Source organism: Schistocerca nitens, chromosome 2, assembly GCF_023898315.1.
Source record: "Schistocerca nitens isolate TAMUIC-IGC-003100 chromosome 2, iqSchNite1.1, whole genome shotgun sequence".
Taxonomy (NCBI): Eukaryota; Metazoa; Arthropoda; class Insecta; order Orthoptera; family Acrididae; genus Schistocerca; species Schistocerca nitens.
The window spans coordinates 365,094,542-365,166,630 of NC_064615.1; positions in this window are offsets into that span (position 1 = coordinate 365,094,542).

Genomic DNA, 72,089 nt, shown 5'->3' on the forward strand with positions numbered 1-72,089 from the left:
CCTTAGTGCTCAGAGCCATTTGAACCATTTGAACTTAAATGTTCCCAGTAACTCATTCTCTGTCCTACTTTCGCATTAATTTCTACTCTAGTCATACCATTTTCTGTTACTGCTGATATTATCCTCTATTCGTCTCACCGCAAATTCTTATCTTCTTTTCATTTCAATTCACATCTGGAATGAGCATTTGCATTTCCATTTTCAGATTTTCTAGCTTCGCTACAACGTTCAAACCTCTGACTACTCACACTGTGACTATCAATGTTACCGTTTCGTTGGTTATTCAATGTGTTTCTCATTGTCACCCCTCCCCTGCCAGCCCCCTTGCGGAGATTTGAATGGAGGACTAATTGGCAATATTTTGCGAACGGGAAGATCATCATGACCCTCTTTCAATTACAGACCGTATGTTCTGTGGATACACACTATATGTTCTGCTGAAAATGACACTAAATGCATGTTATCAGTAACGTGAATTACGCTTGAGCCAGAAATGCTACGTCTATTCTCAAGCCATAACGGCCAGGAGAGGGTTTTTCTGCTACGTGAAGGACTTTCCACTTGTTATGTCAGTGTAAAACTGATGTGTATTACAATTGTTAAAATATTCGTACTTTATGCAAATTACGTTAACTGATAGAATATTTTAGACGTATAGCTGTTAATATCAATTTGATCAGAAATTAAGTACGTGGTTGAAAAGATATGGACTATTCGAAACTCACAAATCACGACAGTGACGGTAAGAACCCATAGTAGTGGCAAACGTTATAAATACCAAGTCGCGAATGTGGGTTGTGGGACGTGGACGGGGCACCTGGTTCGGTTGGGGTGGCAGTCAGCCTCGTTGTTAGAGCATTTGTCGTGAGACGAGCTGCATTGAGGGTCTTAACTTTCAGTGGCACTTTGTGTAAACTTTTGAACGGAGCCCTAGGAGATGTTCTACGTTCGATACTTTAAAAAGTAATTAGGCCGTGATTCAGTTTCTTCGACGGGGGTTTGGAGAATTTAACTTTAGTGGGTCAATTAATGCCGGCTGGTCCTATACTCTCCACGGCGCACGTGTGTCTGACGATAACACAGAATTCATTCAGCTTTGATTTTCAAGTGTGTGGATCAGCGTAATTTGAAATCAGTTCTACGTCATTCCAATTTAACTATATTTCTATGGGGTTTTCGATAAATAATTGCTTCTGGAAGGGAATTAGATGGGCACAGAAACCCCTACTGATACATCTGACAGAAACATTAAACAGTAATGCGCGCATCTTGTTCCACTGCCAGGTGGTAATTCGTCGACTGTAATATATAAGATGTATCAAATGAAAACGTGCCAGATGAAAAAAAAACTGTTTGTTAATTTAAATTACCAAAACTTTTAATACATTTATCCCACTGCGAAACAAGACGATCAATGTCTCCGGTTACCTATGGAACCATGGTTTTAACCAGGCGTGCATCTCTTCGTCCGAAGCAAATCGACGCCCATGAAAGTCTTTCTTCAGGGCTCCAACAATGTGGAAGCCGAATGGGATGGGATTAGAGAGAGGATGTGTAAGCGCCTACCATCCAGACTTCAACAGCTCGTGGTTGTGTTCGCTAGCGTTGCTGCTTCTGGATCACGGGGTCCAGGGGTTCGATTCCCAGCCGGGTTGGGGATTTTCTCTGCCCGGGGACTGGGTGTTTGTGTTGTCCTCATCATTTCATCATCTTCATCTTCATTTGTGACAGTGGCGAAATTGGACTGTGTAAAAATTGGGACTTCGTATGGGCGCTGATGACCGCGCAGTTGAGCGCCCCACAAACCAAACATCATCATCATATCATCGTCTGCAGCAGCGTAGTTGAAACAACCTTGTCAAAACGTTGGTGGGCATTATACTGCAACAAAATGATGTCATTTGACAATATTACTGGGCTTTTACACTTGATGGCGCGCTTCAATTTTTGAAAACTGTCCACTTACTACGGTGCGTTAATTGTGGCACCGAGTACCAGGAAGCTGATCGACAACGGGCCCTTGCAGTCAAAGAAGAATGTCATCATGACTTTCCAGGAGGTGGCGTGACTGTGTGACTGTTGTATCGACTACGGTGCAGTAGTTTTGCGGGGAAGCTCTTACACATCCTCTATACAGTCCCAATCTCCTCTCACACGACTTCCATATTATTTGAGCCCTGAACAAAGACGTTCGTCGCCGTCGATTTGCTCCGAACGAAGAGTGCACAGCAGGCCGGGGTGGCCAAGCGGTTAAAGGCGCTACAGTCTGGAACCGCGCGACCGCTACGGTCGCAGGTTCGAATCCTGCCTTGTTAGTTAGGTTTAAGTAGTTCTAAGTTCTAGGGGACTGATGACCTCAGAGGTTAGGTCCCATAGTGCTCAGAGCCATTTGAACCATTTGAAGAGTGCACAGCTGGATACAAGCTGGGTTCCGTAGACAACGGCAAACATTTTTACTTGTAGGCATTGACGTTCTTGTCTCACAGTGGTATAAATATGTAACAATTTTGGCCATTACTTTCGAAAAAAAGAAAAAAACAAGGTTTTACGTACTTTTTCCATCCGTGGCGTTTTACACTCTCTTAGCTCAAACCCCCAGTTAAGACCAATAGTATCACAACAGGATATAGGAGATTACACAAAAATTTGGGTTTTCCGGTTCAAATGTACAGGCTGGATTTTTAATACCGCAGAGACAATGTTCCACGCGCGTTAATCTCCGCATAGTGTTTGACGAACGAAGGTCCGGTCATCTTTGCAAAGCCACACGCGCAAATGGACGGTCTCACTAAATTACTAGCTGAATACTCGCCGTTGCCATGGTATGTAATTAATCCAGTTGGTCCATCTGCTCCTCCCCCTCTCTCTGTCCGTCTCCTCCTTCCCCCTTCGACCATCTTCTCCTCACCCCCTCTTATTGCATCTCTTCTTCCCCATCTCTTTTTCCATCTCCACCTCCCCACTCTAACTGTCCGTCTCCTCCTCAATCCCCCCGCCCCTCTCTCTCCTTTTTCCCCATCCCGTCTCTCTATCAATCTCCTCCTACTCCCTACCTCTGCCCCTCTCCTCCTTCCACCTCTATGCCTGCCTATCTCCTCCCAACCCCTTTTCTCTCGCGTTATCACCTCGACCCCAATAGGAGGCTGGTGGTTTTTAAAACCACAATATTTCTTTTCAGATCAAAACTAACGTGTGTACCAAATTCGTTCCAGAGTTTAAGGATAATCTTTTTACCCGTGGTTCTGCCCTCATATGCACATGTCAAATGATTTCTCGTATATTTAACGTAGACGTAGATTTTGATCCGATAACTCGTATGCATCCTGGAAGACCTTAGATGTACTGACAGTGGTTTCAACGTCGTACACCAATAGAGAGCGTCGTGGCATAGCTATCTGTGTCTCCCCTGTAATGAGGATTGCTCACAAGTGCAGAGGTGTGAAGTAAGCAGACTAACGTGCCACTAAGACGCACTCGTGCTTCCTACAGCCAACTGTGCGAGTTTGGAAGGGGTCGGTTGTGACCTTCCGAATGGCGGGATGGCGTTTTCGGCGAATTGCCACACAAACTGGACTTCCTGCGTCAGTTGTGCAACGATGATGGTACCAGTGGTCACGGGAACATTCTCCCAGTTGGAAACGAGGTTCTGGACCTCCACGTAGCACAGTCACTTGCCTGGATCGTCGTACTGTAAGGGCAGCAGTGGCAGATCACACAGATACCACAGCGTAGATAGCATGGGTTATGAACCCAGAAGTGTGAAGACGACAACGAGAACTGTTGTGAACCGGATGCTGGTAAGGGGAGTATGGGCTAGCTTACTCGTGTTCCGTCTTAGATTAACGCCACAGCATCGACGTGCACGGCTCGACTCGTGCCGTCGGAGGACCACTTGCAAGTTGGAATGTCGTGCCGTGGTCTTCAGCAGTGAAAGCAGATTCTGCCTGCATGCGAGTGATGGTCGTTTGCGCGTACGACGTAGACCTTTCAAGCGCTGTGTCTCAGAGTATATTCGTCCATGACACGCTGGCCCCACTCCACGCCTTATGATCTGGGGTGCGATGAGCTACAACACTGGTTCACCTTTAGTGTTGCTGAAGGGGTCCCTAACCGGCGCTCGCGACGTGCAGGATGTTATTGGACCGTTTCTTTTGCTGTTCTTGCAACGGGGAGGAGATGTGATGCTCCAGCTGGATAATGCTCGACCCCATACTACCCGTCAAACTCAGAGCTCTGCAAAACGTGCAGCAGTTTCCCTGGCCAACATTATCTGCGGAGATTGGCACGTTATTTCTTTTCTGAACTGCAATTTCCTTAACCTTTAATATAATGGGAGTGGAATGACTTGACCCGTACAGTGAACATTTCATTTCAACATATTTATTTGCATCATCGATAAATCATTAAGAGAATTACAATCATAAATCAGATGTAATTTCTTTAAGAAACGCCATTCAGGCCAACCTTACAAACTGCTTGTTATACAAAACCGCAAATGAATTAATCCCTTTAAAAACATTTAAAAACCCGCCACTCTGGCCAATTTTACAAACTGCTTGTTATATGAAACCACAAACGAATTACTCTCTCTGCAAACATTTAAAAAAACCGCCACTCGGGCCAAGTAAATCATTTAAAATAAACTTTACATGAAATAACCAGGAAACCAATTATTACTTCCACATAGATTGAAAACCGCGCCTCCTGGGCGAGATATTACCAAACAACTTTACAAGGTTATAGACAGTTTGATCAATAATAACCCAGTTATTTCCCCATCAAAATTGACATACGCCACTAAGGCTGATTTGCACCGCAATTTTTGAAAACACTTTCAATTGAGACACATTCTTCTAGAAATCCCTCAAAATTCTTAAGACAAATATTTAAACCATTTAAACCGGGCAACCTTGTAGAGCCACCACAAGTTTTAGAAAACTACAGTTTGTACAATAACTGAGGCCCGAGATTATGAAGACGTGACTTGGCCACGAACGGTGGAGGCGACTGAGTACTTATCTTCGAATTAAGATGTGGACTCAGTCTGTACTTCCACCCCCTTCAGAACATCGAAATCGGAACCAAACAGCACACGCGAGCTCAGGCGATGTCCACCGCCCGTACGCCCGCTAGTAATTTAAAAGGGGAGGCTCTGCACTTCGGTGGTCCACTGCTTCCGATCTCTGAAACATAAATCACAAGCGGCAACAGGGAACCAAACAACCCCTCCTTCACCTTAATACTCATGCAGAAAAGTACTTCGATACAATTGACAATAACAAAACTGATTTCATTCCTTTAAGCAAAACAACGTACACGAATGATGCAAACGGAATTGGCTCATTAAACCCAAGCATTACATGGAGCACCTCATGTGGGCCTGTAAGGCATCACACGGCAATCTTAAGGAGCGAAGCACACATTTAATAAGAGGCATGGAATATCACATCACAGTCCTTGCAACGCTTTGCTGCCTCAAGAGCAATCATCATTGTATTTCACTAATCTTTGGTAGGACTTGAATTACTTAACTTGATGCCAGCTGCCTGATCGATGTGGCGAAGACACCAGACGTTGCTTAGTGCGATACTAACAGCGTGTTCCTTCACGGAAGCGAGCACATGCATAGCTTCACGAGGCTGCCAAGAAGCCACAGCGCCGGCCCGCTGTTGCTGACCCCAGTACGATCAAGCGCTAACTGCCGCCCGTACTCAGGCACACCGTGCTCGCTGTCGTCTCTCCAGCGTCTCGCCAATACGCGCTCCTCCGCGTGCCGTGCCCAACGTTGTTGCTCCTTTTCTACTCGGTACCGCCCGCTATATCCTGAGCCGGCCCAGGCTCCAAAGACAAACTTCTGCCAGAGGGAATCGATAGTGCCTAACCAAAGATAGCCCTAACACCAGTCCCGCCACTGCTCAGAGTTGTCTCCAGCCGAGCATGTATGGGATACGATAGGCCGAGAAGCTACTCGTGCGACTCGTCAACCGATATCTCTTACATAACTATGTGAACATGCCGAGCAGGCGTGGCATAACGTAACACAATACAGTATCAGCCAGAGTCAATACCTGCATTGCCGCCCGTAGTGGCTACGCCATGTACTAATATGAGTGTTTCAGAACGTATCGATACACTGTACCTAAAAGCCGCGTGTGCTACTAACCTGTGACTGTAATCATTTCATGTACTCCACCTGCAGCGTTGCGACAATAAATCTTGAGTGAAATGGAAAGAGCTAAAACGATGTGGTAATTTATTTTCCGGTTGTGTATTTCACACATATTTGTAGACAAGTTTCAACTTTATCTCTAGCGAACTTTGTGCTGCAACCTTGTTTTCACGGAGGTAAATGCTTATGACATGATATGGTTCAAATGGCTCTGAGCACTACGGGACTTAACTTCTGAGGTCATCAGTCCCCTAGAACCTAGAACTACTTAAACCTAACTAACGTAAGAACATCACACACATCCATGCCCGAGGCAGGATTCGAACCTGCGACCGTAGCGCCTACAACGTCTCGGCCACTCCGGCCGTCTATGACATGATATCTTCCGAACTATGTATCACACAGCGATATAATTTTGCTGGTGCAGTCAGTAGTATATGTCTGCGAAATGTGTCTCGAATACAGTAACTAGTAGAGAAACAGTAAGTTAAAACGTCATGCTTCAATGCATCAGCTTTGCTGCACAACGGCGGAAATGTAGTAAACGATAAACTTTTTGCTTTTCAGTATTTTGACGGGGTTGTTAGCGAGAAAAAGTTTCACATAGAATTGAAATTATGTCTAAATTTTATTCTCAAGTAGTCTGTGAATAAAACGTGGATATTCGCAAGTCGTGGGATGCACTCCTTCCCCCACCCCCAACCACCACCACGACAGGTGGTTTTTGCCCCCGCTAAAATTATTTAAGGACAGTAAATAATACGTGTGTCAAATCTAGTTGAAATCGGTCTAGTGGTTTAGGAGGTGTGTGGATCATACACATATATATACACATATATTTTTGTAATATGTATGGATTCCGGGTTATTATTCAGTGCTGTGGCACGCTATTACTCCCTAGGAAGCCAAGACGGAAACTGGAAGCATTTTTAAATTAAGATGTTCGTCTCGTTGGCGTGGTGATAGTTAGAGATAAAGAAATTAAGCAGATATGAGACATAAGGACGCAAAAAGGAATTTTAGCCTCAATCGGAAATTAGGAACTCAGCCGTCATTAAATTCACAGCAAACAGTGGCGAAACGTCCAAGAGCAATGTGTTGGGAAGGCCGCGTCTTGAACAGGGTGAAATCCTTCGTGATGAGAAGAGATGCGGGCAGACAGGGCTCTGTTCGACAGGCACGTCAAGGGGGGGCCTTCATTTTGGATTTCGGTAATTACCTCCGCCAGGCCGGGCTGTAATGAAAGACGGCTGTCACGTCAGCGAGGGATCTGTGCGTGGGCGGGTTTCGGCGGTAGCGGTGGCGGCGGTGGCAGCGGAGGCGACAGCGGGGGCGGCGACCGGCGCTCCACTCGGTGGTTGGGGGTGCGCGGCCGTCACCCTGCAGCGCGACTGGGGGCTGGCGCGTTGTCCAGAAAGTCAGACGAGGTTACAGGGGCACCACTGTTGGACACGACACTGCGATTTCCCAAATCAACGACCGAACCGCAGTTGGGAAAGAAAAGAATACCCGAAATGTATTCTAGGCCCCTGCGTAATGAGAAGGCGGTTAACGCCAAAACAACAAATTTTCCATTATGTCGATTTTTTTTTCAAACACAGTTTAATATTATTGTAAAAACGGATCAGAATAACCGGTTTGTGAAATAACCGATTTTCAGTTTCTTTTTCCTTTTATTTCCTGTAATAAACGCAGAATTCGAACAAAGATTGAGAAATTTTGACTCCCTCAAGTTTCAGTATACATAGTATCAAAATATTAAATAGAATAGGGAAGTAAAACAGAACTTCGTCCCCCCACCATTCGCTGCTCCTCTCGAAAAGTAATAAGCGGTTGACTAAAAACAAACACCAGTATTCTCCTACCCATTCTATATTTGGGCATTACGAATAGTCAGCGATAAAGCGTGAAAACTGAGGTTGAAGAACACTGATTTTTTTTTTCTTTTAACGGCACAGGCAGTAGATCTGCCACTATATATTTTTATCACAAACTATGAATGAATGTTAAGTTTTAAGTTTTCTGCACATATGATGTCACAAGTTTGTTGCGGCTCTTCCCGTTTTCAATGTTTTAAAGCAAATGCATCATTGTACTTCACTGATGCTGCACTTGGTAAAACACTTCCCGGCCAGAGATGGTGTCATACTGTAATACAACTGACGTCCGACGATGATAGCGAGAAACTGACATGTAGATCTGATGAGGAACCTTTGCGCACTGCGTGTACACATGTACCATCCAATCGGCCACGAGAATGGCAACAGTTACAGTATTATCTTAGCAACGCTGTACCAATTTTTATGCCATGTGTTTGTTGCTCCTTTCTGTCGGCATTGTTATTAAAGTCGCATTGATCGCTTATACAATTTTCTATTATAACGCAATATTTCAAAGCACTTTAAATTTTACAAATAAATGTATTCGTTTTTTAAACAAGGTTTATTTAAGAACTAAAAATTAGCACCGTTGCTATGGCTAATTGATATTTCGATTCTTTTATCCAGTTATTAGTAAATAAAAGAAACACTTGTTATAACCAAGCCCAAGCAAACACCGAAAAGTACAGGTTATTCAGAACTAAAATACCGGTATCGTTTTAACCGGTCGGTTTTTCCCACCCATAATGCGAGTCACCGATGCTGAAGTCCTGATGTGCAGGCAGCTCACCCCCCCCCCCCCCTGCCCCCCCCCCTCCCCAAGCCAAGTAGTGCCCCACTGCTGGTACGCCAATCTATCAGGACTATAACTATCTGCGTTGCTTCCAACGAGCTAATTACTTATTTTCACAGGTCATTTCCTACAATACAGTGAAAACAGCAACCTGTCATTGTTTACAATATTGTTTATTGCAAACAAATAGCACTATTATCGGTTTCAAACCGACAACTTCATCTTCAGACAGCACTTCACAATCAAAATCACATTATGCTCTACATGTGGTTGGCAGTTGTTGGGAAGGTTCTATTCTAGTAATAATATCTCTTGTATTTGCTGCCAGGACTCGGAAAGTATTCCTTGATAAGGAAATGCGTAAAACACTTCCGTTTATTCCAAAAGTAAGTAACCAATATAGTTTTTCAGTTCTCGTTAACGTTTTAGACCGAATAAAGACATCGCCAGTTTCAAAACTAGAATAAACAAAAACCATTAGTTATCTCTAGCATCAAAGTTAATTACAGTAATGCATGAAAGTCATATGGGAAAGACGTTTATTAAAAAAAGCAACACTTTCTTAAAGCAGGTGAGTTTTATTCAGGATTCCAATACGCCATATTATTCCTCACACGTTTGGCTACAAAACCATATTTTTAAACATTATCTCCGTTCACTCTGATGGCCTTATGCCACATTACTTCGAGGGCCTGTATGCCCCACTGGTACTACTCTACTGGTCGACGTCGGACCAACGTCTTGCTGCAGCAATAGCCTCCCCATCATCCACGGAATGCATCGCTCATTGGTCCTAACAGATTGTTCTTCATTGCTCTTTATGGTCTTCTGTTAGGCGGCGAGAAGCCTAGCGGGGACAGGCCTTTGAGTACCCCAAGTAGTGGACGACTGTGCCAGCTCTGGTAACAGAGTTATGCAGCGAGGTGCTTCACTGTGATCCATCGACCACCTCCAACGTGAGTATCCGCACGTTACAACATTCCAGGAGTCACAGCTGTATGCGGCCGGCCATCTTGCGAGAGATCAGACAGGTTTGCGCGACGTTGTTCCGATGATGAAAGACGCCTCGCCTAACGACTCACCGCGCTTTTATTCACTGCCAGGTCTACAAAGACATTCTGAAAGCGCCTATGAATATTTGTGGTTTTCCGCCAAAAAGAAAGTCAATAACAGGTCTCTACTTGGAACGCACTTCCATTTTTGTAGATGCCACTTTGAAGGCCACGACCTATTGGAACGTCATGAAACCATGGAGGCTGAAGCGGGAATATCCCATGATGTCCGACAAAAAATTCCACATATTTTCAACCGAAACTGGCTGAGAAAAAATGTGTTGCATTCCTTATTGACCACCCGTCGTATATAACTATACAAAGAACTTAAAGTTACAGTAGGACGATTGTTATCACGTGCCGGTCGTTACAATTGTTGCGAGAAAACATCAAAAGCTCCAGGGAAATGTGTAACAGCTACCCCCTTCTTAATAACGACCGCCCCTTCCCGACAATCTCAGTAAAGCCGACCACTTCGCTTCCCACTTTTCCGAGGTCTTCTCGATTGCTGATGATCCCCACTTTGATTATTCCATTTTCCCTACCGTCATGTAACGCGCCGATACCTCAGTCGCTCCACTCGCTCCAAGTCTCCAGTACTTGGGGCAGTTACCCCCCTCCAACATGGTCCGCAGCTCGTGGTCGTGCGGTAGCGTTCTCGCTTCCCACGCCCTGGTTCCCGGGTTCGATTCCCGGCGGGGTCAGGGATTATCTCTGCCTCGTGATGACTGGGTGTTGTGTGCTGTCCTTAGGTTAATTAGGTTTAAGTAGTTCTAAGTTCTAGGGGACTGATGGCCATAGATGTTAAGTCCCATAGTGCACAGAGCCATTTGAACCAATCCTCCAGTCAAAACACAACACGGTCCCTGGTCACAACAGTGTCACCTACCGCCACCTCAAACAATTCCCCTTCTCCGTCCTCACTTTCCTTGTCAATTTATACAACGTCTTCCTTTCCACTGGCTTTTACCCCAACCTTGTGGAAGACTTCCCGTGTCCTCTTGTTCCTCAAACCCCCTTCCGCCGCCTTTTCCTATCTCCCCATCTGCCTCACCTCTGTCTTCAGTAAGGTCTTCAAATCCATCCTCTCCCATCATATCCATCACCACCTTAATCAACAGCATCATCTCCCCCTTACCCAGTATTGCTTCCTACCCTCCTTCTCCAACAAAGACCAACTCCTTAACCTTGTCCACATTCTCTCTCTCCAACTTAACTTCCGTCACTCCGCCATTTTGTTTCCCTCGACCTCCAAAATGCTTACGACCTCTTTAAATTCCTAACCTACGCCCTACCTATCAGTTTTCGCCGTCTGGTCGCTTCCTTCCTCTCACACCATCCTTCCTGTGTCACCCCCCATTGTGGCGTTCGCTGTGTTATTCAGTGGTTTGGTATTTAACTAATTTGTAAATGAAAATGATAATCTTATTTTATTACATTGAGTAATTACTAAGTAATTTTTCTCCGGGCTTAAGATATGGTCAAGTTCCTAAAGAACTCCAAGTTAACGTCGTGTTAAAGTGTTGTCTGTAAGTTGTGTAAGTGTCATTAAATCATAGTTCATACAATAGATTCTATGCAACTATTGATTATGATGGAAACAGTTATCTTCAACAAAATTATCATTAAAACCACCGAATATCAGCCTCGCACAACACTGACGTATGTTACCTGAAACAATATTCTTCGCAACTCGTGTGTAATTAATTTCGGCTCCATACATCAGCTAGAAAAGTTTCTTATAAGGATCGTGCTATGAGCACTGTTTTTAAAGAACCAATCTGATTCGAATCATTTCCATTAAAATGAGTTCGGGACCACCGGTGCACATTTATTTTTACACATTTGTATTACGTTCGGCATTTATGTCTGCAGAGTTGCGTAATTTGAATTTGCCGCTGAGATAATTGTTAAGATGGCGGCAGACAATTGATAGAGACTTTCTATTGTTAGACCAAATAAGTAAGTATTTGAAATGCTTATTAAACTCTATAAACTCTACTTTCGTATTGTGCACTATTTAGACTTCATCAAGCAAACATTTGATTTTTTTCTGAGGAAAACACAGACAATAACGCGATACAATTCGCTATCATCAATGGCTGCGCTCCTTGCAGCGGAAAGAAATAATTAACACAGATAATGCTTACTGAGAGAGTCAATTAAAGTTACAAATAATTATTCACTCATATTTATAATAATAATGAACTCTATTCTCAAGTAATAATTAACAAATAATTACAATTTCTTAGCAGACCTTAGTTTGATATGCGTCCGCAACCTACAAAAGCCAACCAACAAAAGGTAAAACCAAAGGAAGACAATCGCAATCATAAAAAGAATTTACAATTATCATTGTCTTTGTATGATACACATCGATATGTCCGATTACATCATAGAATATTATATAAATAATTAATATTTATCATCGTTTTCACTGTTTTTTCATACGTCGAATAGGTAATGTTTATAATTGTTAGAGGCATAGTTTCCTCTCGTCGCACTGTAGTCAAAATTTATCTCGTGGGTGTTACAATGCCCCTTGGGCTGAAAAAAAAATTAGTTTATCTATTGTATAGTTTTTTTTTATCAGTCCACGTAATCCACGTAGATTTGCTACTCTCAAGATGCAAATGTTTAGTTTCAATGTTGTATTAGACATGATAAAATTATAGTTGAATCGAATACTTTAAATGACTTTAGTGACAGTATTATCTCGGAAGTTGCTGCGGGTACTTCCCAGATTAACTTATCCCCCCCCCCCCCCCATTTGTGTTCACTGGACTCGGAAAACCGGGAATAAAACCGTCCAAGGGGTTTCAAGAAAATACAGACACCTACTTTTAACAGTCAGGCTTGACATGAATGTAATAAAATATGCTGGAAAATGCATATTTATGACTCTGTTGTAAGCATCTGAGATAATGAATGTTTTTACACGGTGATATATCATAATAATTTCCAAAGTCACTCATTTATCGAATGTCATAAGAATTTGCGGCTGACGTCGTAAGACCGCCCGCGTGTCGTGCCGTTGGAACGCAGACAGGTAGTGGTTGTTGCTGGACCGCCCCCGGCCGAGTCGGAGGGGCGTCGGCTACCGTCGGCTGCATCGTGGTTTGGATCTGCTGCTGGCTAGAAGTCGCGCTGCAGCAGGTCTTGTTTCTCCTTTCCCACGTCCCTCAGTTTAAGACGGGTACATGAAATGTCAAAATATAAGCATCAGTGACAAGGTGATTACTATTCTCATCCTGTGGAAAAGTTCATTAGTGTCCATTTCAGTCGCATTCACACGGATGGAATTAGACTGTTTCTGGAGTATGTTCTGTATTTTGACACTGTTCAACACAATGTAGTGATTCACATGTAAGTTTATCACAATATGCACATTTTGAACACTGCACCGTTAATCATACAAGTGTCCGTAGTGTGATTCGTTTACTTAAGCGGAATGTAAATACAGGGTTATTACAAATGATTGAAGCGATTTCACAGCTCTACAATAACTTTATTATTTGAGATATTTTCAAAATGCTTTGCACACACATACAAAAACTCAAAAAGTTTTTTTAGGCATTCACAAATGTTCGATATGTGCCCCTTTAGTGATTCGGCAGACATCAAGCCGATAATCAAGTTCCTCCCACACTCGGCGCAGCATGTCCCCATCAATGAGTTCGAAAGCATCGTTGGCTCTGAGCACTATGGGACTAAACTGCTGAGGTCATTAGTCCCCTAGAACTTAGAACTAGTTAAACCTAACTAACCTAAGTACATCACAAACATCCATGCCCGAGGCAGGATTCGAACCTGCGACCGTAGCGGTCTTGCGGTTCCAGACTGCAGCGCCTTTAACCGCACGGCCACTTCGGCCGACGAAAGCATCGTTGATGCGAGCTTGCAGTTCTGGCACGTTTCTTGGTAGAGGAGGTTTAAACACTGAATCTTTCACATAACCCCACAGAAAGAAATCGCATGGGGTTAAGTCGGGAGAACGTGGAGGCCATGACATGAATTGCTGATCATGATCTCCACCACGACCGATCCATCGGTTTTCCAATCTCCTGCTTAAGAAATGCCGAACATCATGATAGAAGTGCGGTGGAGCACCATCCTGTTGAAAGATGAAGTCAGAGCTGTCGGTCTCCAGTTGTGGCATGAGCCAATTTTCCGCGGGCTTCGCGTGAAACTTGCCCGCACGCGTTCAACCGTTTCTTCGCTCACTGCAGGCCGACCCGTTGATTTCCCCTTACAGAGGCATCCAGAAGCTTTAAACTGCGCATACCATCGCCGAATGGAGTTAGCAGTTGGTGGATCTTTGTTGAACTTCGTCCTGAAGTGTCGTTGCACTGTTATGACTGACTGATGTGAGTGCATTTCAAGCACGACATACGCTTTCTCGGCTCCTGTCGCCATTTTGTCTCACTGCGCTCTCGAGCGCTCTGACGACAGAAACCTGAAGTGCGGCTTCAGCCGAACAAAACTTTATGAGTTTTTCTACGTATCTGTAGTGTGTCGTGACCATATGTCAATGAATGGAGCTACAGTGAATTTATGAAATCGCTTCAATCATTTGTAATAGCCCTGTATTTTCGCGACGCGCTGCGTAGCCAACGTTGCGTTATTGTTTTGCCGCGAGGCTGGCTGTACAGTCTGTCACATTAAATCTGGCACGCGAAGACGCTTCATATCAAACTACTAAAGGTCATCAGTTCAATTAATTATTAATACAGTCAACAGTATTCAACGTTCATAGCGTTGCTGCTAATTTTGACACTCCAAGAGCGTTCATAAGGTTACGTGATCACAGTTCTTATCACTGTTCATCATTATTCACAATATAAATCACAGTTCTTCACGCGTCCACTAGTTCCTGCGAAACACGTTTCACTGTTCTGGTGGCTGTCACTAGTTTTCCAGAGTACTTCACAGACAATCTGTATGCAAATGACACTTTTCAAATAATGAGGTCTGGTACACTTGCACGTAAGTTAATATTACCATGACTGAATAACAAAATTTAAAATTTTACACTGTCACGTAAACGTGAGACAATATAAAACTTTCAGAATCTGCTACATTATCTTGACCATGAAATCATTACTGAACTGTCCAGATAACAGTACATTTCCATTTTTATTACAGATACATATATTTATATTTTTTTATTGGGATTGTTAATTACCATGTTTTTAGGACAGATGTCCATGTTCGGTTTATCTAACCGGAATGTTCTCATAAGAGCATTTTAAATGACTTCGTAATGAAACCGTGTACGTAAATTAGTACACATTCAGATTTCGCTACACTAGTGGCGAAAGCAGTTTATTTAATTTATTTATTTATTTTTTTTTTCAGTCACACAGCCCACACACCACTAACACTCGCTACGTGTGTGGGACTACATGACTCAATCTTATGAAAATATTTTTGTTATATCCATTCTTACACACGAACAAATATATTATTTAAGCATTTTAATCATTTCTATCCTACGTATAGAAAGGTAAAATTCCTCACATTTAATGCAACAACACTCAAGTGGACTTTATCAAATTATTGATCCCTTTTAGAGTAAGAATACATTTATTATGGAGATTCTCTACTCCTTGTTCACATAATTCAAGAACATTACAGTGTAATACTTGACATAAAAGCTTATAAACTAATACATACATAAGATTATCACATTATTACTGCTAATTATTTTACCATAAACATTATATTTACAGTTACGGGATAGTGCACTTGCACTTCTGACTGGTCGTCTGTATAGTCACTTCGTTTTTCTAAGTCCAGGGGACCGAGTAGGATGCTCTGCAATAGGTCTTGTGCGGATATACTTTCATATTATACTGGTAATCTTTTACGTTTCCAGGGCGTTCAGTGAATACTTTGAGGTATCCGGATAATAACTCTGTTAATTGTCTAGCCTCTGAAGCATTAATGCAAGTTGCCTCCTGTACTTTCTCTTCTATTGTTGTGACGATGTCACATGTTGTTGGGTGCATCGTTATTTCGATTTTTGTGACACATCTGTGTGTGCTTATGATCCAACACTAACAACTTCTGTTTGCTGACAGAAGGATTCATTTTTCTCATCAGCGGAAGGTTCGCACCGAACTCCCGATTCAGCATTAATGTTATGGGTCGCTGTTGGTACTGAAGTGCACATGTCCCACGGGAACTCAAGACCCAGAAGCACCGGTACTGACAAGTTATCCATTAGTAGGAACGTGCATAATAATTTCCCAAGGAAACTTCCACCTGTGTCTGGTATTTTATACTCTGTGCCTTTTTTCCGACAGCCCCTATAACCTTACAATTTGCAACCGGCAAAATCGGCAATCTTCTTATCTCCGATACCTTCTTGAAAAACTGCGTGTTCATAACTGACACATTCGCACCTGTGTCAAGCAGAATAGTAGTTGTTACACCATTTACAGTTCCGGTGACACTTGCTTGGATATTTTCCCTTTGTGGCTTATCAGAGTTAGCAGGTTCCTGATATAGCTCATGTTCGATCCTGTTGCCATCCTGATACCGTATCATGTTTATTTTTTGTTCCGTCGACCTATTGCCTTCATTGTTGGCCTCGGTCACCTGGCGAAGGCCTACAGGGACCGAAATTAGTTTGTTGGCTTCTGAGTGTTTTGTTTTGTTTCCGAAGGTACCTCCTCTATTCTAACATTTTGTGAGTTTTCAGTCTGAGGAGGCCTGCTTGGATTCCACCACGGTGAATATTGATTGCTTGGTATAGGTATAGCCTGTACATAATTTATTGGCTGACCTGAATTGATAGAATTTTGCTGCGGCTGCCAATGACTTGGCCCTGGCTGTCGCCAATATTCACTGTCACCCCACATATTTTTAGGCTTGTCTTTATATGGACTGTCTGACCTGTTGTCATTTCGTCTCTTTCGGTCGCTATTGTTATTGTTTGGGTTTTCATTGTGGTACTGCCTCTGATTACCATTCGGTTGTTGGTGTTCTTCTGCCTTTTGATAATTACTGTTATTATTATTAGGATAACCAAAATTTTGGTTGTATGGATTCTTGCTACTATTATTATTATTGTATTTTCCGTTACTATAAGCGCTACTTTTATTTTTCTTTGGACCACCTTCGCCCCTATTTTCATTATTTCCATTCCATGAATTTTTTCTATTAGGACTATTATTATTGCTGATCACGTCAGAATTTTTTCTGGCGTCTTCTTGCACTAGATCCAGAGAATCAATTACAGACAGAAATTCTTTCAGATTGGTGTCTGTAACATTAAATAATTTTTCTCTAATATGTATGGGTAATCTAGCTTTTAACACCTGTAATAAGTCTCTGGTGGTTATCTCGATGATTTCTACCTCACCGTTTATAATTGTCTCCTCCAGCTGACCCCTACCCTGAGATACCTTGGCCTCACCCTTGTCACATCACCTGGACCCCTCATCTCTTGACCATCCAGCACATATCCCATACCTGCCTATACCTTCTGAAATTGCTGTCTGGCTGGGCATGAGGATTGCATCCTTCCACCATCCTCCACACCTAAAAATCTTTCATCCATCTCATCCTCTGTTATGCCAGCATCGCCTGGATCCCCCCACCACTTTTATAAGGCCATCTAAATCCTTGAATATCACATACTCCACCTTTCCTTCTGCATCCGCCTTCCATCCCCCACATGGCTCCTGCACAACCTTATCCCCTTCCCCCACACCTTCTTTTCCTCCAATATATCTGTATCCTTTACACTGTCTGTAGGCTTGACCCCCTACACCCTGGTGTCCTCCTTCCTCTCGAATCCCTGCCTGTTGCCATACCTCTGTCAGTGTGTCCCACCCTCTCTCCAACTCCACACCTTCCATATCCTTCATCAGAGCAATTTTCAGCACCTCCCCCTTCTGGATGATGAACTTGGCCATGACATCTGTCATTCTTACCAACTGTAGCCCGGCCTTGTTTCCCCCCTCCCCTCTCTAGGACTCCCCCTTTCCTGTCCCTCCTTTCCCCTGAGCTGTTTTCCTCCCCCCCCCCTCCTAAGTCTCTGCACTCCCTACTTGGCCGTTTTCCTCTCCTGTCTTCTCTCCCCACCCTCTTTGGCACTCCCCCACCCCATTCCCCCTTCTCTCCCCCCTTCTAGCCCCTTCTCCCTTAAAAGGCGCTGCAGTCTGGAACCGCAAGACCGCTACGGTCGCAGGTTCGAATCCTGCCTCGGGCATGGTTGTTTGTGATGTCCTTAGGCTAGTTAGGTTTAACTAGTTCTAAGTTCTAGGGGACTAATGACCTCAGCAGTTGAGTCCCATAGTGCTCAGAGCCATTTGAACCAATTGAACCCTTCTCCCTTAAAACCCACCCCTGGCAGATCCTCCCATGTTTTTATTCATCATCGAGTGTGCTGTGTCAGTGTTGTGCTTGGTCCTGTTCTACAGTGTTAGCAAGTGATGTGGTTTTAATCGTGTGCTGGACTTGTATATAATTTTGCTGTCCATGATTATTCCGCGCTACGCCGCCCATCACGTGGCTGTTTTAATTGTTATGCGACTTTTTATGTTCTGGCCGTATTTCGCCTTGTTTCTTTTAATCCTTACAGTGTGTGGTCTAAAATACTTTTTTAGATTTTTATCTGCATTTTACAGTCACACCTTTTTGTATGCTTTCTTCCATTATGCTCCCCCTTTTTGTATGTATGTTCCACCATGTTTCCTCCTTCATATTGTTTTAAATGTCCTCCTGTACTCTTGTCATGTCTCTCGGCTGAAGAGCATCGCCTATGCTGCTGTCAGCCTGTCCCAGATGGGGAACTGAAAATACTATAAAGGAAAAAAAGAACATGAAGCATGTCAGAAATTTGACTTAGCCGTCTCGATAAAAGTGGAGCACCAAATCATTTACATGTTGACGAGTGCAGTTGTGTTATTGGTTACAAAGTGTCAAACATGAATAAAGTTAAATAACATATAAATAAGTATGAAACATCGGCCTTAAACTGAGGAAGACATTTCTGAGAAAGTACGCTTGGAGGAAAGCATCGTATGGTAGTAAATCATGGACTGTGGGAACACCGGTAAAGAACCGCTTTAAAACGTTTGAGAATATATATAAGGATGTTAAAAATTAAGTGGACTGATAAAATAAGGATTAACGAGTTCTCCGCAATCGGGGAAGAAAGGAACATATGTGAAGCACTGACAAGACGAAACGGACAGGATGATATGTGTTAAGACATTAGGAAATCGCTTCCATGGTACTAGAGAGAGCTGCAAAGAGAAAAAATTGTAAACTAAGACTGAGGTTGGAATACAACCAACAAATAAGCAAGATTTATACTATTTGGATGAATAAATCACACTAATCACATATTTATACACCTTGTCCCCACTTATGGTGCAAGAGCTACTCTGGGATGAAACTGTTAAACTAAACAGAAGACTAGCGACTCAAAAAAGGATCGAGTATTCAAATCACTTTACGTTAGCATAGTCGTTCAGATTTCTTCTTATTGCTAGGTGTGTGTGCAAGCAAATGTTAATTATGTAGTTTCTCAAACTGATTATTCAAATAATGTAATTAGCGACAGTCTCCCACCGGTAAACAAACATGCGAATGTTACCAGCGAGTACATTTGTTTATGTTCCTCACCGAGATTTATCTGTTGATACCTTGCTGAGTATGGTATCAATTTTATTAGCAGAGTTAATTAATTTCAAAGAGTGAAACTGAAAAATCTTTTCTGGTTAGCTGCAGCTCTTGAACCACTGATCGTATTAGAGAGCTCTGATAACCATTAAATCCGTCTCAACGCCATCTTTAATCTGCTATTTTTGCGTACTGAATATTTTCTTTCCTTCGTGAAATATCGCGACTAGTGAGAACATAAAATTAAACTACTACATTTTATAGTCTGTCCAAATGGCTCTTTTACTCTGTACTTCGACTGTTTTCATGGATTCTAACACAGGGGTTTTTCACCCCACCAAATCACAGCTCCCCTTCTGGGGTAACATGAGGTGAATCGTGCCCAAACAATTTCCATGTAAGTACTATTCTTCGCGTCGCTTGTAAGTAAACCACCGCATGGACATATAGCTGTTATCCTGCAGTCATACTGCTCGTACAAAATCGATGCGTTGCCTCATGACGGTTTCTCCTCGCTACGTCACACTATGCCTCTGTTTCTTCCATCGCTTAACACCCAGGTTCAGAGTCGGATGCCTCGCGACACGATACCGTGTCCACCACACAACTGCTCATACACTGTGCCTACGCCCGTGCCATTCGCTGCACGTAGCTACAACATTCATACGTCGTACTTGGCACGTCATGAAACGGGACAATCCCCTCCAAGACTCTGTTTATCTCCAACGACCTCCACCTCCATGAAACAAAAATTCTAGTTTACCGATATATTCTTCGAATGTAGCAGTGATCTATTACATACCGTCACATCACTTTATTTAGGGATTTCGCACCTCAGTCGGTCAAAAAGGGGAACTTAGGTGATCAGTTTGTCCGTCCGTCCGTCTGTCTGTCTGTCTGTCTGTCTGTCCGACTGCTCAGAACCCCCTTTTTCTCAAATTGGTTCAAATGGCTCTGAGCACTATGGGACTCAACTGCTGAGGTCATTAGTCCCCTAGAACTTAGAACTAGTTAAACCTAACTAACCTAAGGACATCACAAACATCCATGCCCGAGGCAGGATTCGAACCTGCGACCGTAGCGGTCTTGCGGTTCCAGACTGCAGCGCCTTTAACCGCACGGCCACTTCGGCCGGCCCTTTTTCTCAGAAATAGGTAGAAGCATCAAGTTGAAACTTATATCACGTAAACGAACACACTGCCATTTGACTGTATTGTTGTTTATTTAATTACATCCTGGGTTTCGGCCTTTTCTGCCATCTTCAAGCGATTGAGTTTATTTAATTGACACATATTGCATGACATAAACTCAATCGCTTGAAGATGGCATAGCCGGCCGCGGTGGTCTAGCGGTTCTGGCGCTGCAGTCCGGAACCGCGGGACTGCTACGGTCGCAGGTTCGAATCCTGCCTCGGGCATGGGTGTGTGTGATGTCCTTAGGTTAGTTAGGTTTAAGTAGTTCTAAGTTCTAGGGGACTTATGACCTAATATGTTGAGTCCCATAGTGCTCAGAGCCATTTTTTTTTTTTTGTAAGATGGCATAAAAGACCAAAACCTAGGTCGTAATTAAATAAACAACAATATAGTCAAATGGCGGTGTGTTCATTTAAAATTATTGTATGGCTGTTGCTCAGCAACATCAAAAACTGTTTATGTCTCATACTAAGGTCTGTGGTCCCTTGGCGTTATAATAAACGTCAGCTTCTAAGTTAATGTAATCGAAGGATACGGCTATTTCTGTCACATATCGAAAACTCACTCATTAAAACCTATAGCGTTCGTCCCCTTGGTCTTGAACCATGAAAATTGGCATGAGGTAAGGTTTCACTGTGCAAGTAAAGGAAAAAGTCCGAACATAGTGAAATTTTAATTATGTCGCGAGAAAAAAAATTCTCATTTGTTACCTATATGTGTGTCTGTCCATCTGTATGCTAAGCCACCTCTTTTTCAGGAACGGGTAAAGGTAGCAATTTGAAATTTATGTCACATAATTATTATCTCTCGGCGGTTAAATGAACGTTCGCTTCTAAGTCAATGCAGTCAAAAGATGCGCCCATTTATGTCACATATTTTGATACTCGCAAACTCACTCATCCAAACCGATAGGGTACTTCCCGTTGGTGTAGAATCATGAAATTACAAGTAATAGAAAAAAATCAGAATACTATTATTTCATAATTATATCACACGAAGAAAATATTTCTTTTGTCAGTTGCTATCGGACTTCAGACTTGAAATTAAAACCTTCTCGAAAGGCTTGGAATCCATGGAATTGATATCGTGCCAATATGAATGTCAACAAAAGGCAAAAATCGTTGAGATCTTCGATTTCCGGAACGGATGAAATGTCAATGTACATAATTAAGTTGGTACGGAAGCCTCAGTACGAGAGTTCTACTAGCACCTGGCCACGACACATCACGTTATCAGTCCTTTGGCTGAAGTTGAGAAAAAATGTTGCTTTGGTACAAGGTGTTTGTAAATTCCCCTCAAAACTTACATTCACATACATACACCTCAAGCCATCATACGGTATATGGCGGACGGTAACTTTTACTATTACTAGTCATTTCCTTGCCTGTTCCACTCTCAAATGGAGCGAGCGAAAAACGACTCTTTATACGCGTCCGTATGATCCACGATTAATCTTTTATGATACAGGAACAAAGATGTAAAGCAACGTGTCCCACTCGCCGCGTCTGTCTGATGGAAAATCGACAGTAACATCATACTCTTGTGAATAAGTTGCGCATGATGCGTCACTACCAAGTAGTATAGCTTGATGAAGCGTAGACTGTACACAAAAGAATTGCTGCAGTATGGTACAGTTGGTGTCTGAAAGAAATACCCAACTGTACGAACAGAAATGACACTTTCATTCACCGAAAGTAATTACACGGAAGTCACCGCGATTTATGCTGTCCCTGTGGAAATTACTGTTTTGAATCACGTTCACACTTTTACTTATAAAATACTTTATTAAAATATACATATGTTCACTTTACAAAAGACACACGAAGACTATCTATGGCGCCTCATCACTCACGCATATATACACAAACATAGCTGTCACCACAATCGATACTTCTCGAACATACTCGATATAACTTATTCTAGAACGATGTTCTGGAACTTTCTCATATCCGATATAAATGTATTACATAATTCCAACACACCTCCTTACATTTATATCGCGATGTTTAACATATTCCTAATTTTAATGAATTTTTCTTTACATAACTTTGTGAATATATCTGCAACATTTTCATTTGAATCTACTTTAACAATATCAATGAGTCCCTGTAAATAATACTCATTCACAAAATGGTAATGCACTTCTATGTATTTTGAATTCTTTGTAAAATTACCAAACTTCGCTATATTTAATGCTCCTGAATTATCTTCATATATGACAATAGGTTTTTCAAATTTAACATTAAAAATGCCTAAAATATCATGTACAAGTTTCACCTCGCTTACAGCTTCAGACAATGCTACATATTCTGCGAAAGTTGAAGCCTTTGTAACACTCGCTTGTTTTCTTGACTTCCAAAATACAACATTACCAAATAATCTAATTACATAACCAGAAGTTGACTTTCTATCCACACTATCACCTGCCCAATCTGAATCCACAAAACAATCTAATATCTCAGCACTTTCATTCCTACAATAGTTTAATTTCAAATCTTTAGTTAAATATATATATTTCAAAATTCTCAAAGCATATTTAAAATGAGTACTACTGTAACAACTTTGGAATCTGCTCAAGTAATTCACACTATAGCTAATATCTGGTCTAGTACCCGAACTTACGTACAAGAGTGCACCTATCAAGTTTCTATATCTAACGTTATTACAATCTTCATACGCTGGTTCTAACTTTAAATTTACTTCCATTGGAGTTTTGTACAAGATCGAATCTTCAATTTTATATTTCGCAGCTAACGAATCAATATATTTTTCTTGACTCAAACTCATAACTCTTGTTTCGCAATCATAATTAATATTGATGCCAAGATATCTTTTTACCTCACCTAAATCTTTCATATTAAATCGTTTTGACAATAAGTTCTTAATCTTAACAATTTTTTCTTTTCTCACACAGCAAATGAGCAAATCGTCGACAAAAATAATCAAATAAATCAATCATCTCCATCTCGCAATACATAAAGACAATAATCATATTTACTCCTTTTAAAACCTAAACTTCTTAAAAACTCGTCAAGACAATTGTACCAAGCTCGTGAGCTTTCTCGCAAACCATACAATGCTTTATACAATTTACAGACTCTATCCGTACCATCATCATATCCTCTTGGCTGCTTTACATAAACTTCAGAGAAAACTTTACAATTTAGAAACGCAGCTCTACGTCCATTTGTTCTATAACCAAACCTTCTTGACAACAGTATGACAACCAAATCTTTAATGTTTGCATATTGGTTACTGGAGAATAAATATCCTCAACGACTTCTTTTTGTTGAAACCCCCTGACAACTAATCTTGCTTTGTAAACACTTTCTGATTTCTTTGTGAAAACCCGCTTTACATCAATGGCTTCTTTATCAACTGGTTTATCTACTAATTCCCATGTTTTGTTTTTGTTCAAACAATCAATTTCCTTATTCATCGCTTTTTCCCAATAATTTGATTCGGCGCTGTTAATCGCCTCCTCAAAGCTTTCCGGACTATTTGCACTGCAAAAGTTTACATAAATAAAATTGCTGTAAACATAATCATTTAATATTTTTGGTTTTCTTTCTCTAGATGATCTCAACTCAAGTACTTTCTCTGGTTCATGATTATCAGAAAGCTTTTCATTTTTCTCAATTTCCTTCTGTTTTTCTATTAGTTCAGTTTCATTTTCTATACTTTCGTGTTCAGAATCACTAGAATATTCACTTACTGAATCATAATCTTTCAACCCAATACATTTAACACCACTTTCAACAATGTCCACATGTCGAGCAACAACTATCTTATTATTTATTAGCACTCTGTAGCCTACTTCACAAAAACCCATTAAAACCCCCAAATCGGCTTTCCTATCCCATTTCGACTTCCTCAGTTGCTCAGGTACTCTTACAAAAACTCTACTCCCATACAACTTCAAATGATTAACATTAGGTCTTTTCCCCAGTAATATCTCATAGGGAGTTTTCTTTTCAATGGTGTTAGCTAAAGTTCTGTTTTTGAGGTACGCTGCTGCACAAACCACTTCAGGCCAAAATCTCGTGTCTACTCGCGCTTCCGCTAGCAGACACCGAGACATGTCCATGATGGATCTGTTATACCTTTCAGCAGTACCATTAAGCTCATGCACATAAGGTGGACAAGCATTCAATACAATTCCTTTTTGTCTCACAAATTCATAGACATTTTCATTTAAATATTCCTTCCCATTGTCACATCTTATCTTTTTAACAGTTTTCCCAGTGAGATTCTCAACTTCATTAATATACTCTACAAAACAATTGTATACTTGATCTTTAGATTTTATGGTGTAAACACGAGCTGCCTTACTGTAATCATCAATGAAAGAAAGAAAATATCTTTCCCCATGCATTCCAGTAGTTGAGTGAGGCCCATTTAGATCTGTGTGAACAATTTCTAAGATTTCTTTTGCTTTGGTTCTTTTATTTTTAAAAGGAACATTAGGCATTTTGTTTTCGATACAGATTTTACATTTCATAAATTCTGATTCTAGTTCTGAAGGAACCCCATCTAAGAATTGATGTTTACATAAAGTATTTAGGTAATTGAAACTAACATGTCCCAAAATGCGGTGCCATTTTTCCTTTGTTGTCATATTATTGTCTTTACTCATAACATTAACTTCTCCTTTATTAATAGTACTACTCATTTTATGCAACCGACTCTCTTTCCATGCAATCGCAATCAATCCATTAGCTTTATCAAAAATTTTAGCATTATTCCCTACCGATACAATTTTGTGATTATCTGTAATTTTGGCATAACTGATCAAGTTTTTGTCTATGTCTTTTACAAAGAAAACATCTCGCATATTAATTGGAACCATTTGATCATAGACAGGAAAATTACTGATTACATTACCAACTTTAGTAGCTTGAAAAATTTTTCCATCAGCAATTTTTACATTTATAGGTTGTTTTAAAGTTATACTCTTAGAAAAATATTCCTCATTATTAATAACATGATCAGTACAGCCACTGTCTAATAACCAATTGATTTGAATTTCTACATCTACATCTACATTCATACTCCGCAAGCCACCCAACGGTGTGTGGCGGAGGGCACTTTACGTGCCACTGTCATTACCTCCCTTTCCTGTTCCAGTCGCGTATGGTTCGCGGGAAGAACGACTGTCTGAAAGCCTCCGTGCGCGCTCTAATCTCTCTAATTTTACATTCGTGATCTCCTCGGGAGGTATAAGTAGGGGGAAGCAATATACTCGATACCTCATCCAGAAACGCACCCTCTCGAAACCTGGCGAGCAAGCTACACCACGTTGCAGAGCGCCTCTCTTGCAGAGTCTGCCACTTGAGTTTATTAAACATCTCCGTAACGCTATCACGGTTACCAAATAACCCTGTGACGAAACGCGCCGCTCTTCTTTGGATCTTCTCTATCTCCTCCGTCAACCCGATCTGGTACGGATCCCACACTGATGAGCAATACTCAAGTATAGGTCGAACGAGTGTTTTGTAAGAGTTGTTACTTGACTCTACTGTTCTAATTTGACCTATCATAGAATTCACCTCTGTTATAAAACTACTCATACCATGATCACTCTGATGGTAACCTTGCTTGCTGTGATGCCGACCGCTGCTAAAACCATGCTGCTCTCCTCGACCATGTTGCCTGCTGCCATAACCTCCACGCTGCATGTTGCCGTAATTTCCACGCTGTACATTGCTATAGCCTCCACGCTGCATATTTCCATTACCTCTGTCGCTACTTTGAAAATGTACTCCACGATGCCACGTGCCTCTGATACTTGTTCTTCCCTGGTTACAATCACGTTTGAAGTGACCTGCTTTGCCGCATCGATAACATACTTGCTCCTGATTTCTTGAATTCAATTTTTTTTCTGTGTGAAATGCATTTGATTTTACCTCTTCATTTCCAATTTTTGCATTCAATAATTGAATCTTACTTTTAACGTATTCAACTGTCTGGTCCTCTTCCTTCAAGACGTCCACTAAGTCCCCAATATAGCTCATTGACTCTGGTAACGTTCGCAGCATATAATTTAACTTCTCCTTTTCCGTTACTTTAGCGCCTGCAGATTTCAGCTCATTTACAGTTTTTTTCAAATACACTGAAAAATGTCCCCGTATCACTGTAATCACTTAACCTCAATTTGTCCAACTTGTTTCTGCATAAAATTTGAAGGGCTGTAGACTCTTTCGAATACAATTCATCAAATTTCTTCATGATCTCGAAAGCACTTTCTCTGTCACTCACGAATTCTAGTTGCTTATTTGTGATTGCACCATAAATATAATTGATAGCCTTCAAGTCCTCTTCATCCCACGTTTCGTTGTCTGAGCTCACTTTTGCCCTCGTAGTCACTGTATGGCATTTCTTCATTTTTAGGTACATGATTATCCGCTACTTCCAGTTCCCATAGTCCTCGCCATCAAATACAGGAATAGTTATATCAGCCATGTCGAACTTTCTGAATAACACGCGACGGCCACAATATAATATTTAACTTCTACTTTTCTTTTCAATAACCACGCTCTGCTACCATGTTTTGAATCACGTTCACACTTTTACTTATAAAATACTTTATTAAAATATACATATGTTCACTTTACAAAAGACACACGAAGACTATCTATTGCGCCTCATCACTCACGCATATATACACAAACATAGCTGTCACCACAATCGATACTTCTCGAACATACTCGATATAACTTATTCTAGAACGATGTTCTGGAACTTTCTCATATCCGATATAAATGTATTACATAATTCCAACAATTACAAAAGGTGGAACATGGCTCTTTACAGGATGTGTGATTACCGCGTGTAATGCTACCTCCCTCATATCGATGTGGATTTTTTAAATGTTTTAAAATAAGAAAATAAAATGTTCACGAAGAAAGGTCGCATCACATTGCCAGCTAGAGAATAACGAAAACACATGGACTTTAGAATTAATGAGTTGAGACTACTGAAAATTCTCCTCCTGTGTATAACACTTTAAATTAATTAAATACCCTTTCTCTTTGTGAAGCTAAAGCATCAGACTCAGCAGTCGTTATTCGAAAGTGGGTAATTTGGTGACATAAAATCGTATTTTGTGTTAGAGTGAAACGCAAAGAAATGATCTGCATGATAATCGTAATAATGGTCGGACTGCAGGCTCGTGTTTTAAATTAAATGTGAAAAGGATTGCGTGGTTATGGCGCGCAACCGTCGAGTCACCAAACCAGCGACTTCCAACAATTTAACAAAAGGTTTCATCGTTTAGAGTATCACAGCGTTAGATTTAAAGCTTCCAAACCAAACGTAATTAAGTTACAATTTCTTATTATTTCTAAAAAATATTAAGACCATATAAGATACATGGCCTGATAGTCCAGTGGCTTCCCAAAGAAAGGTAAAGAAAATGTTATGGGTACTTCACATTTTTAAACCAATTACAGTCAAAAAGAGACATTACTCAGGGCATTAACTTGCATTTTGCAGTTGACAAGATAATTATACCACTAACTTCAGTAAGATCTAGTGATCCGCTACACACGGACGGCAAGGCAGGCTCTGCAAGTGCTTCCATGCTGGTCACAATGTTGCTATAGAGTTCTTGAAGCAGGGCAGTCTATTCCTCCATCAGCGAGGTTGACAAGTTTTGGATGGTCGTTGGTGCAAGTGGACGTGCTACAATACCTTTTCCCACTCTTGATCGCCGGATTTAGGTCGGAGGAATGGCCAGGCCACTGCATTCGCTGAATGTCCCTGCGTTCCAAGAGCTCCGGCAGCTAAGCAGTTCGATGCGCACACTCAAACGACGAGAGGTGGGAACGCGTTATGCACCCAGGAACTTTGTCGAACACCATGGCTTTGGTGGTGGAGGTCTTATGATGAGGGGACGTAAATGTTGCATGGGAATAGTGACCTTTGAATCTTTGAACATAGTAAACTGACCAATCAATATTACTGCGACTCTATAAGAAGGGAAAGCAGAAAGGTGGAAGAAGTATATAGAGGGTCTATACAAAGGCAATTTACTTGAGGACAATATTATGGAAATGGAAGAGGATGTAGATGAAGATGAAATGGAAGATATGATACTGCGTGAAGAGTTTGACAGAGCACTGAAAGACCTGAGTCGAAACAAGGCCCCGGGAGTAGACAACATTCCATTAGAACTGCTGACGACCTTGGGAGAGCCAGCCATGACAAAGCTCTACCATCTGGTGAGCAAGACGTATGAGACAGGCGAAATACCCTCAGACTTCAAGAAGAATATAACAATTCCAATCACAAAGAAGGCAGGTGTTGACAGATGTGAAAATTATCGAACTATCAGTTTAATAAGTCACAGCTGCAAAATACTAACGCGAATTCTTTACAGGCGAATGGAAAAGCTGATAGAAGCCGACCTCGGGGAAGATCAGTTTGGATTCCGTAGAAATGTTGGAACACGTGAGGCAATACTGACCTTACGCCTTATCTTAGAAGAACGATTAAGGAAAGGCAAGCCTACCTTTCTAGCATTTGTAGACTTAGAGAAAGCTTTTACAGTGTTGACTGGAATACTCTCTTTCAAATTCTAAAGGTGGCAGGGATAAAATACAGGGAGCGAAAGGCTATTTACAATTTGTACAAAAACCAGATGGCAGTTATAAGAGTCTAGGGCCATGAAAGGGAAGCAGTGGTGGGGAAGGGAGTGAGACAGGGCTGTAGCCTCTCCCCGATGTTATTCAATCTGTATATTGAGCAAGCAGTAAAGGAAACAAAAGAAAAATTCGGAGTAGGTATTAAAATCCATCGAGAAGAAATAAAAACTTTGAGGTTCGACGATGACATTGTAATTCTGTCAGAGACAGCAAAGGACTTGGAAGAGCAGTTGAACGGAATGGACAATGTCTTGAAAGGAGGATATAAGATGAACATCAACAAAAGCAAAACGAGGATAGTGGAATGTAGTCGAATTAAGTCGGGTGATGCTGAGGGAATTAGATTAGGAAATGAGACACTTAAAGTAGTAAAGGAGTTTTGCTATTTGGGTAGCAAAATAACTGATGATGGTCGAAGTAGAGAGGATATAAAATGTAGACTGGCAATTGCAAGGAAAGCGTTTCTGAAGAAGAGGAATTTGTTAACACCGAGTATAGATTTAAGTGTCAGGAAGTCGTTTCTGACAGTATTTGTATGGAGTGTAGCCATTATATGGAAGTGAAACATGGACGATAAATAGTTTGGACAAGAAGTTAATAGAAGCTTTCGAAATGTGGTGCTACAGAAGAATGCCGAGGATTAGATGGGTAGATCACGTAACTAATGAGGAGGTATTGAATAGAATAGGGGAGAAGAGGAGTTTGTGGCACAACTTGACAAGAAGAAGGGACCGGTTGGTAGGGCATGTTCTGGGGCATCAAGGGATCACAAATTTAGCATTGGAGGGCAGCATGGAGGGTAAAAATCGTAGAGGGAGACCAAGAGATGAATACAGTAAGCAGATTCAGAAGGATGTAGGTTGCAGCAAGTACTGGGAGATGAAGAAGCTTGCACAGGATAGAGTAGCATGGAGAGCTGCATCAAACCAGTCTCAGGACTGAAGACCACAACAACAACAATAATCAAAATGGTTCAAATGGCTCTGAGCACTATGAGCTCAACTGCTGTGGTCATAAGTCCCCTAGAACTTAGAACTACTTAAACCTAACTAACCTAAGGATATCACACACATCCATGCCCGAGGCAGGATTCGAACCTGCGACCGTAGCGGTCGTGCGGTTCCAGACTGTAGCGCCTTTAACCGCTCGGCCACTCCGGCCGGCCAACAACAATAATCCTTCCCGGTATGCTTTTCAGGGGCACATTAGGTACTGACCTCATTTTTATGAATGACAGTGCGCGGCGGAATCGAACAATGCAGATCGAGAAGCTCTTGGAAGGGGACGATATACGGCGAAAGGACTGCCCCGCCCGTTCCCCCGACTCATATCCCACGAGCACATGTGAGATTTGTTGGAGAGGCGAATTGTAGCACGTTCATATGAGCCAACGAACGCCCAGCAACAGCCAACCGCCCTGGCGGAGATTGGAACGCCCTACCGCAAGCAGAGCACGCACTGCCGTTCTTGATAATCACACACCCTGTCGTGCCTTTTGGGAATCAGGGGACCATCATGAATCGCGGTGACATCGGTGTAATTATTGTCATTCAATAAAAGTGTCAATTATATTCGGTTCACTGCGTATTTCCTTTAGTTACTTTCTGTACTGTACGGTACTATACTGTAGCGGTGTCCAAGATTCAACGAGAATGTGTTCCTTGGCAGTGATACATCTTGCGAAAGTTCATTCCGTCCTTACGTTCAGCACGCTGTAATTAGAAATACAAATATGATAACGGATTTGATCACTGTTGGATCTGATTAAACTGAACCATAGACGACATTATCTGAGTCACGGTACAAATATTTCAGGCGAAAATAATAAAAAGGTGATTTTCATTAATTTAGAAGAATCAAAAATATTCTTTCGACGCCTATGTCCATTATCTTACATGTTTCATGGGGCACTGAGCCATGTTTAATATTCATTCCATTGCTTATTACGCTATGAAGTGTTAATTATTTGCATTTAATTTCATTTGACTATACAGAATGTCACTAACTCTAGCAGCGTTTTTTCCGCAGTAAATAAATGCATCTAGTGACGAAAACAATAATACCTTTCCGTACTGGAGCCACATTCAGTTCATTAATTCAGTTTTTTTCTTTCCGAACTGTGGTTCTCTTGAATCACAAATACACTTTATTCGTAAGATCTAGAAGTATTAAATTTAAGTTATTCGAACATTAAAACTCACAACTTTTCGATTTTATTTACTTATTACAGACGGTTTTGAAGATTTCGCAGATCCACCATGAAACCATTTTTTATTGTTTGTGTCTTCATGAGCGATCATTTAGCCACTTTCGTGAACTTTTAAACAGACAGATTTTCTGCAAATTTTGGTTCTACACCATTAATTGAACACACGCCATGTGCACGTTTTATAAATACCTAATTTGTAACACGTGGGTTATCAAATATACACTCCTAGAAATTGAAATAAGAACACCGTGAATTCATTGTCCCAGGAAGGGGAAACTTTATTGACACATTCCTGGGGTCAGATACATCACATGATCACACTGACAGAACCACAGGCACATAGACACAGGCAACAGAGCATGCACAATGTCGGCACTAGTACAGTGTATATCCACCTTTCGCAGCAATGCAGGCTGCTATTCTCCCATGGAGACGATCGTAGAGATGCTGGATGTAGTCCTGTGGAACGGCTTGCCATGCCATTTCCACCTGGCGCCTCAGTTGGACCAGCGTTCGTGCTGGACGTGCAGACCGCGTGAGACGACGCTTCATCTAGTCCCAAACATGCTCAATGGGGGACAGATCCGGAGATCTTGCTGGCCAGGGTAGTTGACTTACACCTTCTAGAGCACGTTGGGTGGCACGGGATACATGCGGACGTGCATTGTCCTGTTGGAACAGCAAGTTCCCTTGCCGGTCTAGGAATGGTAGAACGATGGGTTCGATGACGGTTTGGATGTACCGTGCTCTATTCAGTGTCCCCTCGACGATCACCAGTGGTGTACGGTCGGTGTAGGAGATCGCTCCCCACATCATGATGCCGGGTGTTGGCCCTGTGTGCCTCGGTCGTATGCAGTCCTGATTGTGGCGGTCACCTGCACGGCGCCAAACACGCATACGACCATCATTGGCACCAAGGCAGAAGCGACTCTCATCGCTGAAGACGACACGTCTCCATTCGTCCCTCCATTCACGCCTGTCGCGACACCACTGGAGGCGGGCTGCACGATGTTGGGGCGTGAGCGGAAGACGGCCTAACGGTGTGCGGGACCGTAGCCCAGCTTCATGGAGACGGTTGCGAATGGTCCTCGCCGATACCCCAGGAGCAACAGTGTCCCTAATTTGCTGGGAAGTGGCGGTGCGGTCCCCTACGGCACTGCGTAGGATCCTACGGTCTTGGCGTGCATCCGTGCGTCGCTGCGGTCCGGTCCCAGGTCGACGGGCACGTGCACCTTCCGCCGACCACTGGCGACAACATCGATGTACTGTGGAGACCTCACGCCCCACGTGTTGAGCAATTCGGCGGTACGTCCACCCGGCCTCCCGCATGCCCACTATACGCCCTCGCTCAAAGTCCGTCAACTGCGCATACGGTTCACGTCCACGCTGTCGCGGCATGCTACCAGTGTTAAAGACTGCGATGGAGCTCCGTATGCCACGGCAAACTGGCTGACACTGACGGCGGCGGTGCACAAATGCTGCGCAGCTAGCGCCATTCGACGGCCAACACCGCGGTTCCTGGTGTGTCCGCTGTGCCGTGCGTGTGATCATTGCTTGTACAGCCCTCTCGCAGTGTCCGGAGCAAGTATGGTGGGTCTGACACACCGGTGTCAATGTTTTATTTTTTCAATTTCCAGGAGTGAATATAATTACATGCACGTGAGTTTCATATGTTACTATGGGACTACTTTCTTCCAACATTTATTTGTTGATACCAAATAGAAACATTTTCTCCGAAATTATGCAGTGGAACTTTGAGTAATTTACAAAGGATATATTTATAAGGGAGGGTCTGAGTAACGATAAATTCTATGAAATTTAATTTTACACGTCATTTTTCCTTCCATAAAATAATGTGTTCAAGTACGAACCAGTGTGTCATAAAAACATAATTTGGAGATTGCGATGCAGATTTCAGTGTAGTAACTTTGAGATTCATGTGGAATGTCACTCGACCGCCTTCTTTCAAAAATTGTTGAATGATTAACAACCTATAGCACTGAACGACTAACCTGCTTCATGGTACTAAATACAAGTTTGGAGTAACCAGTCTAAAGGCTTCCAGAAGCGACAAGATGTTATTTTCAGTATTTCATACAATTATTGGGGTGACGTGTAAATTTAAAGTACTGTCGTTTTCTACTCATTAAGATGTTGAAACCGATGTCGAAGATTTAACACACGAAGATAAGCACTATAGTTAGAAATTGTGCATGCCTCTTGAAGCAGTCTAGCTCACGACTCACAAATACCCAGACTATGTTCATCCAGTACTTGAGAATGAGAGCGACTTCCAACAAACTTTACGCAAAATTTAAAAGCTTTATGAAAGTTCATCTCAGTGACTCCTTACACAGAAAGATGAAATGAAAAAATTTGATCACCTACTACATTTTCGTTGTTCATGCAGTAAACTTTCAGCTTCAGGCATGACGTTCTTATTTATTACATCTTTACTACTAAATACTTTCGCAAAACATTTTGCTGCCGGTACCCACATATACCACTGAAAGTATCTGCGAAATTATATCATTGCACGACTTACAGTTCAGAGATACTAGGTCATAAATATTTGCTTTTCCTCAAAACGGAGCGCAAATTATCCAGTTATGCTACTCCAGTGTTTGAAAATGACAGGATTTGGCAACTACCAATAAACTCCAAACATAATTTCCAACCTATTGTAATCTTTTTCTCGCTTATATGGTTAATGTCAGATATTTAACGCTAACTTATTCTAAAATTAATCTGAAGTTTGAAGCTTTTTGATTCACAGCAGTTCAATTCTTAAAGGAAAGAGGTGGGGATCTACTGGTTCAATGTTATTAGACTCGTGACTGTATTTCTACTGAAATATTTCAGCTTTCTTTTCAATTTTCATAATTCTTCCGTGTTTTCTCTCTGTCTCAATCCTATGTGACTGCATCGTTTCATTAAATTTCGTTTTTATTCGTACACGTTAATGCATTCTCATTTCATTGTTCGAATTCTTTAATGTACATTACTGGCCATTAAAATTGATACACCACGAAGATGTTGTGCTACAGACGCGAGATTTAACTGACAGGAAGAAGATGCTGTAACATGCAAATGATTAGCTCTTCAGAGAATTCACACAAGAGGAAAATTTCCAACCGATTTCTCATACACAAGCAGCAATTGACCGGCGTTGCCTGGTGAAACGTTGTTGTGATGCCTCGTGTAAGGAGGAGAAATGCGTACCATCACGTTTCCGACTTTGATAAAGGTCGGATCGTAGCCTATCGCGATTGCGGTTTATCGTATCGCGACACTGCTGCTCGCGTTGGTCGGGATCCAATGACTGTTAGCAGAATATGGAATCAGTGGGTTCTGGAGGGTAATACGGAATGCCGTGCTAGATCCAAACGGCCTCCTATCACTAGCAGTCGAGATGACAGGCATCTTATCCGCATGGCTATAACGGATCGTGCAGCCACGTCTCGATCCCTGAGTCAACAGATGGGGACGTTTGGAAGACAACAACCATCTGCACGAACAGTTCGACAACGTTTGCAGCAGTATGGACTTTCAGCAGGGAGACCATGGCTGCGGTTACCCTTGACGCTGTATCACAGACAGGAGCGCCTGCGATGGTGTACTCAACGACGAACCTGGGTGCACGAATGGCAAAACGTCATTTTTTCCGATGAATCCAGGTTCTGTTTACAGCATCATGATGGTCGCATCCGTGTTTGGCGACATCGCCGTGAACGCACATTGGAAGCGTGTATTCGTCATCGCCATACTGGCGTATCACCCGGCGTGATGGTATGGGGTGCTATTGGTTACACGTCTCGGTCACCTCTTGTTCGCATTGACGGTACTTTGAACAGGGGACGTTACATTTCAGATGTGTTACGACCCGTGGCTCTACCCTTCATTCGATCCCTGCGAAACCCTACATTTCAGCAGTATAATGCACGACCGCATGTTGCAGGTCCTGTATGGGCCTTTCTGGATACAGAAAATGTTCGACTGCTGTCCTGGCCAGCACATTATCCAGATCTCTCACCAATTGAAAACGTCTGGTCAATGGTGGCAGAGCAACTGGTTCGTCACAATACGCCAGTCACTACTCTTGATGAAATGTGGTATCGTGTTGAAGCTGCATGGGCAGCTGTACCTGTACATGTCATCCAAGCTCTGTTTGACTCAATGCCCAGGCGTATCAAGGCCGTTATTACGACCAGAGGTGATTGTTCTGGGTACTGATTTCTCAGGATCTATGCACCCAAGTTGCGTGAAAATGTAATCACATGTCAGTTCTAGTATAATATATTTGTCCAGTGAATACCCGTTTATCATCTGCATTTCTTCCTGGTATAGTAAATTTAATGGCCAGTAGTGTACTTCATTCTTGTATATTACATATATGGGTTGTTACAGGCTACAATTCATTCCCATAAAAGTGGCAATTTTTCTTTTGTTCTTTGTGAGCTTACGTAGATTGATTCTTGTTTCACTACAACAGCAGTCACTTCTCTCTTGCCCTTTTCTCTTTACGTACTTCAGCTGACTGCATCGGTGGCCTGTTCATCCCGTCGCAAGCCCATATTTCCGCCGTTCTACAGTCCCATAGAACGCAGGCTGCGGACGCCAGCCTCTGGAGCTGGAGTTGCGGTCCAGGACGTTGGCGGTGACGGCAGACAGCCTTTATGGGCAGTAAAAGTTTATCCGCTCCCGCGCCACCTGTGGTTAGGGAAACTAATCGACCGGGCCTGCAGACTTCGTTCTGATAGCACACATCCCAAAAGAAAACTCCCTCCTCTTATTCTACGCATCCAGTAGGGCTAAACCTATAACTAAGCACATCAAAATAAGCTTCTGTAAAACATAAAAGTAACTTAGTAACGTAGGAACCCAGTATCAATGAAGTTTTATTTACATACTGTAGAATGTACGCGCTACATCTATTCACAGTCATTTCTTCTCTGTATATAAAAATTCATGTCATCTCCTTACGTCCACCTGCAAGCGCTGGCTAATCCGAGGAACTGCTGCAGTGATTTTGATACGGTTTTCAATAACACGTACACTGATTCGCAAGAAAGATTTTTGTAAACTCGTATTTCATACAAATTGTTTGAATTATGATGAGTTACAGTTTAGTTGGGAAAACGATCCCGTTGCCCTCTTGCGGACAGCCGCCATAACCCGAGAGAGCAGCAGTGTCTTGAGCCAGGAAAGGTTATAGGATCGAGTCTTGGATGGGTCACTTTTTCAGTCTGGCTTTTAACCTATCATTTGCTTCTCAATGCCGTGTAAATTCGCAGGAAATGTAACGTGGCTCGGATTCCACGTTACACTGTAGTTTCCCTTAGCCTGGTTGGATTATTGGTTAGGAACATGTAAATCGCCTAAGTGACATCCAGTTGTTTCAGACGTTTCAGAACAACTGCATCGAGAAAAAACATACGCATTCAAAACCGTAATTTTCGATTATGTATGCTTAGAGCAAATCGCAGCAAATGATGTACCTTTACTTCGTTTATAAATGGGAAGTTATGCAGCAGTGAAGCAGAGACTCGTCTTTCTGCTTTCCCTGAGTTAAACACAGACGTGAATACGATTCTCTGAGTGGTGGGGCAAAATATATTATTTCTTTGGACACTTTCAAATTATTCAGAATTCTCGTAAACGGATCTTTAGTGGCGAGAAAGAGGTATAGGTATTTTAAAGTTCATTAAGATATGGGCATGATCTTCTTGAACGGAATTCAGAAATGTTTTGCGCGTGAATACACAAGATTTCGAAATACTTTTGCAGGTGGCTGATGCACGAATTTGGAAATGTGATGACACATTCCAGACTTCAAATTCCTATCAATCGCGATTCGCACTTTTAATTCACTGCAAATTCTTCGAACAATGGGCAGTGAGTCACTCAACTTCGAAGTATTTTAATAAATATGACCAACAACGAAAACATAACCAGCTCATGGGCAGGCTCTGATGCGAGATTTACAGTTTGAAACAATGAATCACTTTCGACTAATAATTTGCCAGCAATCTTTGAGGACAGCTGCATAGCGAAACGACACATGAATCGAAAATTGTAGCGTTTAATTTTTTATGCTACAAGTAAAAAAATTTCTGAAAACCTACTTCAGCAACTGAACTAATTTCGTTTAGTTTACGTATAGTATGTCATATCTGCAGCGCAGTATATGATTCAACTTTCAGCTTTCTTTGAATCAAACCTAGGAATTGCTTGAAAATTTGGAAACGCTTGAATTTAATTCGACAGATCGATGAAGACGACGGAGATGAGAAGGTTTATTACCAGCGTCTTGCTGGTGCACCACCTCATTTCCTCAAAGAAGTTCAAGGTTTCCTCGATAACCGCTTCCCAGGTCGGTGGATTGGCCATGAAAGGCTGAACAAAAGTATGGATCCCCCGCGATAATCGAATGCTTGAACATAACTGTAGATGCTAGCCAAGCCTCCACGTCGTGCTGCTGTATTTGACCATGAACAGCTCCTGTGCAATATTCTCAACATGTTGCAAGTGTCAGGCATGTTGTGAACAGTGTTCTGTGTAGTTATGAATGCATTGTGTGGAAGACATGTGGATTCGAATGTGGGTGAATTATTGGTGCATATATGGTGGGCTCTTCTGTAGCCAAGGTAGCCGGTGTTTAAAGAGACACAGTATCCAAGATTTAAATCATATGCGGGGAGAACGGAGATACAGCATCTGCAAAATCACAACGCGGACGAAAATATATGTTCAGTGATCATGAGAGAAGGTCATTGAAGGGGATTTTGAAGAAAAATAAGAAAACAACAACCGCAAAAGTCACTTCAGAACTGAACGTTGAACTAGCGAATCCAGTCGAAGATAGCGCCATAAGCAGGGAATTGCAGTCTGATCTGCAAATATAACGCCACACGTCAGTGATGCAAGTGCCTGTAGCAGGAAAACGTGGTACTGAAGCCATACACGCTGGAGTACGGAGCAATGGGAGAAAGTCATATGGTCGGACGAGTCTTCTTGCACACGTTTCCAAATTCTGGACGAGTTAACGTCCTAAGAGTGAAATTTGGTGGGAGATCCGTAATAATTTGTGAAGATATATTGTTCTATCCCATTTACCCATGGTTACTCTGCCAGGTCGCGTTCCTGATGAGGATTTTGTGACCACTTTGACTGGTCAGCTCCATCCCAAAATACAATGTTTTTCCCCAACATGGCCGCCTCGCTCCCCATACTTCACTAGATTTCTTCCTCTGGGGTTTCATTAAGGACCGTGTGTGTATTCCTCCCCTACCAAACAACTTAGCCGACCTGGAAAAAACCAATCTACGATGTCGTTCGACAGGTTAACGCTGATTTGCTGCAAAGAGTGTAGGAAGAAATTGGTTACCTGTGGTATGTTTGCTGTACCACAAATTGTAGTCACATCGAACCACAATGGCTCTGGACACTTTTATGTGAATCGTGAGGTGTTTTGCTACAAAATGACATACCTACCGATTCTGTTAGTTATTTCAATAAATTTCTATGTCATTCGAAAGCTGTAAAGTCCCTATTTAAGTCCAGATTGACATTAACAGTTATTTATTGGATCTCATGACTGATATTAAAATACAGTAAAGTTAGCTGACATCAGAGTTTCCTAAGTGCCAGATCAAATTACGGAATAACGAGCTCTGTGGGAAGGTGCATGGAGAACGATACATGATGCCCTAAGTTCTAACCAAATTAAGTGACACAAGATGCATGTCAGGCTAAACAAGTGACAAGTTTCTCTGAATGTAGATTGCGCTGCTGCAAACTGTGACACTTCTATTTTCCCAAATCAACTAGCATATACCAGTCAGCACCAGTCAGCGGCGAGAGACGACTCCGTTTCAACGACACCCCAGAGATAAATATCCAGGATCTAAGTTCGTATCTCTACACTCTCTACTTTCAAGAAAACTCTACATGGAGGTGATCACTCAATCCTGCTGTATATGTGACAAAAAAGAACACCTCTTAGTCAAGAAAAAACGGGGACACATCACCCTGTGATGTCCATGTAGAAAAGGCAAAAATGTCAAACTCAGTTATTCCCTAGGGATGACAGTGGCAGCACGATGCACCCTGACGACACGTAGGCCAGGGCACTGGCTATGTCCACTGTAGCACTGAGCAGTCAGCAGCCTCGCGTCCGTGAAAACTACATATATCCCTGGAGAGGAGCACCTTTCCTAATGAGATTGGCTTACTGCCTTCATCCAAAAACAGGATCCTAAGACCACACTACTAATTCAGCATCCCAAAGCGAAAATGCAGAGCTTTTCTCCCAAGCACAAGGGGCCGAAAATCAGAAAACAGAAACCATGAAATTGTGGCAGGAAATGAAACAACATCTTATAGCGATATGTGACTGTAATGCCACATCCCGTAGTCATCCGTCTTTGAAAAAGAATAAAAAACTCCTCAGATTGCCATTCTCATTTGCCTGTTTTAGATCCCCTAGAAAGTAACTAATTTGAACAATCTCCAGAACTAAAAAGGATTCTTTACAGTATCCCTTCAGGATACAGAATATGGCAAGACATATAGGCTGTTTATTTACATTATCGTCATGTGGGATACTATATGATACCTCAAACCTATGAATAGATAAAATATGTTTTCAGAATCAAAAGACAATATGAAGAATCTTCATTCCACATTAAATGAAACTTGTCTTATGGAAAAAGATTCCCATCAAGGACTTTCAATTATAAATGCACTGGAAAATGAAATGTAGGAAGACGATACAGGAGACATCGTAACAGGTGATTTGTGTAATACATGAAATGAAGTGACTTAATGAATCAAAAATTTCTGTGTTACGTAATTTAAGGTCTATGTGTGACTTGCATATTCCATGGGCTATAGCACACCAATCTGAAATTCATGCTATAAGATTATCGCAAAAAAGGGTGATCACCTCTCAACCAATAATGTTCCCCCATATCTGGACGCGAAAATTACGGCAATAAAATATCTTGTTTGCATAAAGTGACACAGAGAAAAGTTATGCCTAACAAATCTGTGTCAGAAGGATCTGTTGTGAACATGTTAGCTCATGAGAACCAAACAACCAACATCAACTGACTGTGACATGGCGGGTGATGGGATTCGGTCGCGAGCGACGTTTTAAAGGCGCGTACTCCATGACGAGCAGGCCGGCAGTGGGCGTGTCTCTGGCCAGTCCTGAGTGGGGCGTGTAGGCTTTCGGCAAGCGGTGGAGCTCTGTGGCCTGTGTAGCTGACCACTGGCTGGCAGAGACGTGTGCTGCCACCAGAATTCAAAAGAGCAGACGTAACATTGCCCTCTCTACGAAGCCATCGAGAAAGACAGGCTGTGGCGCGTACGTCACAGCAAGCAAGATGTCAGCAGTCGTCTCCGGCGGTAACTATTGTAGACAAGTTTAATAATCATTGACTGCGCTTTTAAATGCATGCAAGCTCCCGATTGCACACGACACAGTTAAGACCTTTAGTGGTTACCATTTCAATTACATACTGATTTCCCGTGGGCCCTGCACGGAGCCAAAAGTTCGCAAATTGTGGCGGACAAGCCGACTAGTGTGACGTCACAAGATCGTTTCGCGGCGAGAGTTTGTCAACCCTCGGTGTCAGTTGATACCTGAAATGTACTGGACCACACGCCTCTGACAGTAGGCGTACGCAGGCGATCCTTCTCAGCCCTCCTCGCCACACCTCGCATGTGCCCACAACGTGTCTGTTCCTGAAACAGTAGTGTCACTCAGTTAGCTGGTTCTGTAACTGCCTCCAACACTGCCCCACCACGTGACGATTCTGACCTGACATTTCGCAATGATTGTACCTTAGAGTTAATTTGAATGTGCTACCACGGAAAATTTATTATAAAAATACTTTAACTTGATTTCTTAGTTCAGTTTATTTACTCACAAATCGAAGCAAATCAAAACATGATTTTCACAGCAAAAGTTAAGTATAAATACTGACATAGACAAATTCGTTACCCTCAAAAATCTTGTTCGGTAAACGTCTGGTCCTCTACCTTAGGCCTGTGTGTATGGTGGTGTAAGTGAGACGTGAACTGTCCACACAAATTTCAGAGGAAGTGGCGTGAGCAACAACACGTTCCAGCAGTGCAGGATGGTGAACATACGAGAATTATAGAGAGGAAGACGCAACTTCTAACCCAAATCAGAACCAAATCAGACCCTAATGAATAGACCATCTTTCAAACCAAAGTAGTATCTTATGCAAAAATTGAAGTTACACTCACATTTGTGCTACAATTTTATATTGATTTTATTCGCATCATTTTCGTAATCATAAGCTTACCTTTATAAGTAACCAGCTGATAACCCCTAGCCCCAAAAGACCAAATCAGAATCACTCATGTAACAGCTGTATATAATAATTCTTATTCCCTTTGCATATTGTAACATATTTAACATATTTAAATATCATACAGCAATTACAACTGTTGAAGCTTACTCAACAACTCTTTACTTTCCCCTTGCTTTGTAGCTCACATTTGCAACTCCCACATTCAAACAAAATACACATAGTTAGTCGTACCAAAATTGTTATCTCTAAAATCCATAAAGAGCATTCCCCCAAAATGTACAAGTTGTCACAGGAAAACAAAACCTCCAAAACCTTAAACGAAACACACTATATGCACACAATAAATTGATCCCCAAAACATGAACCTAGCAGATCCACAAATCATTTACCCTAAGCATAAAAAATTATTCACTTCAAATACATTGTCTTAATTCATCTTAGTACGGGTTGTTAGCATTTATCGCTGGCATAATATGACCTCACTCTCACTGCTTCACCGAAAATCTTATCTCTAATAATAATAATAACAATGAAAAAATATAGCAAACTATAAACTAAACCTTAATCTACAGTACACACAGGTGGACATTCCTATTCCATTTCAACCAATTACTTTCCAGTACCTTTTCTATAAAGTATATATTTGCCTTATATTTGCTTAGAAAGCACAACAACCGCATGACTGAATTATTTTCCATCAGTCACTACATCTTGAACTACTTCCGTGCTTACTGGCCTCCTGCAATTCTTAGTACCATTTTCTACTCTTCCTCCTTTGATTGAAACCTCAGCTTGAGATGTTCATAAAAATTCTCTGCTATCCCACATATAGAACTCCCAGTGTCCACCAAAGCAGTTTCACATACTTCTCCCACTTTAATATTTATTACAGGATGAAATTTTTCAGATAATTATGTTTTAATTCAATGTCAGCGAAAAGTTTTTTCCCTGCCTCATGTACACAGTCTTTCATCATAGTACACTTCTAATTTTCTCTAAATAATTCTGTATCATCTTCCTCTGCAAATATTAAATTAAAAGCTTCTTTAAATTCTAAATTTCCTACATTTAACCACCCATAGCCTTCTGGCGACACTCTACTCTTCTTTCTCCCATATTTTTGGATTCAACTGCTGGTCGAATTTTACAAAGTTTATGAGGTCCCTGGCTTCCAAATTAACGCCATCATTGCCCATCCATTTAGTACCTTATTCACTCTTATCCTCTTATCCATACGCATATACTCTTCAACATTACGTATCATGATGTTTTGAATTCCAGCATCATCCTCAACATTTTCGTTAAATGGACTATTATCGACAGTAGTATCATTCTCTATTCTTTTTTTTCCATCATAAATACGTACTCTTCCTACAGTAATTTAAATCCTTTATCCCCATCGGCCGACCAACAAAAAATATGGCTCTGAGCACTATGGGACTTAACATCTATGGTCATCAGTCCCCTAGAACTTAGAACCACTTAAACCTAACTAACCTAAGGACATCACACAACACCCAGTCATCACGAGGCAGAGAAAATCCCTGACCCCGCCGCGAATCGAACCCGGGAACCCGGGCGGCCGACCAACACATCTATTGCATTAACCGTAATGAAATCAGTCACACATTTGATACATATGCAGGCAGGAATTTGCAGTGAAATTATGTTCACTTCTCCATATTTACAGTCTGAATTTATTGCATAAAAGCCGGCCGCGGTGGTCTCGCGGTTCTAGGCGCGCAGTCCTGAACCGTGCGACTGCTACGGTCGCAGGTTGGAATCCTGCCTCGGGCATGGATGTGTGTGATGTCCTTAGGTTAGTTAGGTTTAAGTAGTTCTAAGTTCTAGGGGACTGATGACCATAGCAGTTGAGCCCCATAGTGCTCAGAGCCATTTGAACCATTTTATTGCATAAAATTTAAAAGAAATATCCTTTCACACTATTTACAACACTTTTTCATTAAGTTAATGTTCGTCAGTGCGAGAACCTAAGTAAGTCGACCAGCATCACGTCTTCGTTGAACGTTTCGAAAATCAATTAACGTTATATAAAGTGCTATACCACACATCTGTGTTGGAGCTCTGCCATCACGAAGTAACTATACTTTGAATTGCAGATTACCATTGAAGTTAACTATAGAACAGTTCATAGAAGTGGACACTAAGTTCGAACTAAGCCATCTAAACCAAAATTACTCAGAGTCCTGGCGGTGGAAAATGCTTCAAACTCTTTGCTACTGACACCCGCACAGTTTTTACAAGTTCAAACCAATCGGATCATGTGGCGCATATTCCTCTGTGTCCACACCAGCCAAAGATATTTCAGAGTTCCTTGCTGACTGCTAGAATCCATGTTTGTTCCGCAAAAATGGCTACTGATACTCGTCCCCTCGCAGTGATATGAGTCATGCATATATATTCCGACGTCAGAAAACATATACATGTTTGTATACTCATTGCACAAGAGCTTAGATGCAAATTTGATTAGCTTCTCAATGCTTTTTATAGTTTTCGGGTAACCTTAATTGTTTTCTCACAATTAGTGTTTTTGCTCATATGAATGCTATTTTGCGTCTTTATAACACTAATAAATATTAAACAATTAAATTTATTTCAGTCATACATTTCAAATTACCTCTATTTACAAATGTTGCCACTACATTCACTGTTCCATGTTTTATTTAATAGAAAATTCACTTTCTCCAGCGTGGAATTTACATTTACTCCTGTAATTTAAAATATGAAATATTCACAGAAAATCTGTTACAACGGTTCTGTAGTGCTCAGTGAACCCTATCCAGTGACACTACGCTTGTCTGAATCACATAAGGAGATAATAAGTTATTAATTTTTATTGATAATAGTATATTCAAAAAATTTACTGTTTAATAACTCATAAACCAATCTCATAGTGGCGGCACGTCTACACTCATGCAATCATATAATTTTTACAACACGTACGATATTGAAATGCCTGTGTTGTTTCGAATTACGATGCAATATTCCTTCGGCCACGCACGCATGCCTGAAGGAACAAAAATATGGTTCAAATGTCTCTGGGCACTATGAGACTTAACTTCTGAGGTCATCAGTCCCCTAGAACTTAGAACTATTTAAACCTAACCTAAGAACGTCACACATATCCATGCCCGAGGCAGGATTCGAACCTGCAACCGTAGCGGTCGCGCGGTTCCCGACTGTAGCGCCTAGAACGGCTCGGCCACTTAGGCCGGCTCTGAAGGAACATCCCTTGGTAATTCGGAATAACACAGGCACTGCAGTACCTTATTTATCCGGCGACACTCGGCATGTGACTTTCAACTAAAATGTCTCCCCTGTACAGCAATATACATAAAGCATGTACGTGTACACGTTGTAGACACATGGTTGACGACATATGTAAGTTTGGGCCTGGCCGTGAGTTGTGCTCGGATAGCCTAACGGTGAGACGGCTGCTCGCGATGAACGAGAAACTCGGGTTCGAGTCCCGATCTGGCAGAAATTTTCATTGTTGTCATTCCATTATACAGGTGATGCTTGTCCATATTCGCAACCGCGAATAATGTCATGTATTAGGTATAATTTTTGTCTTTTAAACTATTTGACTGGTTTCTCGGTCACTTCTTTGGTTCAGTTTTTATTTAGAATTCCCGTATTTCATACTTTCTTTATTCATTTCCTTTGGCTATGGCAGTTACCTTGCCTGATCAACTCAAACGGGCAGGTTTTTTCCAGCACATGACCTGTGTCTTCGGATCGTTGATCTACAGCCAGGTTTTCACATAATTTGAGCTCTGCCAATCATCGCACGTCACATCTGTCACCTTCTACTGACAACGCCGCAAATCTCTTCCGTTCTAGCGTGGCCCCTACACAGCTGTCAAAACACGCTGTTTTGGCTGTCATAATAATCACCGACTCGGTTGCTAGTGTTATGAGAGGACGCGCATGCATGGACACGCCCGTTAAAGTTTTTTGTAAGCATTTGCAGGATATGCCGTCACAGCGTGCCACATGTCCACAATACGGTCTCGCTAAAATGCGGTCAGCTATTTGTCAGATAGTGCTTGTTGTTACTTTCTTGATATGTGTTTCGAGTTTAGTAAGTACATTATCCGGAACAACCACCAACTCTTTCAGCGATTAAATATGATTCTTGTTAGCTCAACATATCCATCCCGTGTTACATGGGATCTTCTCCATCACATCTTGTCAATCATTACTGACCGATTTCAAAGCCGTATTTCCAAACTCTCACAGTAGAAGTGTCCTTGTTTTCCGCTTAGTATATATGGAAACAGATAAAATTTAGGGGCATTTGTCACATTAAGCTCCCAAAATCAAATAATCATTCTCACTTGTCATTCAATATCCTCTACACAGGTATTCATGACGCTCATGAATGATTTCTAATCTGTCTACCCACTTTATATTACATCGACGTCTTTGTCTTTTCATTTTAGAATATTGAAAAAAATTCTTCTGTCTGTGTTTAAGAAACTCTGAAAACGTCTGTCGAAGAAGTATTGGCGGAAACAAAAGAAATGTTTGGAGTTGGGCTTAACAGTATGGTGAAAGGCGATCCATCATGAATTCAATGACGACCTTGCTATCCTCAGTGAAAGGAAAAATTGCACAAGCTGTTGAGTGCAATTTACAGTCTAATGATCATCCACAATGGATTGAGGGCAAACTGAAGAAAGTCGTAAAATTAAGCTGATCCTTGTTGTATTAAACTTACGGATTGATTTTTTTCGGGTTCATAAACATTTTATTTTTTATGTGTTATTCCTTTTATGTTGTAATTTCATGTAATGACACGTTCCATGACCATGGAGACTTGCTGCTCAATTTGGTCCTGCGAAATTTGATGTGTAAATAAATAAAATAAATAAAATGAGGAATAACAGATATGGGATTTGAAATAAACTTAACGTTAAAACTGTAGACTTTCTATTACGTGAGTTGAAAGAATTATGCTACCTTGGAAGTAAAATAAGAAATGATGGACGAAGCAACGAGCGCATTAAAAAAAAGAACAAAGAACAAAAGAAAAAAAGGACTAGGACCTGCGAAGACGGTCTGAAAGACGTCTACTAATATTAACTATATGTCTTAATTTGGGGGATAAATTTCCGAGATTATCTGTGTGGCCCACAAGATTGTAAGGTAGTCAGTCATGGACGGTGGGAAAAGAGGAAAAGAAATCAAAGCATTAAAAATGTGGTGCTGTTGAAGGACATTTAAAATTCCTCATACGCATGAGTCCGTATATGCAAACATACGAAAAATAACCGTGCGTAATTAACACAGAATACAAAATAATAGCAAACATGAATACCGTTCCGAACGATGTATTATATACTGTCCGAAGTTTATGATGGTAATGTAAGTAAAAAGTTTATTTTACGTAGTTAAATTTACAATACGACAGTATTACACTTTCTAAAAAGCTTACTATATCGCAAGCTGAAAGATTGCATCAACAAATACTAAACTCTCTAAAAGCATTCATCTTGTTGGTATCTCTTATTTTAAAATTGTTGTCATTGCTTATTTACAGCATGCAATAATAAAAATTGAACATTAAGAAATCACCGCTAGTAAAACTCAAATGAATAATTTTGGTGCAAAATGTTGCAGCAACCAATCCGAATTAAGTACATGATTGGCTGAAATAAGAAGAAGAAATACGAAACCATGTATGCACGATAAAATACTACCAACTTTCAAATCTTCTACGAAAATTGACGAACTTAAGCAAGTGCTGTCCGAAAATAAATTTTCTTCAAGATAGAACAGTAGTTTTTGAAGAAAACAAGGAAAAAAAATTCCTTTTAGGTAGAAATAACGTGACCTTCTTTCTGTCAATTATTTTTACAGCAATTTTCGGGATAGTTTAATTTTCTGCGTGGTTATCGATAAAGTATTAAATGAATGAGATTTTCACTCTGCAGCGGAGTGTGCGCTGATATGAAACATCCTGGCAGATTAAAAGTGTGTGCCGGACCGAGACTCGAACTCGGGACCTTTGCCTTTCGCGGGCAAGTGCTCTACCAACTGAGCTACTCAAGCACGTCTCACGCCCTGTCCTCACAGCTTCGAGTTCGAGTCTCGGTCCGGCACACAGTTTTAATCTGCCAGGAAGTTTCAAGTTTTACATGTCTGATCAGACATTGGTTGGTTTGGTACTTGCATTGTTGTCCACGCCCAAAGTTTTTTTCGGTGATTTTATGCGACTGGTGAATAAAATCCTTAAAATACAAACAGCGAAACGATAGTCAACTGTAGTAACCAGTTATATCCAAATGCAGAGCTTAAAATGTAACGCAATCCTACGAAACACAGTTTCATATGCGAACGCGTGGGTTTTCACATATAAAACTTGAAAGATGTAATATTTTCGCAGATACTTCGTGTAATTACTATAAGAATATATTTTTATTATCATCTGTATCACTGTACGTGCGATTCTCATAAAACTGGATTTTACGTGAATTTTATGTGCAGCTTTCTACCGCTTTATCGTGGCAACGGGTAAAGCTATCAGCAAATAACAGGACGACCATTAATTACACGAATAGCTTCTTCCAAATCCCAATAATGGATAAAGATTATTGGATAAAAAGTTTCGTTTTGACTTCACCCGTTTATTTACCTTCATACAAAATTTGAACCGATTCGTTCAAGTTTAAAGTACAGAAATGTCACGCTTTAAAAACCTTCCAGTAAAAACTACTTTCCTTTTCTTCTGTTGTTTGCACATAAAATCCAAACGAAGCAAGATTTTTTCAAACAGTTAAAACTTATATCAAAACCCGGCACCCCGATGGATAAAAGTTGAACCGTCAGCCTCGTTCCAGCCTGTAGTTATTAAAGGGTGACGGTGTTTGCACGTAAAATTCGAACGATGCAGATACAAATGGAGCCATCAGCTGAACATTAACTTCATCTCAATCAAAATCTTTTACAAAAACAATAAATCATCTACACAAAGTTTGCCTGGGTGTCACCTGCAGTTCGTCGTTCAAACCTTGCTCAATATGCTTTAAAATAGCTACGGGAAGGTGTTCGAATAATGTACAAATGGCCACTGCTCCGGACTAAACTAAAAACGTTTTACCACACGTTCCTCCCACAAAAAGGAAACAAACACAGAAATCCCTTCCCTCCCACCAGAACCGCCATTAAGCACGGGGTTTTCTCATCGATACGGATGCGACAGTTATCGCCACTACCCTACAGTACAATGCCAAATGAATAATAATAAAAAAAGAATAAATATGACACAATACATATAACATGAAAAGCGCAAAACATCAACTTTATCTACTAGAACTTACTCGTAATCATACCTTAAACTGGAAGACCCGCCAGAGTAATGAAATCTGCTCTAAAATTGGCTTTCGAACATTGTCCATAGTTCATTTTACACTTGAGATTTTAAAACGAAGAGGAGACCTACATTCCGGTATAGGAATATTACAGGAGAATTGTTATTTTCTACTCTTATTTAGTAATGGCCTTTATTGCGTGGTTGACAGTGATGTTATAATACACTAAAATGTCCAGTTCCTTTAAAAACTACTTAAGTGAGCACCCATAAACTGCCAACACACAAAAACACACACACTACTTAAATAGATTTTCCATTTTGCTTCTCTTAACTATAGCTTTATTTGATCGTAAAGACATTTGACTTACTGCCACCGACATTGGACTGTCCCTAAGATGATGTGTTTTCATCATCTTTATCATCATCATCATCAACAACAGAAATAACAACAGTTCGATATCCATTGCTCCTTCTTGTGTAATTGTCTCAAGCCATATCCTTCATATTGCCCCTGCAATAGCAGAAAACACGCAGAGAAGTAATGTGTACAATCATGTTGCTATTTACTTATATCTCTTTCGCCTATGTTTGTCCTTCAAGACATTTGACTTTGATTCTTACTTAAAAAAGCAACCAATGTAACACCTGATACATTTAACTCGGGAAGAGCTAAATCAGGAACTAAACGAATTGGAAAGAGGTGAGCAACAAACCACTGTTGACGGTGTTTTAGACTGCTGATAATGTAGTAGCGAAAATATGGTAAAAAGACGCTAAAACCAGAGGAAAAAAGTACAACTAAGGAGAAGAGAGAGAAAGAGTGAGCGAAAGTACGTCAAAAGGATGATTTGAAAATTCAAAGACATAATTGTAAAGAAAGGTCCTGGGGGCGCAGAAAACTAGATAGCTAGCAAAATATGTAGCATCCATAGAAGATACGATAAACGATCAAGTACGGAGAGCGAGCAATTAGATCTAAAAGTTGTAATCGACACTGGTTGACGAATGGAGATATCTGAGTGCTAAGCCTCGACACATAGCGTACGAGTGTTGCTAGCGCTCAGCTTAACATTTTCCATACAAATATTTACCTAAATAAATACATTTTAACTGAGAGTAGTTGCAAACAATATGTTTTCTAGCTCGAGAGTTACAATGTCTTTTTTTTTTCTTACCGATATCAACTTCTGTTGCGAGAGCTTAGTTTTTATTTCACCTTTTGTTTATGGTGTATACTTTGTTCTTCTCTGCAGATTTTATTTTGTCTACGGGTTCCAAAAGAAAGTATTATTTTTCCTTAAAAATTTTTAATTCGTGTACAGTTTGTTGCTTTACTTGTATAGCTTGTAAGGTATACATAAAGTGAAGTTCAAACAGGTACACTGAATAATAACTGGAAACTTCTTTCACAGGCCAGGCGTTCAAGGTGTGTCTTGAGAATGGCTCGTGGTTCCGGCACCCGGAGTCAGGGTCAGAATGGTCCAATTACACCACCTGTGTAGACATGGATGACCTGCAGGTTGGTACCACACCCAGGCACTTATTACTAGAATTCAGTACACGGGATATTTACTACCAATATTACATGCCTAATGCCTTGGAATGAAACTTTTATTTCGCAGCTGAGTGCACGCTGTTCTGTAACTTTATGACAGGTTAAAACTGTATAGCATTCAGTCCGACACACGATTTCAGTCTCCACTTGATGTCCTACTACCTACATGTAAGGAGCGTAGGAATAATTACTATCTGTATGTTTCCACATGTGAGCTAATGTTCTTTATCTAATGAGCTTTATGGGACAGTTCGACGGAGGAAGCACAATAGATCGAAAGTCATTCGCGAGTATCGGTTTTATAAATTTATGCGACATTGCTTTGGAAGATCGTCACGTTTCTTCCGAAGAATCCTACGTAAGTCTCTGTTAAGCTTTCTTGTGGGGTATACCGATCTGATAGCATCATAGGAAGGCATCTCCATAATTGTTCCGCGTCTGCTGGACGGTTACCATTAAAATGCAGCTACTCACGGAGATACAGTGTGGGCTGTAGCTATCGTATGGCAGCGAAACTGGGTAGATATGGTAATTCTTTGATACGGAACCGCTTCACGCTGACAAAAAATTATTTCCCGCTTTGACGAGTAGGTGAAAAGGTTTGTATGATGGTATTCACGGTGTCATTTGACGAGCCATAACGTAAGTGAACAATATGGCTATCGAGAAGACAGAGTATCCGCTGTTGGTGAAACCGTTTTATGTGAATGACAGCAATTACAGTGCTGCATTGAGAGAGTCGCGCCGACTGAAAAGTCTGAGGATAGGCCCGATGTCATTAAATTGTTTAAAGAAGATCGTAATGGAATTTGAAAACACTGGTGGTCTTGGTGTGGCACCTGCAAGAGAACGGCTTCCTATCCCGGTGGAAGTCGCTGTCTAGGTTCTATTGCTGTAGCTGACGATGCAGCACGTGCCCCGTGTAGTGCTAGGGCTCGTGTATTGTCACGAGAACCATCCTATGGTCAGCAGTACAGGAAATTTGGCGTTCTGTTTTACACAGGTACCCGTACAAGATCCAGACGGTGCAGCAATTGAAACCTCATGATCCGCAGCAAATCCTGAATTTACTCTTCGGTTTCTGGTATGCATCGCAGTTGATGACACGTGGCCGGACAATAATCTGTAGAGAACAGGCACATTTAACACTACAGGGTGCAGTGAATATTCAGAACTGACGAATCTGCGACACTATTAAACTGCATGTTGTACACGAAGAGCCATTCCACTCGCCTTAAGTGACAGTGTTGTGTGGATTCACAAGCACCTTTGTTATCGATTAGTCCTTCTTTGAAGAGAATACACATAGAGAGCCTGTCAGGTATATTGTGAGGTCTGCACGTGATCGAGATCTTGTACAGCACGTGAGTCCTGCTTTGTAAGAGCGCAACCGTGTGAGAACCACAGTTTCCATGCAAGATGGGGCAGCACCTCATGTCGCACGCCCAGTGAGTATCTGCCTAATGTAATCTTCCCAGAAGGTGTTATCTACAGAGGTTTTCCAGATTCATGGCCTGGAAGATCAACTGATCTAAATCGATGTGACTTTTGGCTCTAGGGCATCTAAAAGAATGCGTTTAGCAGTGGCACATACGGTCACTGTCAGATCTGAAGGCCAGCCTGCAGGAAAACGTTACTGAGATTACGCCAGAACTGCTGCAAGCAAGTTTTGATCGCGTCATTTTACGGATGCAGCATCTCGTTGACGTCTTCAGTAATCATACTGAACTAATTGTGTAAGCGGCAGTTAATAATAAAACTGACACTATACCTGTTTCACTTGTTTGTTCTCTTCTACACGCGGCCAGTTCCTAACCCATTACACAAAGAAAAATTTATACACATCACGGTGTCAGATTTGCACCTGGAGGCCAAAATTGTAACTACTTTTTTTCAGCGTAAATTCGTTCTGCATTAACACATTAGAATATCCACCAAGTTCCGCTAGCATATGATAACACAGGCCAACGATGGAAAACCTTTTTTGCTGAAAATACCTTATTCTTATGTTTCTTAGGGTGGGAAATCCAAATATGATACTGCATCATCCACCATTTCTTCACATTTTACAGTTAAATTTATTAAATTAAGCGAGTTTTTAAAGAATTTAATAGCATTTTTATAGTTAAAATAATTTAAAAAGGAGGCGCAATGAATGTAGATGACGCTGGTAGCACTTCCGAAAAACATTTGCTGGCAAAAAAAGGTAGAGTCTATTTTTTTTAACAGATGGTGTTTTGTTTACTGTCAACCTAACCTCACTTTCCCATTTCCTGTACATGGTGCTCAGTACAATGTCTAATCGTGGTTGTAGAAACTCTGCTGACAGTTTTTGTTATATTTGTGGTGAATTTGTGATTAAGAAACACCAAACAAACATTAAAGACTTTGTGAAAAAGGTTTATCTATCATACTTTGATCTGAACTTGGTGATGAAGATAACTCTTGGGCGCCACATAAGGTATGTTATGTGTGTGTCGAAGATCTGAGAAAATGGTCCAAAAAGGAGAAAAAAGACTAGATTTACTGTTTCTGTGATATGGAGGAAGCCAAGAAATCGTTCTGAAGATTGATCCTTTTACAGTGTTGATATTACTGGTCAGAATTCGAAAAATACGAAGGTAATAAGCTACCCTAACCTTCCGCAGTCATCCAATCAGTAAGGCATGATGTAGATTTTCCGGTTCCTGAACCACCAGATGATTTTAATTCTATTCCAATACAAGTATTTTCTGATGTACAATGTCATTTAGATGAACCACATGATGATGAATTCCATTGTAATACAGAAACCCTAGAGCCCAAATTGTTTACTCAGACCGAGCTTAACAATTTGGTTAGCGATCTGGGCTTAACGAAAGAAAAAGCTGAATTGCTTAGCTCTAGATTAAAAGAAAAGAACTAATTGGCAGTTGGAACCAGCATATACATGTATAGAAAGAGAGAGCAGCAATTTTCCAAGTTTTTTCAACAAGAAGGTGATTTAGTGTACTGCTCTGACATTCCCAGTCTGGTGAATGAGTTTGGTATTGAATACAAAAAGGAAGACGGGAGGCTGTTTATTGATTCATCCAAAACTAGTTTAAAGGCTATTTTATTACACAATGGTAACATGTATCCATCTATACCTGTTGGTCATTCTGTACATATGAAAGAAAGCTATGAAAACCTAGAAATAGTGCTAAGTAAAGTAGGCTATTCTGTTCATGGTTGTATGATATGTGGCAATCTAAAAGTAACATACATGCTCCTTGGTCAGCAAGGTGGCTTTACCAAATTTCCATGTTTATTTTTTTAATGGAACAGTAGGGCTAGGAATCAACACTGGTGCAGAAAGAACTGGCCTATGAGGGAGTGTTTAAAACCTAGTGAGAAGAACATTGTACCCAAAAACCTTATAGATCCAAAAAACGTACTCCTACCACATCTACATACAAAGTTAGGCCTAATAAAACAGTTTGTAAAGGCCTTGCTTAAAGATGGACCATGTTTTAAGTATCTCTGCCAAAATCTCCACACCTTTCAGAAGCTAAACTAAAAGAAGGCGTCTTTGTCGGACCTGACATTAGAAAATTGATGTTTGATATTAACTTTGAATCCACAATGACCTTAAATAAGAAAGAAGGATGGGTATCATTCAAGCAAGTCGTTAAAAAGTTCTTAGGACATGAAAAAGACCCAGAATATATTTCTAGTATAGCTACCATGTTAAAGAAGTTTAAAACTTTAGGATGTTTAATGAGCCTGAAAGTTCACATTTGAGTAGTCGCCTTCATTACTTCCCGGACAATATGGGAGATGCTACAGAGGAACAAGGAGAGCGTTTTCACTAGGTCATTAAAGTAATGGAAAAACGCTACCAAGGCCGCTGGAACACCAACATGATTGGGGACTAGTTTTGGTTGCTTCACCGAGAAGTTCGGCAATCAACTCATCGTAGAAAAAACTACACAAGAAGCTTCAAAGAAAAAAAACAGAAAGAAAATTCAAACTGACATGTGAAACCTCTATTAACACACATCATTGTTTTAAGTAGCTTACTGTAAATACAAACCATGCTTATGCTGAAAGAAAGCGTTTCATTAATTTCCTCGTTTACTGTATAGCATAGGGTATTTATACTGTATAATAAAAAGCATATTGCTCGAAAACTATGGGTGATAAAAGATTTGGATTCAGCACATAAAAATCTATAAAGATCAGCTATCAAAGTAAAAACGTTTTTCAAAAAAATTTTTTTTTCGTTGGCCTGTGTAATTAGAGGCCACATGGAACCTATGCGAGTAGGTGCACTTTAATTATAATCAGCCGGTAACTGTTTGATGTTGTTGTTATTGTGGTCTTCAGTCATGAGACTGGTTTCATACAGCTCTTCATGCTACTCTATCCTGTGCAGGCTTCTTCATCTCCCAGTACTTACAGCAACCTCCATCCTTCTGAATCTGCTTACTGTATCCATCTCTTGGTCTCCCTCTTCGATTTTTACCCTCCACACTGCCCTCCAATGCTAAATTTGTGATCCCCTGATGACTCAGAACATGTCCTACCAACCGGTCCCTTCTTCATGTCAAATTGAGCCACAAACTCCTCCCCAATTCTATTCAATACCTCCTCATTAGTTATGTGATCTACCCATCTAATCATCAGCATTATTCTATAGCACCACATTTCTACAGCTTCTATTCTCTTCTTGTTCAAACTATTTATCGTCCATGTTTCACTTCCATACATGGCTACACTCCAAACAAATACTTTCAGAAACGACTTCCTGACACTTAAATCTATACTCGATGTTAACAAATTTCTCTTCTTCAGAAACACTTTCCTTGCCATTACCAGTCTACATTTTGAGTCCTCTCTACTTCGACCACCATCAGTTATTTTGCTCCCTAAATAGCAAAATTCCTTTACTGCTTTAAGTGTCTCATTTTCTAATCTAATTCCCTCGGCATCACCCGACTTAATTCGACTACATTCCATTATCCTCGTTTTGCTTCTGTTGATGATCTTCTTATATCCTCCTTTCAAGACACTGTCCATTCCGTTCAGCTGCTCTTCCGGGTCCTTTGCTGTCTCTGACAGAATTACAATGTCATCAGTGAACCTCAAAGTTTTTATTTCTTCTCCATGGATTTTAATACCTACTCCGAATTTTTCTTTTGTTTCCTTTACTGCTTGCTCGATATACAGATTGAATAACATCGGGGAGAGGCTACAACCCCTTCTCACTCCCTTCCCAACCACTGATTCCCTTTCATGTCCCTCGACTCTTATAACTGCCATCTGCTTTCTGTACAAATTGTAAATAGCCTTTCGCTCCATGTATTTTACCCCTGCCACCTTCAGAATTTGAAAGAGAGTATTCCACTCAACATTGTCAAAAGCTTTCTCTAAGTCTAAAAATGCTAGAAACGTAGGTTTGCCTTTCCTTAATCTTTCTTCTAAGGTAAGTCGTAGGGTCAGTATTGCCTCACGTGTTCCAACATTTCTTCGGAATCCAAACTGAACTTCCCCGAGTTCGGCTTCTACTAGTTTTTCCATTCGTCTGTAAAGAATTCGTGTTAGTATTTTGCAGCTGTGGCTTATTAAACTGATTGTTAGGTAATTTTCACATCTGTCACCATCTGCTTTCTTTGGGATTGGAATTATTATATTCTTCCTGAAATCTAAGGGTATTTCGCCTGTCTCATACATCTTGCTCATCAGATGGTAGAGTTTTGTCAGGACTGGCTCTCCCAAGGCCGTCAGTAGTTCCAATGGAATGTTGTCTACTCCCGGGGCCTTGTTTCGACTCAGGTCTTTCAGTGCTCTGTTTAACTCTTCACGCAGTATCGTATCTCCCATTTCTTCTTCATCTACATCCATTTCTATAATATTGTCTTCAAGAACATCGCCCTTGTATACACCTTCTATATACTCCTTCCACCTTTCTGCTTTCCCTTCTTTCCTTAGAACTGGGTTTCCATCTGAGCTCTTGATACCGGCGGGGTCAGGGATTTTCTCTGCCTCGTGATGACTGGGTGTTGTGTGATGTCCTTAGGTTAGTTAGGTTTAAGCAGTTCTAAGTTCTAGGGGACTGATGACCATAGACATTAAGTCCCATAGTGCTCAGGGCCATTTTTTGAGCTCTTGATATTCATACAATTTGCTCTCTTTTCCCCAAAGGTCTCTTTAATTTTCTTGCAGGGGGTATCTACCTTGCTCCTAGTAAGATAAGCCTCTACATCCTTACATTTGTCCTCTAGCCATCCCTGCTTAGCCATTTTGCAATTCCTGTCGATCTCATTTTTGAGACGTTTGTATTCCTTTTTGCCTGCTTCATTTACTGCATTTTTATATTTTCTCCTTTCATCAATTAAATTCAATATTTCTTTTCTTACCCAAGGATTTCTATTAGCCCTCATCTTTTTACCTACTTGATCCTCTGCTGCCTTCACTACTTCATCCCTCAGAGCTACCCATTCTTCTTCTACTGTATTTCTTTCCCCCATTTGTGTCAGTTGTTCCCTTATGCTCTCCCTTAAACTCTGTACAACCTCTGGTTTAGTCAATTTATCCAGGTCCCATCTCCTTAAATTCCCAACTTTTGGCAGTTTCTTCAGTTTTAATCTACAGTTCATAACCAATAGATTGTGGTCAGAGTCCACATCTGCCCCTGGAAATGTCTTATAACTTAAAAGCTGGTTCTTAAATCTCTGTCTTACCATTATATTATCTGTCTGATACCTATTAGTATCTCCAGGATTCTTCCATGTATACAACCTTCTTTTATGACTCTTGAACCAAGTGTTAGCTATGATTAAGTTGTGCTCTGTGCAAAATTCTATCAGGGGGCTTCCTCTTTCATTTCTTAGTCCGAATCCATATTCACCTCCTGTTTCCTTCACTCCCTTTTCCTACTACCGAATTCAAGTCACCCATGACTATTAAATTTTCGTCTCCCTTCACTATCTGGATAATTTCTTTTATTTTATCATTCATTTCTTCAATTTCTTGTACCACTCTAGTAGGCGTGAGCTTCGTGTCTACCTTGGCCACAATAATGCGTTCACTGTGTTGTTTGTAGTAGCTTACTCGCACTCCTATTTTTTATTCATTATTAAACCGACTCCTGTATTACCCCTATTTTATTTTGTATTTATAACCCTGTATTCGCCTGACCAAAAGTCTTGTTCCTCCTGCCAGCGAACTTCACTAATTCACACTATATCTAACTTTAACCTATCCATATCCCTTTTTAAATTTTCTAGCCTACCTGCCCGATTAAGGGATCTGACATTCCACGCTCCGATCCGTAGAACGTCATTCTCCTGATAACGACGTCCTCCCGAGTAGTCCCCGCCCGGAGATCCTAATGGGGGACTATTTTACCTCCGGAATATTTTACCCAAGAGGACGCCATCATCATTTAACCATACAGTAAAGCTGCATGCCCTCGGGAAAAATTACGGCTGTAGTTTCCCCTTGCTTTCAGCCGTTCGCAGTACCAGCACAGCAAGGCCGTTTTGGTTAGTGTTACAAAGCCAGATCAGTCAATCATCCAGACTGTTGCCCCTGCAACTACTGAAAGGCTGCTGCCCTTCTTCAGGAACCATACGTTTGTCTGGCCTCTCAACAGATACCCCTCCGTTGAGGTTGCACCTACGGTACGGCCATCTGTATCGCTGAGGCACGCAAGCCTCCCCACCATCGGCAAGGTCCATGGTTCATGGGGGGGAAATCCAAATGTTGGAGCCATATTCTACAATTGGTAGCACTAACATCTACACTCCTGGAAATGGAAAAAAGAACACATTGACACCGGTGTGTCAGACCCACCATACTTGCTCCGGACACTGCGAGAGGGCTGTACAAGCAATGATCACACGCACGGCACAGCGGACACACCAGGAACCGCGGTGTTGGCCGTCGAATGGCGCTAGCTGCGCAGCATTTGTGCACCGCCGCCGTCAGTGTCAGCCAGTTTGCCGTGGCATACGGAGCTCCATCGCAGTCTTTAACACTGGTAGCATGCCGCGACAGCGTGGACGTGAACCGTATGTGCAGTTGACGGACTTTGAGCGAGGGCGTATAGTGGGCATGCGGGAGGCCGGGTGGACGTACCGCCGAATTGCTCAACACGTGGGGCGTGAGGTCTCCACAGTACATCGATGTTGCCGCCAGTGGTCGGCGGAAGGTGCACGTGCCCGTCGACCTGGGACCGGACCGCAGCGACGCACGGATGCACGCCAAGACCGTAGGATCCTACGCAGTGCCGTAGGGGACCGCACCGCCACTTCCCAGCAAATTAGGGACACTGTTGCTCCTGGGGTATCGGCGAGGACCATTCGCAACCGTCTCCATGAAGCTGGGCTACGGTCCCGCACACCGTTAGGCCGTCTTCCGCTCACGCCCCAACATCGTGCAGCCCGCCTCCAGTGGTGTCGCGACAGGCGTGAATGGAGGGACGAATGGAGACGTGTCGTCTTCAGCGATGAGAGTCGCTTCTGCCTTGGTGCCAATGATGGTCGTATGCGTGTTTGGCGCCGTGCAGGTGAGCGCCACAATCAGGACTGCATACGACCGAGGCACACAGGGCCAACACCCGGCATCATGGTGTGGGGAGCGATGTCCTACACTGGCCGTACACCACTGGTGATCGTCGAGGGGACACTGAATAGTGCACGGTACATCCAAACCGTCATCGAACCCATCGTTCTACCATTCCTAGACCGGCAAGGGAACTTGCTGTTCCAACAGGACAATGCACGTCCGCATGTATCCCGTGCCACCCAACGTGCTCTAGAAGGTGTAAGTCAACTACCCTGGCCAGCAAGATCTCCGGATCTGTCCCCCATTGAGCATGTTTGGGACTGGATGAACCGTCGTCTCACGCGGTCTGCACGCCCGGCACGAACGCTGGTCCAACTGAGGCGTCAGGTGGAAATGGCATGGCAAGCCGTTCCACAGGACTACATCCAGCATCTCTACGATCGTCTCCATGGGAGAATAGCAGCCTGCATTGCTGCGAAAGGTGGATATTCACTGTACTAGTGCCGACATTGTGCATGCTCTGTTGCCTGTGTCTATGTGCCTGTGGTTCTGTCAGTGTGATCATGTGATGTATCTGACCCCAGGAATGTGTCAATAAAGTTTCCCCTTCCTGGGACAATGAATTCACGGTGTTCTTATTTCAATTTCCAGGAGTGTATTACTCGCTTACATGTACTGATGCAATCCACTTTCCAAGAACCCTTGCAACAAATGAAGTTCCCCATCTCCTTGCCACCCCACTACTCGTTTTAAATGTTCGTCCCCCTCTATGGCGCTTCTTGGTATCATCCTCAATAATTCACATCAAGCAACGAGCTCGAGAAATTGTCCCCTAATTTTGTAATCGGCTGTTATTAGATCCTTTCTCTTTGTTATGAACATAAACTAGTCTTTATTCATATTTATAGGGATCTGCCTTTCGTTGCACCAACAGGTAATAATGTCCAAGTCGTTCGGTACTTACTAACGATAATCCAGCGACAGCACTCTGCTCTAGATAACACAATCGTCAGCGAACTGGCTGATAGTGCTGCTAAACGTATCCGATAAATAATGTGTTAAATTTGAAATTATTAGCGATCCTATTACGATTCCTTGCAGCACATCCGACGTTACCTTCATTTCTGTTAAACATTCGATGCCCAGGAGGACGTACTGGGTTCTGATAGTCAATTACATATTTGTGAAGATAGCCGGACCAGTCGATAGCGTGGAACAGTATCGAACGCTTTTTTGAAATCTAATACCTGCACAGAGTGAAAAGTGAAACTTCGGTGCCACTTAAAATTCAGTGCATGATTTTAGAGCGTAAAAGAAATACCCCAAAACATGCCTTTAACGTATGTTAAAATGAGTTGTCTGTAGCAGCAAGTGGAGTAGTAGCGGTGCATGATGAGTGATATCAGAAACCTTACCTTCTGATTCTGTGTATTCATCGCCCATCCGCACAGTTTCAACCTATTGAAACCTATCTCCCCTCATCTGGTCTGCATTCATTCTTACGTTGCGCTAGGGTGGCATAATTACTATTAGCATTACCCCAACACAATTCAAGAAGAGGATTCTTCGAACTATATTGTTGAGGCTCTACGTCCTCCAGTTTGTTGGAAGTTGCTACCTACGTTCTCAATTATTTGCTGGATGTATTCCAATTTCTGTTATCCTCTACAGTTTTTACCCTCTGCAGCTCCTAGTACCATGGAAGTTATTCTGTGATATCTTAACAGACATCCTGTCACCCTGTCCCTTCGCATTATGTTTTCCACATATTCCTTTCCTCACCGATTGTGTGAAGAACTTCCTCATTGCTAACTTTATCAGTTCACCTAATTTTTAATATTTACTGTAGCACCACATCTCAAATGCTTCGATTCTCTCCTGTTCCGGTCTTCCCACAGCTCATGTTTCACGACCATACGATCCTGTGCTCCAAACGTACATTCTCAGCAATTTCTTCCACAAATTAAAGCCTATATTTGATATTAGTAGTCCTCTCTTGGCCATAAATGCCCTTTTTGCCTATGCTAGTTTGTTTTTGATATCCTCCTTGCTCCTTCCGTCAATGATTATTTTGCTGCCTAGGCAGAAGAATTCCTTAACTTCATCTACTTCGTGACCATCAATCCTGTTGTTAAGTTTCTCGCTGTTCTCATTTCTGCTACATCTAATTACTTTCGCCTTCCTCCATTTACTTTCAATACATATTCTGCGCCCATTACACAGTTCATTACATTCAGCAGATCCTGCAATTCTTTTTCGCTTTCATTGAGAATAGCTACTTGTGCGATAATTCTCGCACTTGTCGGCTTTTGTAATCTTCGGTATCGTGTGGTGTTGTTTTTCCAATAGTAAGACGGTATATCGCCAGACTCATAAATTCTAGATGCTTAGGTGAATAGACTTCCCCCAATGATTTTAGAAATTATCCACCCCTTCTGGCCTATTCGGCCTTAAGACTTTCAAAGCTCTTTTAAATTCTGATTTTAATACTAGATCTCCCACCTCTTCTGTATCGACTCCTGTTTCTTCTATCACATCAGACAAATCTTCCCGCTCATAGAGGCCTTCGATGTACCCTTTCCACATATTCGCTCTCTCCTCTGCATTTAGCAGTGGAATTCCCATTGCACTTTATATGTTACCACCATATGTTTTAATACTGTTTTGACTTTTCTATATGCTGAGTCAGTCCTCCAGACAGTGATTTCTTTTTCGAATTCATCACTTTTTTCATGCAGCCATTTAGTCTTAGCTTCCCTGAACTTCCTATTTGTTTCATCCCTAAGTGACTTGTATTTCTGTATTCCTGAATTTCCCTGAACATTTTTGAACTTCTTTCTTTCGTCGATCAGCTTAAGTATTTGTTCTGTTATGCATGGTTTCTTCGCAGTTACCATACTTGTATCTACGCTTTTCTCTCTGTCTTCTGTGATTGCTATTTTTAGAGATGTCCTCTTCAATTGCACTGCCTACTGAGCTGTTCAATTTCGCAATATTTTCAGCCTCAGAGAACTTCAAGCGTATCCATTCCTTAATATTTCCGTTTCCCAGTTCTTTTGCGCACTGATTCTTCCTGAATAGTCTCTTAAAGTTCCTATTTCTCCCGGTCTTTTCTTAGTATTCCGTCTCCTCTTGTGATTCTTATTACTAGCTGAAATTAATTTCAGAACTCAATTAACCTTACTCCTCTCTTACTAGCTGAAATTCATTTCAGAACTCAATTAGCCTTCCTCCTCTCTCTCTAGTACCAAGCCCATATTCACCCGTAACCCTTTCTTCTACTCCTTCCCCTACGACTGCTAACACAAGATGAATTTCGAAACTGAGGTGGACCCCGGCCATCAGATACAGGTGCGTCCTCAGTCAACACTCGATCTTTGCTGCCTCAAGGAATGCCCTGTGACCCCTATTTACAGCTTTTTGACAGACTGTGACGTCAAACACATCTCTTTTACTGATATGTACAATTTTTATCGGACTTTGACAACTGGTTCCTTCAGTACTCATTCTCTAGTAATATCTGTGGAAATAATTTTACGATCGCGCTGTCAACTCGAAAACGTGTTTTTGAGTTTTTGAGGATGGATTACATTTGAATCCAATTATCTCTTGCTGAGGAGTGTCTGCTCTCTCCCCCTCCCCCCACAAATCAGCGTCTTACGCTTATCATTTTCCGATACGATCCACGCGCTAAGGCTCCAGAACCCTCCTAACGTTTCGCTCCAGCTCCTCTATGGGTGACGCATTTATGCTGAAAGCAATGGTGGAGCAATGGTCGAAAACGGCTGTCGCCTACTCCAGCAAATTCTTTCGTATGTACTCCATTAAAATTCAAGTATGTAGCGATCCGAAGTTCGGTGTAATACGTGGTTTTTAGCGATAAAAATTAAATTAAACAGAATACGTGACGAGAGTAGGTTCACTGTCATTCCTTCTCTTACTTTACAGACTCGATGTTTCTCTCTCTCTCTCTCTCTCTCTCTCTCTGTGTGTGTGTGTGTGTGTGTGTGTGTGTGTGTGTGTGTGTGTGTACATCGTCAATCCAAAAAGCTATAATACTTGTGATGTATAAGCGACGTCAGCACAGTATTTACGGTGGTAGCTTGAGCTATCAACAAACAATAGAGGAGCAGTCAGCCTGCCAGTTGTGAGCAGAAATGTTATGTATTGGACATGAGGCCACAGTGTATGAGCTTTGTTGTGTCAAACTGAAATGGGGCAAGTTCTCTAAATCAAGTGTTTGAGACATTCTCCGGAATGTTTCGAAGAAGAGATATATGCGGACCAATTTTTGTCCCGCACATCTTGTTTTCTGAACAAAAACAGCGACGTGTCGGACAATTGTTTTCTAGAAAAAATTATCGCGGGCTACAAAACTCAGTATTATTAAAAGGAATCTAACAGAAAGCGGCAAAGTGCAGAAATGCACATGAAGGGTCAACACTTCGACGATATAACCTACATTTAATTCAATGTGACGCGCAAATTGAACAACATCCCAAACAAGAACTTTTCTGCCAGTTGTCAATGGTTGTATGAACGTGGTGCGCGTAGTACTCAAGTGGAGGAAGACTATGTAGAGTACCTGAAGTATTAAAAACACCGTCTTAAAGTTTTTCTTTATTTATCATCCAGTCCCAAAATTTTTGGATTGACACGAAACGTAAGATATTTTGCTGTGTGAGTACGATCGTTATAGTCCACCACAGCTCCGTGCGTCTTACCGTTTACTTAAAAAATCATTAGTTTTTAGTTTTCGTCTTCGTTTGCCTAGTTACTTCTGCATCATCAGGCACTTAACAGTAAACCAGGTGAGACATAATTTTAGTTGTAAGATGTCCCATTTAAATTGAGATGAACTACGACGTGACATTTTACTTAAAAGAAGCAGAAAAATATCAGTCTACAGACGTCTGAGCATTCTCCAAACGCATGGCCTCACGACACTCGTACTTCTGAAAGCTTCACATGCCGGCAGTTAACACTGTAAGCAATCTCCACTAGCAATGAAACGAATCCAGTCCCACATCTGAGTCAATACTGCATAGGCACAGAATTTGACTAGAAGTCTCTTGTGAGGAATAGTGTCGAAAATATTCTGGAAGTTTAGAAATATGATGTATCCCCTTTCGACAGTACTCGTTGCTTAGTGTGAATAAAGAGCCTGATGTGTTTTACAAGAAAGATTATTTTTTCTTAATCAGTGCTGACTGTGTGTTAATAGACCGTTTTCTTATAGATAATTCATAATTTTCGAACACAGTGTATGTTCCAAAATTCTACTGCGAATCGACGTAAGTGACATGTGTCTGTAATTCATCGAGTCACTCCTGTTTCCTTTCTCGAGTACTGCTATGACCTGTGCACCTTGCCAGTCTTTCAGTACGGAACTTTCGTCGAGCTAAGGGAGCAGCTATTGGATCAGCATACTCTGAAAGCATCTCAATTTGTATACTCTAATTTTATACTGTTTGGACCGGAAACTTGCCTTCATTAAGTGATTCAAACGTTTCGCTGTACGCAGATATCCGTTCATAAGTTACGCATGTTACCAGCTATTCTTGATTCAAATTCTGGAATATTTCCAGCGTCTTTTTTGGTTAAGCAATTTCGGAAAACTGTGTTTTGTAACTGTCTGATGAGCAGACAATCAGCAAAGTCGAACGTTTTCGCTTCTTAGAACAGAAGAAAATCTGCCTTGGCACTGTCACATTCTGGATCTTGTGGTGGAACTGGATGCTGAAATCTTCACTGCATGATTATTTTCACCGGTCGATGACAATAAAATGGGATAGCTCGTTTCATGGACTTATTTTTGCTCTGTTATCTCCGTGACAGCATATTTCTACGAGAGCGTTCTGAAAAGTAATAATTCCAATTTTTTATGTGATAATTCTTCAAGATTTTTAAATTCAAGATACATTACCAAGATTCCAGATCTTTATTCTTAATGTTTACACATTTATTTCTCAAAATAGTCACCGTCGCAACGAACAAATTTGTTTCACTACTGCTTGCACCACTTCATGACTATCGAAGCGAAGTCTTTGAGTTGTTCTCTAAGTCTTGGAAACTGATGAAATTCTGATGGGGTCAAGTCGGAACCGTATGCAGGATAATCGATGACAGTGAACCCAAGACGTCGTATTGTTACAGATGTCGCAGCAATCGTGTGTGCGTGTGGCTTTGTCGTGCTGGAGTAGAGGGTGGTCCATGAGCGGACGAACTCTTAGAATTCGAAACTGAATTACAACAAGTTGTTTCCCACTCACCGACAAAGTTGCGTTGTACACCGCCATGTTACATGCTACATTGTGAACACTCTAGCAGCAGAGTGGTGGAAATATGTAGACATTATGAACAAAGATGGAGAATGTTAATAAAGGTTACTTTATTTAAAAAACTTTAAGAGTTTTTGAATAAAAATTCAGAGCATATTCACGTAATCACCTTCATGCATTCACGAAGTGCACTGCTAGCCACTATCATTTCAACACCAGAAACGATAATAAGTAACGAAATTTTGCGTACTGTTCCTATACAGTGTAGCTGGAAGAACACATCATTAGGTTTGTTTTGAGGAGTGCAGAAGCTGAGAAACTTAGTAGAGCTGGCACCTCTGACAGCAGCAGTGGCTCCTTAGTGCATGAACATCGAAGCTAATTGAGCTTTTGCAAACGATACGTGTACGAAATACGCCACTGCCTCAGCTGTGAGTCAGAGTTGGCCACGTGACGAGAGTCGACGTAACAGTCACTCGGCCGCGCATGACCAAATGTTTTCATTTGGGGGGGAGATCTGTAGAACGTGCTAACTAGACCAACACTCCAACATCGGCTACAGCGATATAGATCATAACAAAAGTAGCAGTCTTGCGGTATCTCGTTGAAATAAAACTCAACAGATACCTCGTAGATACAACTTCATTGGTCTTAACTCTTCGTAAATGTAATAACTGCCACCTAAATTACCAGTTACGTGAACCAGAACTGGCTAAGATGTCTATGCAGTAGCACAGTATACCATTATACGAGCGTCTGTTTCCGTATGACAACGACGAATGCAGTCAGATGACGTCTGTTCTCCTCAAAGCCTCCACACGTGAGCATGGCCATCGTGACATCTACATCTACCGCTACATGGGTACTCTGCAAATCACATTTAAGTGTCTGGCAGAGGGTTCATCTAACCACCTTCAGAATTCTCTATTATTCCAACCTCGTACAGCGTGCGGAAAGAACGAACATCTATATTTTCCGTGCGACCTCTGATTTCCCTTACTTTATCATGGTGATCGTTTGTCTCTATGTAGGTCGTCGTCAACAAAATATTTTCACGTTCGGAGAAGAAAGTTGGTGATCAGAATTTCGTGAGAAGATTCTGCCGCAACGAGAAACGCCTTTGTTTTAATGATGTCCATCCCAAATCCTGTATCATTTCAGTAATGATCTCTCCCTATTCGCAATAATACAAAACGTGCTGCCCTTCTGTGAACGTTCTCGATGTATTCCGTCAGGCCTCTCTGGTAAGGATTCCACACCGCGCAGCTGTATTCTAAAAGAGGACGGACAAGCTTAGTGTAGGCAGTCTCTCCAGTAGGTCTGTTACATGTTCTTGTTTAAGTGTCCTGCCAATAAAAGGCAGTCTTTGGTTAGCCTTCCCCACAACATTTTTTATGTCTTCCTTCCAATTTAAGTTATTCGTAATTGTAATTTGTAGGTATTTAGTTGAATTTACGGCCTTTATATTTGACTGATTATTCGTGTAACCGAAGTTTAGCGGATTCTTTTTAGCACTCATGTGGATGATATCACACTTTTCGTTGTTTGGGGTCAATTGCCAATTTTCGAGCCATACAGGTATCTTTCCTAAACCGCTTTGCAATTTCTTTTGATCTTCTGATGACTTTGCTAGTCGATAAACGATAACGTCATCTGAAAACAGCCGAAGACGGCTGCTCAGATTGTCTCCTAAATAGTTTATATAGATAAGGAACAGCAAAGGGCCTATAACGCTACCTTGGGAAACGCCAGAAATCACTTCTGTTTTACTCGATGACTTTCTGTCATTTAATACGAACTGTGACCTCTCTGACAGGAAATCACGAATCCAGTCACATAATTGAGCCGATATTACATGAAGCAAGGAACTTGCGGTTGGTGGGGAGGCTTGCGTGCCTCAGCGATACAGACAGCCGTATCATAGGTGCACTGTTGAGAGACCAGATAAACGTATCGTTCCTGAAGAGGGGCAGCAGCGTTTTCAGTAGTTGTAAGGGCAACAGTCTGGATGATTGACTGATATGGCTTTGTAACATTAACCAAAACGGCCTTGCTGTGCTGGTTACTGCGAAAGGCTGAGAACAATCTGTAATGTTTCCTGAGGGCATGTGGCTTTACTGTATGGTTAAATGATTATGGCGTCCTTGGGTAAAATAGTCCCCCATTCGAATCTCCGGGTGGGGACTACTCAGGAGGACATTGGTATCAGGAGAAACAAAACTAGCGTTCTACGGAACGGAGCGTGGAATGTCAGATCCTTTAATCGGGCAGGTCGGTTAGAAAGTTTAAAAAGGGAAATGAATAAGTTAATGTTAGATGTAGTGGGAATTAGTGAAGTTAGGTAGCAGGAGGAAAAAGATTTCTGGTCAGGCGAGTACAGGGGTATAACTACAAAATCAAATATGGGTAATGCAGAACTAGGTTTAATAATGAATTTAAAAAAATAGGAGTGCGGGTAAGCTACTACAAGCAACATAGTGAACGCATTATTGTAGCCAACATCGACACGAAGCCCACACCACCACATTAGTACAAGTACACAGGCCAACTAGCTCCGCAGATGACGAAGAGATTGATGAAAAGTATGATGAGATGGAAAAAAATGGAAATGAAGCGTAGGGGAACGATGCGGGAGACCCGTACTGCCTTATTAGGCAAGGTCCTAGTGGAGGTGGTTTGCCATTGCCTTCCTCCGACCGTAATGGGGATGAATGATGATGATGAAGACGACACAACAACACCCAGTCATCTCGAGGCAGGGAAAATCCCTGACCCCGCCGGGAGTCGAACCCGGGACCCTGTGCACGGGAAGCGAGTACGCTACCGCGAGACCACGAGCAGTGGACAAAAGAAATTTTTCAGACAGTGAAGGGAGACGAAAATTTAATAGTCATGGGGGACTGAAATTCAATAGCAGGAAAATGAAGAGAAGGAAAAGAAGTAGTTGAACATAGAATGGGCCGAACGGTTCTAGGCGGTTCAGTCCGGAACCGCGCTGTTGCTACGGTCGCAGGTTCGAATCCTGCCACGGGCATGGTTGTGTGTGATGTCCTTAGATTAGTTAGGTTTACTTAGTTCTAAGTCTAGGGGACTGATGACCTCAGACATTAAGTCCCATAGTGCTTAGAACCATTTGATTTGAACATGGGGGTAAGGAATGAAAGAGGAAGCCGCCTGGTAGAATTTTGCACAGAGCATAACTTAATCATAGCTAACACCTGTTAATCCAGGTGAAGGTTGTATACGTGGAAGAGTCCTGGAGGACTAGAAGGTTTCAGGTAGGTTACATAATGGTAAGACAGAGATTTAGGAACCAGGTTTTAAATTGTAAAACATTTTCAGGGTCAGACGCAGACTCTGACCACAATCTACTAGTTATTAATTGCAGATTAAAACTGAAGAAACTGCAAAAAGGTGGGGATTTAAAGAGATGGGGCCTGGATAAACTGAATGAACCAGAGGTTGTAGAGTGTTTGAGAGAGAGAGCATTAGGGAACAATTGACAAGAAAGGCGGAAAGAAATACTGTAGAAGAAATAGTGAACGCAGCAGAGGATCAAATAGATAAAAAGTCGAGGGCTAGTAGAAATCTTTGGGTAACAGAGATATATTGGATATAATTGATGAAAGAAGAAAATATAATGCTATAAATGAAGCAGGCAAAAAGGAATGCAAACGTCTCAAAAATGAGATCGAAAGGAAGTGCAAAATGGCTAAGCAAGGATGGCTAGAGGACAAATGTAAGGATGTAGAGGCATATCTCACTAGGGACAATATAGATACTGCCTACGGGAAAATTAAGGAGACCTTTGGAGAAAAGAGAACCACTTGTATGAATATCAAGAGGTCAGACGGAAAACCAGTTCTAAGCAAAGAGGGGAAAGCAGAAAGGTGGAAGGAGTATATAGAGGGTCTACACAAGGGCGAAGTACTTGAGGGCAATATTATGGACATGGAAGAGGTCGTAGATGAAGATGAAATGAGAGGTATGATACTGCGTGAAGAGTTTGACAGAGCACTGAAAGACCTGAGTCGCAACAAGGCCCCGGGAGTAGACAACATTCCATTACAACTGCTGAGAGAGCCAGCTCTGACGAAACTCTACCATAATGGTGAGCAAGATGTATGAGACAGGCAAAACACCCTTCAAGAAGAATATAATTTCCAATCCTAAAGAAAGCAGGTGTTGACAGGTTACCGAACTACAAGTTTAATAAGTCATGGCTGCAAAATACTAACACGTATTCCTTACAGACGAATGGAAGGACTGGTAGAAGCCGACCTTAGGCAAGATCAGTTTGGTTCCGTAGAAATGTTGGAACACGTGAGGCAACACTGACCCTACGACTTATCTTAGAATATAGATCAAGGAAAGGCAAACCTAAGTTTCTAGCATTTGTAGACTTAGAGAAAACTTATGACAATGTTAACTGGAATACTCTCTTTCAAATTATGAAGGTGGCGGGGGTAAAATACAGAGAGTGGAAAGCTATTTATAATTTGTACAGAAACCAGATGGCAGTCGTAAGAGTCGAGGGGCGTGAAAGGGTAGCAGTGGTTGAGAAGGGAGTGAGACAGGTTCGTAGTCTATCCCCGATGTTATTCAATCTGTATATTGTGCAAGCAGTAAAGGAAACAAAAGAAAAATTTGGAGTAAGGAATTAAAATCCTTGGAGAAGAAATAAAATCTTTGAGGTTTGCCGATGACATTGTAGTTCTGTCAGAGACAGCAAAGGACCTGGAAGAGCAGCTGAACGGAATGGACAGTGTCTTGAAAGGGGATATAAGATGAACATCAACAAAAGCAAAAGGAGGATAATGAAATGTAGCCAAATTAAATCAGTTGATGCTGAGGGAATTAGATTAGGAAATGAGACACTTAAAGTAGTAAATGAGTTTTGCTATTTGGGGAGCAAAATAACTGATGATGTCGAATTAGAGAGGATATAAAATGTTGACAAGCAATGGCAAGGAAAGCGTTTCAGAAGAAGAGAAATTTGTTAACATCGAGTATAGATTTAAGTGTCAGGAAGCTATTCTGAAAGTATTTGTGTGGAGTGTAGCCATGTATGGAAACGAAACATGGACAATAAATAGTTTAGACAAGAAGAGAATAGAAGGTTAGAAATGTTGTGATACAGAAGAAGGCCGGAGATTAGATGGGTAGGTCATTTAACTAATGAGGAGGTACTGAATAGAATTTGGAAGAAGAGTAATTTGTGACACAACTTGATTAGAAGAATTGATCTGTTGGTAGGATATGTTATGAGGCTTCGAAGAATCACGAATTTAGCATTGGAGGTCAGCGTGGACGGTAAAAATCATAGAGGAAGACCAAGAGATGAGTACACTAAACAGATTCAGAAGGATGTACGTTGCAGTAGTTACTTGAAGAAGTTTGTACAGGATAGAGTAGCATGGAGAGCTGCAACAACCAGTCTTTAGCCTGACGACCACAACAACAACTCATTACATAAGCACGCAATGTCACTACAAGCCGCTTGAGCGGTACAATGTCAAAATCCAGAAATACGAAATCCATTTGAAATCCATTGTCAATAGCACTCAACACTTCGTGCGAGTAGAGAGCTACTTGTGCTTCACAACATGGACAATAAATGTTTTCTATATCCGTGTTGATTGTGAGTCAATAGACCGTTTTCTTCGAGGTAAAATAAATAAATGTCGTGTGACTAGGGCCTCCCGTCGGGTAAGCCGTTCGCCGGGTGCAAGTCTTTCGACTTGACGCCACTTCGGCGAATTGCGCGTCGATGGGGATGAAATGATGACGATTAGGACAACACAACACCCAGTCCCTGAGCGAAGAAAATCTCCGACCGAGCCGGGAATCGAATCCAGGCCCTTAGGATTGACATTCTGTCGCGCTGACCACTCAGCTACCTGGGGGTGGACTTCTTCGAGGTAATTCATAATATATGTTCCAAAATCCTGCTGCATATAGTCATTAATTATATGGGCCTGTAATTTAATGGATTGCTCCTACTACCTTTCTTGAATATTGCTGTGTCCTTTGCAGCTTTCGGATCTTTCGTCTAGCAAACGGTGGACGAAAGGCCGAGAGTCATCAGAGAACACGGTATGGTGTAATACCAGAGTCAGTTGTTGTCACTGGGTGTACATTTCCGACATGTTTCCTCTACTACCGCTCAAGGGAAGCTTCAACAACAATCAAGTAGTTAACGGTCTATGGTGCTCCAAACATCATCGCACTATCCCTGTTGACACTAGCCTGTTTCTTGATAGCCCTCGTCCTTGCTACTGTCGAATACAAACACGTAGACGTTTCTCCTTATTACAAGAGCATAACGTGGTGTTTTCATAACCGAGTAACATTCGAATGGGATCTCTTGATGAGGAACCCACTGCGCTGTCTTTCATTATACAGGGCGGTTAGAATGAATCTGCAAATCTTGTATGAATGGTGCAGGGTAGATTG